This window comes from Lycium barbarum, chromosome 8 (genome assembly GCF_019175385.1).
Source record: "Lycium barbarum isolate Lr01 chromosome 8, ASM1917538v2, whole genome shotgun sequence".
NCBI lineage: Eukaryota > Viridiplantae > Streptophyta > Magnoliopsida > Solanales > Solanaceae > Lycium > Lycium barbarum.
In genome coordinates, this window is record NC_083344.1 from 96438596 (window position 1) to 96510684 (window position 72089).

The 72089-nt window shown below is 37.0% G+C and overlaps 2 protein-coding genes across 4 annotated transcripts; both read right to left on the reverse strand.

The window, feature by feature from the left end:
* Positions 1-14882: 14882 nt before the first annotated feature.
* LOC132606364 (potassium channel AKT2/3-like) lies at positions 14883-22105 on the reverse strand. 3 transcript variants are annotated; one of them, XM_060319822.1, is made up of 11 exons: positions 21633-22105; positions 20480-20698; positions 18212-18370; positions 17931-17988; positions 17196-17513; positions 16875-17114; positions 16477-16794; positions 16202-16390; positions 16054-16129; positions 15406-15960; positions 14883-15235 (listed from the first exon to the last, which is right to left on the reverse strand). In XM_060319822.1, the coding sequence occupies exons 1-11, from the start codon at positions 21923-21925 to the stop codon at positions 15102-15104; spliced, it is 2559 nt and encodes an 852-aa protein (XP_060175805.1). In that variant the 5' UTR covers positions 21926-22105; the 3' UTR covers positions 14883-15101. The 3 variants fall into 3 exon arrangements, with proteins under 3 accessions (XP_060175805.1, XP_060175807.1, XP_060175806.1); XM_060319824.1 differs by lacking the exon at positions 18212-18370; XM_060319823.1 differs by lacking the exon at positions 17931-17988 and having other exon boundaries at positions 18232-18370.
* A 38373-nt stretch (positions 22106-60478) lies between these two features.
* LOC132606365 (ankyrin repeat domain-containing protein 2B-like) lies at positions 60479-67960 on the reverse strand. Its single transcript, XM_060319825.1, has 9 exons — positions 67826-67960; positions 67469-67499; positions 64951-65096; positions 64302-64514; positions 64069-64217; positions 62789-62954; positions 62332-62424; positions 61418-61557; positions 60479-60810 (listed from the first exon to the last, which is right to left on the reverse strand). Exons 1-9 carry the CDS (start codon positions 67832-67834, stop codon positions 60711-60713), a joined length of 1047 nt encoding a protein of 348 aa, XP_060175808.1. The 5' UTR covers positions 67835-67960; the 3' UTR covers positions 60479-60710.
* Between the last annotated feature and the right edge of the window lie 4129 nt (positions 67961-72089).

A 72089-nucleotide genomic window follows, 5' to 3' on the forward strand; every position in this document is an offset into this window, starting at 1 on the left:
TTCCGGCATAACTTCATGAATTAAGTTAATTTATGTGTGCTTGATTTTTTGGTGTTGTCTTGTTAATAATTTTGGTTTTTATGCAATCTTATGTGTTTTTGGTGTTGTTTTGTTAATAATGTTTTTGTTTTGCTTATGAAAATGAAAGTTGCCTCTAACAACATACTTTATTCTTTTGTAAAGTGAACTTCTGCTTCCTCCGGCATACTCTCCTAGTTCTTAACACTTGCGTAAATTTTTGTTTTGCTTATGAAAATAAAAGTTTGTCACTAACAGCATACTTTGTTCTTTTGTAATGTGAACTTCTGCCCCCTCCGGCAGACTTGTCTAATTCTTAACACTTGTGTACTTTTTTATTTTGCTTATGAAAATGAAAGTTGCCTCTAACAGCATACTTTGTTCTTTTGTAAAGTAAACTTCTGCCTCATCCGGCATACTTTTCTAGTTCTTAACACTTGTATACTTGATGTTTTGCTTATGAAAATGAAAGTTTGCCTCTAACAGCATAATTTGTTCTTTTGTAAAGTGAACTTCTGCCTTCTCCGGCAGACTTGTCTAATTCTTAACACTTGTGTACTTTTTTATTTTGCTTATGAAAATGAAAGTTATCTCTAACAGCATACTTTGTTCTTTTGTAAAGTAAACTTCTGCCTCCTCCGACATACTTTTCTAGTTCTTAACACTTACGTAAATTTTTGTTTTGCTCATGAAAATAAAAGTTGCCTCTAACAGCATACTTTGTTCTTTTGTAAAGTAAACTTCTGCCTCCTCCGGTATACTTGTTCAGAACTTTGCCTGATTATTTTTTGTCAACTGAAGTTACTATAATTTTAAGTCTAAGTCATTGAGCATTGTATACTAATCAAATGGAACGTATAAACTAATCAAAATCAGAACAAAGCAATAAATTTGATCAATTCTATGTTGTTAAGTAAAATTATGATTCGCAATGTTGAATCTCAACTGAATATCAGTTGTTTAGTTCATAGAAGATGATTTGTTGTTATTTTCAAATATTAACAAATCTAAACTTAATAAAGCATCAAATTGAGTTGAATTACGTTCAATTGAAACGCTATATATTATGTATTTATCTTTTCCGATGTTGTAGCAGCAAAATCAATGGAGATTTCTCCGGTGAAATGTTGGAACGATGGAACGATTGAAAGGTTTGTTGTTGGAATGATGGATAGGTTTAATTGGATGTTTGGGGTTCGTTACAGACTTTCAGGTTTTTATATGTGATGGGTAGGGGTAGTAACGTCTTTTCTTATTATTTTTTAGCTTAGAAGGGCAAATATTAAAGACCACGCATTACGGGGGCAAAAATTAAAGACCAACGCATTTGAAGGGCATTCGCGCGAATTGCCCTATTTTTCTTTTTGGCTTATAAGTTGTTTTCAGCTTATAAGCTGCTTTAGATAAGCTAAGTCAAATGGGCCCAATTATTTTTTTGAGCTTATTTTAAGCACAAAATGACTTTAAATTGGCCAGCCAAACACTCAAAAAAGCTGAAAACAGCAACTTATAAGCCAATCCAAACGAGCTCTTAATCTTTTTACCTTTAGAAGAATGTCACCTCTACCATCTGGAGCTTATTAAGATTTGAGGGTTGTTTTTAGCATTAGCTATAAATATTCAAAGAATTACTTATTGAAGAAGATAAAAGCACAATGTAGTATGTAAAGTGGTGCTCTTTGTATTTAAGCTTCTTATACAGTGGCTTCTCATTATATAACTGCATCTGTTGTCATCTATGTATTATTAACTAGTTGCAGGAGGCCCGTGCTAAGCTCGGGTCTAAATTCAAGATATAAAAATAGTACGTAAAGTTTATCAAATCAGTATAATTTAGGTCACATTTGTCTATTATATAATTAATTTAATGTAATTATAAGTTAAATATATCTTATTGATAAGTTTTCATAATTATTAAAGATTCTTAGTCATAAAATTGAAAAAATTTTAAAGAAAAAATTATTTATGAGGAAGTAAATTTGGTAGAAAACTTAGCAAATATCAAAGGGACGCAAGTGATTCGATATTCTATAAACATGATAATTACAACCAGGCAAAGATCATTTCGTATTTTTATGATTTTGTGAGAATGCGATTTTTATTTATAGATAGAAATATATATCTTTTAATATTAATTAAATTTTCACTCATTTATTTTATGTTTCAAGGCTTTATGCTAGTTAAATGTGAGTTTTAACCTTACTTTTAGACAAAATTAAAAAAAAATGACCTAAATTCATTAAAATGAGACTCAAGAATCAATTTAGCTCTTCATATATATTTTATACTTGAAAGTATTAGTTTTTAATTAATCAAACAAGAGATTATGAATTTGAATGGTAATGCTACCTTCATCTTCAACACTATACAACACCATCCAATAAATTTTACTATTTGTAGTTATAAGCACATGCAATCTCGCTTAAGAAGCAAAATTTTAGAGGAACATATGATATGGTGCTTTACCCGTCTAAGGACAAATAATTTAAAAGGTATTTCCCCCGGTTCATATTGTATGGTATTTTTAGCTTGAGCACATCCTTTAAGAAATCACTCACCTCTAAAAAGTAAGAAGTATTTTTACTAAATTAATCCTTAATTAACTATCAATTTAATATTATTTTTTTCTTTTGTAATAATTCACTTATCGAAATAAAGGTAAATTGGAAAAAAATAATGATACATGCTTGATTATATAAATAATTATTTATTTTAAACTAAATATAAAATTTAAAACACCACATATAGTATGAATCAAAGGGATAAACTAATAAGCAGCAAGAAGAGATTTTGAAAAAGTTACAACACACCAATATAAAAGCCCATGTGGAAATGGTATTCATTTGTAAACATTTTTTTTGTGCAGAGTGCCCTTGAAATGCACTGGTCTCTAATTTTTGTCCCTCAAATTGGTGGTCTTTAATTTTTGGCCCTTTTGCCTAATACCATGAGGTCTGGGGTTTGAATCTCAGCTCAGTAATATATATATATATATATATATATATATATATATATATATATATATATATATATATATATATATATATATAATTTTGCAAGGTAGAGTTTTGCAGCAAAGTAAGGCCTGTTCGGGCCAAAATTAGGCCTTAATGCAGAGTTTTGGCATGCCTGAAGGCCTCAAAACTCTGCCTGATCAGACAGAGTTTGACTCAAACTCTGCAGTCAAACTCTGCCTGATTAGGTAGAGTTTCAAACTCTGCCTGAAGGTAGCAAAACTCTACCTTGCGAATTCAAACTCTACCTTTCAAATTTTTTTAAAATTTTGACTGAGCGGGAGTTCGAACTCGAAATCAAGGGGTTCTAACGAAGGGCAAAAATTAAAAACCACCAATTTAATGGGCAAAAATTAAATATCACCCCAAAATAAGGGCATTCATGCGAATTGCCCATTGATAAATGAGACAAAAATAAGCAAATGAAAATATGTATGGACCATTGAAAGTAACGACATGTAAGAATTCTATAAGATGAAGTGAGGATGCGAGGACAACAAAACCCTCACTATCCTCACTTATAGTAGTAATAAATATGAGTTGGATTCCCCAATACCTATTCCTAAACAATGTCAGCATACGAGTCCTAGTGGCTAGGGATTGTATCTTCCAACTTCAACTTCTGCTCAACTCCTTGTTGCTCTCTATCCTCCCACCTCAAGTTGGATGTTGGTGGTAAAATTCCAAGCTTGCTCCGGGGTCATTTGGACTTTTGTCCCTATTTTGTGCTGGTCTTTAGTTTTTGCCACTCAAGACAAACAACTTTTTTGGCGGTGCATAAGTTAATGTTTTCGCATCATAATATCCAACAAGTTATGTCGGTGCCATTAAAGAACTTATGCCCTGCTCCCGCTAGTCATAAGTTTGATTTTGAAGGGCAAAAATCAAAGATCAGCCCATTTGAAGGATAAACCGTGCAATTTCTTTCTTGCTCTATAGAAACTGGAACTATTGCTTCGACAAGGCCTTCACAAAAAATTCAGCCACTTGTGTCAAGGACGGGACATATTTTGTAATCACTGCTGCAGTAGAAACCTTCTCGCGAACAAAGTGATAGTCCAATTCAACATGTTCTTTACAAGCATGAAGAATCCCTTGTGAGGTGCAGCGCACTAATGTTGTCAGAATAAAGCAAATGAGGGGAATTGAGAGAGATGCCAAGATGCTACAGTAGATGGAGAATTTTACGTTATTTCAGTTGCGAGAGAAGCTAGAGCACGATACCCAGCTTCAGCACTGGATTTGACGATAGTGTGTTGTTTCTTAAGCGACCTAGAAATACCACAAAAGATGACACAAAGTCTGGTTGTAGATCGCACAACCTGCCCAGTCGGCGTTGGAGAATCGAACTACGCGCGATGATGACTGGGACGTGATGCAAAGACTAAGGGTGACATAGGGAACGGGTCAGCCCGGTCTCGTCCCGATTCTGGCCCAGGCTTGCGTAGAGGGATAGGGGGACTGGGGAGAAATCTCGGTCTGACCCGGTCCCGTCCGGTCCAGTAGATTTTTTTTTCCTTAAATTCTAGTCGTTGAGGTGGGGGCCCCAACAACTACATAGCCATTTGTAGCCCCTCCCCCACCGACAAAACAACCCTTACCTCCCCCCCCCCCCCCCCCCCCCCCCCCTCGGCTGCCCAACTTTAATTTATCCTTTATCTTTTAATTTATTATACTTTGACCCAAATTCTAAACTATAAATACCCCAATCCTAATTTATTTTCACACAATTCTCTCTCTCTCTCTCTCTCTCTCTAATATTTGCTAATCATCTTTTAGTTAATTATTATTATTATTATTATTATTATTATTATTGTCACGACCCGACTAGGGGCCGTGACGAGTACCCGATACTTGTACCGAGCACCCCTTATCTATCGTATTACCTGTACCTCTTAGCAAGCCGTGTAAACCGAGCCATTTTTTTTCCTTGAACATAAACTAATAAACTCCGTTATTACCTTGTACAACAATATTAACATGCCAAAACACTATACATATATCTGTACCTGACTGACTGTACGTATCTGTCTACGAGCCTCTAGACATAGTACACTTATACATAGAAAGGGCCGGGGTGCTACCAAGCCCGAATGTATATGCATAAAATAGTACCGCTGGAGTGAGGCTCCGGAACAACTAGAGCGCTGTCAAGTGCGGCTGGTAGAGCTTCTAAGGATCACGTCCACCTGTCTGCTGACCTGCGCGGCATGAAACGCAGCGTCCACAAGAAGGGACGTCAGTACGAATAGTGTACCGAGTATGTAAGGCATGGAAGACAATGCAAGCAATAACATAGAGTGCGATTAATAATATCATGGAGTCACAGGACATATAACGAGGCAAGAAAGTAACCTGTACATAGGAAGGCCCCTTTTTGGGCGGCTATCATGCATGGCTTGTCTTTCCCTTTTAAAAACGTTTCCCCTCCATGAACGTAGAAAATAGAACTTATATTATGTCGTATCTTGTCGTATCGTGTCCTATCGTGCCCTATCGTATCCTATCGTGGCATATCGGGTCGTATCCTATCGTGGCATATCAGGTCGTATCCTATCGTGTCTTATCATGGCATATTATATCGTGTAATGTCATGTCTTACTACAGCATGTCGTGTCGTGTTATATCATGTCAATGTCATAGTATAGTGTGTCATAGTGTATCATGCCATAGCGTAACTTGTCATATCATAGCATAGCTTATCATATCATAGCATAGCTTGTCGTAGCGTATCATATCATGGCATAGCGTATCATATCATAGCTTAGCTTTCCGTTGAAAATCTTTTCTTGTTCATATATATATAAAAATAGAACATGTCATATTGCCGAGGCGTCGGCAGCCGATCCATTTAGCCATAAATACACATCCCGCGTCCGGGCATCCCGCGTCCGGGACGATATCATGTCATGTAATGCCAACTGATCAGGTGGATATGCATGTATAACGCTCTGCCCTTATTCCCATCTTCCCCGTATACATATGCATACATCATGTACATATATCAGCGTCTATAGCGCTCTGAATCTTTTATCATATACATATACTGGTATCATGTACGTATATCATCGACTATAGCGCAGTGGATCTGTTATCATATACATATACGTGTATCATATACATATATCAGCGTCTATAGCGCTCTGGATCTTTCATCGTATACATATACGTATATCATGTACATATTTTATAAACATATATATATCTTATATACATATACATGTCTTATATACTTTTACATATCTTATATACATATACATATTTTATATACATATACATATTTCCATTAGAATGGTACAGTACTTATCGTTTGATAATCGGAACGAGGATCAAAAGTTTCCTTTGGATTCTACTCCCAAAATAAGTCAAACGGAGCAATAGGGAAAATCCGGGAACAATGGGCCCACCTCGGGTCAAATGAGGCGGCGTACCAAATTTACGTACATTATATTTCATGACGTCACTTGTGAGGGTTTTAAGGTAGTCGGGTCATATTTATGCCAGTTCTAGATGTTTAGGAAGTTTCTCCAATATTTTACACAATTTCTAATTCAATCCTACTGAATGAAAAAGGGGAAACTTTAAGTGCGGATTCCGGGAAATAGAGTTGTCCCCGAGGCTCGTACCCAACTTATTACGTTTAAGACATGCCATAGAAGGAAGGGTGAAGCCTTACATACCTTTTCCGCTTCATACACGTCTCCAAAATCAAGTTTCAAGTTCGCCAAAATCTACAATTTGGTCACAATTACCAAATGTTAATTGTAAGGCTTTAAGATTTCAATCTTAACCAATACTTGTCTACAAAAATTTGGGCAGCATCTCCCCTATAAATACACCATCCCCAAAATTCAACTTAGCCAATTTTTTATCAACAACAATCCGGGAATTCAACCCGGCCAAACTATCAACACAATGACAACAACCATGACTACAAAACACAATATAACACAACTAGTCTTCTTTCCAACATAATGCAATAGCTTTCATTCCAACATCACATTTCCAAACCAATCTCAATGTTTTTACATTCATTACTAATCAAGATCATTACAATATAATTCGGAAGTATTTCATATCGTTTCTACCAAATATTCACAAGATATACAAAATATACAAACTTTCCACCAAAACCATAATCCATCCAAAACTTCTAATCTTCAATCTACATATTCATAACATATTTCCATCTTCCAATTTCATCAACCATAATCATAATTTGCACCTTAATAATTTCATTTTCATAATTACATAAATCTACCATAAAATCACAAAACTTCTCATAACCACTTAACAACCAATCTTTCATGCCAATATGGACTATTATCCTTCCAAATTCACCAACTAACATAATAATTCACATTTAAAATTCCACTTCTATAATTACATAAAAACTTCATTAAAATCATATAATTTCCTATAACTATTTCCAATAATTTTCCATGCCAACTTGAACCATTTTCTTCCATTTCCAATATAAATTTCACCATAACCACAACTAGAATACAACATAAAATTCAACTCATACTATTTATACAACAATATACATATATGTCCACTTACATATATGCACACCCACTTTGTAAACTTCCATATTTCCATAAATTCTACTCATTTCTACATATTACAACATAAACCAACCTTCATAACATAATAAAAAGGGATTAATTCTTACCTTTTTCTACAATTTTTTTCACTTGACCAAGTTGTCAACTTGAAGAAACAAGTGCTCTTTCTTCCAAAATAATTACACCAAGTTGTAAAGGACCCTTGAATTAGTAGGAATACCACAAGAAAATAATTTTTGGGAGAAGATTTCAAAGGGACAAAAATTGGAGAGCATGGCTGTATGCCATGTCTCCTTTGCTCTTCATTTGTTTTGTTTTTCTCCTCTTCTAATGTTCTTGAAACTTCTATATGTTTCAAGACAACTAAATGACCCCTTTTATTTAATTATCACATGGAAATTAATTAGAATCCATGGGCTTGGGCCATTGTATGGCCGGCCACCCCTCTTTTGGGCCTAATTGTTTTTCTTCATTTTTTTGGGCCAACTCGGTTGATCCCGAGTTGGGCCTAGCCCACTGACCTTTCGACCTTAAAACGTCCATATCTCCTTGTAACGATGTCACCTGGGAACCCACGACCTATGGTTGGAAAGCTAATTCAATTATCTACAACTTCTAGTTCTTGGTATTTTTCCAAATTCCAAACTTATAATACCGTTTTTGCCCCTAAAAGTCAGATCACCCGAAAACGTTTTCTTAAAAATATTCGTTTGGAGGACTTCCACTTTGATTTGGCCCAAGGGTCCTTCTTGAGTTGTGTTTAACTTCACATATGTGATTCATATGACTTGTCAGATGTCCAAAAAAAATCTCGATGTGTGGGCCCCACCTCAGCTTACAAATAATCCGACGAAAAAAAATACGGGATATAACATATGCAGCTCAATTGGTAAGAGGCGATTCCCTCTGGGGAATGTAAAGGAGCCAGAGGTTCCGCGTTCGATACCCCGTAGCGCTGCAGCGTGAAGAGGGATAATGGGGCAAGCCCCTGTGCGGACGGGCAGTACCCTGGCATAGACAATACCTGAGTATGTAGGACCCAGAGGGGATCGTCACAATTATTTTGGTGAATTGGGCAATATTTGGAGCAACCTTCAAACTTCAATTTTAAGTCTCAATTTCAACATTTACGGTTACGTCTGCTTTTACACAGACATTTGTTACACTCATTCCATCCTTTATTTATTTAATTTGCATCTTTTATTTCAATTAATTTTCATACTTTAATTTATTAGTCTTCCAAAAAATTGTCGAGTTTTCTCCCTAACTTTATAAGTAATAAAGGTGGTCGTGGTGGTAGTAGTAGTAGTAGTAGTAAGCCTCAATGTGGTAGTTATGGTAAAATTAAACTTAGAGTTAGAAAAAATACGGAAGACTTTACTCATGTTGATGAAACTGAATTTCATCCCCACCCCCTCCCCCCACAACAATCATCACCACCGATTTTCATGATCCTAATCCCAATGAATCTAGAGGTGATGTCTGAATTAGAAAGACCTTATGGTAATGTTGATTTAGATGAATTTGAAAATGATGAACTAGAAGAAGAAGAGAAATTAGATTTAGAAGAAACACCTACTAATTCTGTTACCGAAGCTCCAACTTAGACAATATCTCAGTCTGGAGCTGGTCTTCCCCGTAAACCTCCTACTCGAGGTAAGATTAAGGTGGAATGTCCTAGAACTAGTGTAGTATGGATATTGATGACTTATAATGAAGATAAAAGCTGCCCTTTGTCACAAATGTAAAAATTGGTATAAGCACGGATCCGACGGACAGGTGATTTAGGGAGACACTTGAAAAAATGTGTTGCATAGCCATGCTTTTTAGCTCGAATAGAAGTGGGTCTTGACCCGGATCTTAGCGGCGCCGTTGCTGGTATCGCTCTTACTGGATTCGCTGGGGGTTCTAATATGGTTCAATAAACTTTAAATCCTTCTAACCTCGTTGTCACAAAAATTACATATAATAAAGATGCGAAGAATTAGCTAAAATGGTCGCGGTCTGTCGTGTCCCTTTTGTTTTCCATCTAACCCCGATTTTGTGCATTATATTCAAGCTATGTATAACCCTGATTTTAAAGGAATTCCTAGATCTACTGTTAGAGCAGATGTTTTTAAATCTCAAAGTGATTATTGTCAGTATATGCGTTGCATGTTTTATCACTTAGATACTAAAGTGTCTATCACTTCTGATATAGGCCATAGTGTTAATGGCAATGATTATTTATGTAATACAGCACACCGAATTGATCATAACTGGAATTTACAAAAATGTATACTTGGTTATAAATATATTGATGAGAATAAAAGCAGTTCTTATATAAGCTCAAATGTTCAAGAAATTTTACAATTATATGGTCTTCTAGATAAAGTTTTTACTGTCACATTTGACAACACTTCTTCTATGACTAAATGTGCTGATATGTTGTCTGTTAGAGATTGTCCAATTTATGATGATATTTTCATACTAGATGTGCATGACATTTTTTTCAATCTAGTTGTAAAAGATAATCTTGATTTATTTACCGAAAGTTTTCAGAAAATACGATATGCTTGTCAATATATTTTTAGTGCTCATAAAGCTAGTAGAATTAATGAATTTAAAAATCTTGTGTTATAGCTAAATTGCCGGTTAGAAAGGTTCCAAAAGAAGTTTGTACTAGGTGGAATTCCACATATGAAATGCTATTAGTTGCTCATGAATATCGAAAACCCCTTCAAATGGTATTTAATGCTCATCATTATGATCCCGTTGATCAAATAAAAGAACAAGACTGGAATGACATTCTTGAACTTACTACTTTTTTTTTAGAAATTTTTTATCTTCCAGCAAAACAATTTTTCTGTATATATTATCCTTCTATTGCACAAATGTTATTTTATATTTGTGGACTAACAAAACTATTTGCAAAGTATAGAAAAATAGAACAGAATGAGAAGGTCGTTGATGAAATGGTTTTAAAATTTAAAAAGCATTTTTTTCCTATTCCCGAAGTATATTTAATTGCTTGCGCACTTGATCCGACTTAAAAATTAAGAGGTGCCAAGGAACTTGTTGAAATTTTTTATATAAGTTTAGCTATTGATGAAACAAGAGAGAGAGTCCATCTTTTGAACAATGTAATGTAGCATATATACTAGTATTAGACTATTGTATGATAGGTATAAATCTTTTGAAAGAAATGAAGTTTTACGTCCTTCGCAAAAAAGGAGGCCTACAATAGGCAACCGAAATTTGATAGGGAAATTGATAATGACAATACTGGTATTGGTTCTTCTCAAAATGAAAGTGATCTTGATGCTTACCTTGCGCAGGGAGTGGAATCTATTACGGACGAGGATGACAATGATGAGCTTTTAGAATGGTAGAGGGAGTGTGACAAGTCATTTCCATTACTAGCAAAAATGTCTCAAGATATACTAGCTATTCAAGCATTATCAGTAGCTTCGGAGGCAGTTTTAGCGCGGCAAGATTTCAACTCGCAGACCACATACATTCATTGGCAGAAGACAACTAATGATTTCTGTCTTATTCAAAGATTGGATCAACGCAGAAAGAAGAAATTATGGGCTACCAAAATTAAGTCGTCAAGAAGAAGAATAATTTGATAAGATAATCAACACTAATAGCAATGACGGCATGGAGCTTATGGAACATCAAGCATCAATGTCAATTCTAGAAATGAGTCCAATGGAAGCTATACAAAGATTGGAAAATAAATTCATTTAAAGACTTTAAAGTTATAACTTCTAAGTTATAAAAAATAAATTCTAATATTAAGCTATAACTAAATAAGTTATTAAAATATTATAAACGCTAAAAAATTACATCGGTTTGTAGTTTATTTAAAAATAAAAAATAAATAAAAAAAAGAGTCCCCCGAACCAGGTTGACCCGTCCCGACCCATCCCATCCCTGTCCCCCCATATAGTGGGATGGGACGGAATCCCTAAAAATCCCCCCAAGTCCCCGTCCCCGCTCGGTTCCCCTTATTTTGGTCCCCTGTCCGTCCCGTCCCCCCAAACAGGCCCTTCTGGTCCTGTCCCCTTTGACAGGCTTAAGTCGAAGACCAAAGGTGATAGGAGGCTTGGCACCTTGCCAGTGTAGTAGTAGGAGCTTGCATGAACTGACAGACCTGATTAACTGCATGAGTGATGTCAGGATGTGTCAAAGTAAGGTACTGAAGAGCTCCAACCTACTTCTGTAGTCCGAGGCATGGACAGGTGATCCAACATCGGTATGAAAAGCATTCTTTTGGTAAACTGTAATTTACTTTCCAAATGATGGTATGTTGTTCTACAAAAATTATGCTCATTAACCTACTGAACATGCTACGAAGTGTCAATCTGCACTGATTTATGGCAGTTTAGAATGTGTTTCTGCATTTTATTGACTTTAGCTTCAATTTCCTTGGTGAGATAGTGAATAGCTTCAATTTCCTTGGTGAGACAGTGAACTCTCGATGAAGAAATATTTGTTATGGCTGAACTTGTGAACTCCCTTAGTTTACTAAAAGGAAAAGTCTCATTCTGTCTCTTATTGTTTTTGTCCCTGTCTCTTGGGATGATCGTGAATGATTGATTGGTTGACAAATGTTTTGAGATGCAAACCACATCAAGGTCTCGAGGATCAAGTGAAATGATAAGAGTTGAGAAACTAAGAAGTAGCCCGAAAACACCCCAGCACGCCGTGTGCAACGAGGTGCCAGGGCATGTTTAAGGCTGGGATGTGCAAAATTAAGCCTCTGAAAATCTGGCTTGGCACCTCATACGGTGCACCGTGATAGTTCAAAGTCAGGATTGGACAGAAGAAACAAGGTTCTCTGAAAATGCCTCTTGACACGGCGTGCCAGGCTATCGGGCCTGTCCTGTCCTGTCCTGCTTTGGTTCATTAAGGTTATTTTGGTCCAAGATAGTTCAACACAGTATAAACACATATAAATTATGATTTTGAAGGGACTTTTAACCTATAGAGATCAAAAGGCCGACTAGAACACTTCTCAAAAGGAAAGCTTTTGTTATTATTTGAATAAATGGTGATTTTGTCTACTCAACCAGGAAAACAATCAAGGAACTTTAAGTCATGGAATCTAGAAATAATCAGTCACTGAAAAATGTATTTAATTCCAATGACAAGACTCATATGACCAAAAGGTACAAGATAGAATCAGAATTCCAATGACTCAATGATCGGCAGAAGAACTTCAAATCAATCAATTTACAACTATGGAAAAGAAGAATTAGAAGATCCAAAATTCGTTTAAGAATTTCGAACCCACTCAACAAAGGAAATATAGTAAGTAGCCACAATCAATATCTACTCAATCAAAGGAGCAAAATCTCACTGATTGAAGATTCTTGAAATCAAGAAGCTTAACAGAAGGGAAGAAAGATAAGCTCAACGGGCAGATGGAACAGCTATAAAAAGAAGAGATAACTCAAGAATAAGGCACACACCTTTGTCCCAAACTTTCTTCTCTGTTAATTTTACAAAATCTATATGACTCTCAATCTTGAATTTACAGTTTACAGAAAAAGAGAGGAAAAAGAGAGGAGAATTGTGTCATTGTTAAGAGTCGTTGTTGGTGAACGAATGAAATCTATCCTTATACATTGTTGGTGAGCGTATCAAAATCAACCCTTGTTCTTGTCCGTTGTTTGTGAACGTGTGAAGACCAACCTTATAAACGTTGGACCAAAAATCACAAAGGCTTTACTCAACCCAAAATCACGAAGAGCTCTAATAGGTAACACCTTTGCAACCCGGGCACAACATTAGTCATCCAAACCAATGTTATTTACTTACTGCACTTTATTTTTCTTGTCTCTCATTTACATTAAATATTGATCTAACGAATTAAGTTTGCAAAAATGTCTTTACAGACATCGATTTAGTCCTTATGTAGTTCTCTAAATTCTAGAAGGCCATTCACCCTCCTTTTGTGTTTTCAATTGGTAGAGCATGTCAGGACACACAGTTATCGGAGTTTTGATTCAAGAGGGAACTTCAACAACAACGCCACTATACTTCAATGGACAACACTTCAGCTACTGAAAAGTTCGAATGGAAACATTTCTTAAATCATATTATTACAAAGTATGGCTAGTCATAAAAAAGGGTCCATGTCCTCTTCCACAAACAAAGTCATAAAAAAGGGTCCATGTCCTCCTCCACAAACAAACACCGAAAAGAAACCTGAAGGATATGTTTCTACTATTCCCCTTGATATTGATAATTATACTGATGAGCAAAGGGAAATTTTACAGTTGAATGAGAAAGCGAAAGATCTTTTATACAATGCCATATGCAGCGAGGCATATGCAAAGATATCAATTTGTAAAACAGCTAAAGAAATATGGGATACGCTTGAAGTTACTCACGATGGTACCAACATGGAAAAAGAAGCAAGGATCAACAGTCTGGTACACAAATATGAAGTATTCCAAATGAAGGAAGGTGAATCCATTGAAAATACGTTCGCTCGATTCAACAAAATTTTTGGGGATCTGAAATATTTTGGAAGACCATACACGAGTGGTGAAAAAATCAGAAAAATTCTGAGGAGTTTACCTATTGAGTGGCATGTAAAAGCTGTTGCCATTGAATGCAGAGATCTTGACAAACTATCATATGATGAGTTCTGTGGAGATCTTATAGCCTTTGAGATAACCCATCTCCAAAGGCATCGACTCGAAGATAAAAAGAAAGGTATTGCTTTTAAGTCAACACTTACTGAAACTAAAAGTGAAGACGGAGATGAAAATCAAGACGATCTTGCAGTGATCTCCAGAACTATTGCAAAAATGATACGAAGAAATTAGGAGGATCTAGGTAAAGGGTATGAAAAATGCATGGGGACCCTAGGTTATCAGCCAAAGTGGTGATTTCATGGGCTACACCACATTCTTGCTTCTATCAGTTTATTGTACGGCTGCAATAATACATTAATAATACTGTTTCTGTTTGGTTAATATACTCGGGATCGTCAAGGTTATCATTTTTCCTCAATAATTGAGTAATCTGGTCACTCTTTGTTTTTTAGAACAATTGACAATTAATTGCATTAAAAGGAACTTGTAAATTTCTTGGTCATTGCTCTTTGCAGAACCTAGAATCTACATATTTAAAACTACAATCCGGTTAATTTCCTATGATAATTTCCTACTTTCAAATCTTTGAATGGAAGGAAAGACTAACTCGCTTAATAGTCTGAAACAATATTTCGAATGCTATATGTCATGCATATGATGAGAAGTTGTCAATATTTTGTAATGCTGCAACGGTAGAAATTTGTAGTCAATCATCAGATAAATTTGAAGACCTCAGTTGGGGCTTTATCAGGACTTTTGAACTTACTGATTCACTACAAATGAAGGAGCGAAAATGTCCACTATTTTTGGAGGTGGGGTAGTGGAAGATGTAAAATTCTTTTCTTCAATTTTACAGATGGCTAGTTTTGTATATAGTAGAACAGAGACTTAAATACTACTAGAACAGTTTATGCTACATTAGGGAGTTTGTCTTCAACTATATAAAGCTTATCATTATCCCTTATGACTTCAACAGAGTCAATCTCTGCTCCTTGTTCGTCTGTCACCAATGCATCTTTTGCATCAAATCCAAACTTCTGGCCTGCAAAACAGATAAATCACTCAGAATATATGATTATCATCTCTGAAACATTGTGAATCCTCTTAAGTTTCTATGTTTGCAATCTAGTAGGAACAAATAACCTTTAATTTCTTCGCAAATATAATGGTCTAAAAATTGGAGAAGAATATATAATTCGTTTGAAGAGGTACCTGCAATGCTCTTGAGTTCTGCAAGTGAATTAGGAAGCCTTATTAACCTTCCAGGTTCACTGCAATGAGTTCTAATCCTGACCTTAGGATGACCTCTATATATGCCAACTCTAAACGAACATTGATCCATAAAACTCTCGGAGCTATATTTCTGCTCCTGTTCATGCCATTTATGATCAACTTCATCCATTACTATAATCCTGTGCCCAACTTCTCGTTTTTGCAGCATTTCGCTCAGGTTCATTGGTGAAATCTTGTACTTCAATGTATCATCAATCTCAGCTCCGTTCAATAATAGAAGCTTTACCATCTCTACATGATTTTCTTCTATTGCAACATGGATAGCAGTTAATCCATGTCGATCTTTTGAGTCAACAAGTAATCCATGTTTAAGGAGTTCCTTCATAATTGTTAAGTCATTCCTCCGAGCTGCTGTACATAAGAGGTCACCAGCAACGTAGGGATCGGAAATGGAAGCCCAATGGTACAGAATTTCAAATATGGGATGGTGTTTTGCTGCTATAGCTTCCCATAATGCGGTACTACCATTTACATCTGCCATTTATGGAATAATCAAGATATTAGATACACTTAGGCCAGTCAAAAATTCACTAAATGTTATAGTGACATTAATCGAGGTTGTATTACCTTGTAAATGTATGTTACATCCATGTCTGAGAAGCATCATTACACATTCTTCGTGTCCTTTTGATGCTGCCATATGCTGATCCGTTGCAAAGATGTTAACAAACTTATGACAGCAACTATTATATAAGAGTATTATCTTGGGACATACCAGTGGGGTTCTTCCTTTGGAGTCACCAATATCAGGGTCTAATCTTGCCTTGAGAAGCTCATCAAGAAAAGCAGCATTGCCCGTACTGGCAACAGTCAGCAAATTGATGGACATGTTTGGATCACTATCTTCTTCCCCAACTTCAAGGAACAGGTCTGTAAGTCTTAAATCCTTGAGCTTCTTGTGGTGCTGCAATTAACACCGTATAGAAAAATATTAAGATTGAGCTCTGAATTGACACGTTTGGAAGCTCTCTTAAGTAGCTACGGATGTACCTGGAGGAAGTTCTTCATCATGGTGACATTATCGTCCTGCCTGCTCTTTATTGCGTCAATCAAAGAAGTTGTTCTTATCTTCAAGAGTTGTGAAAGTGTCCTGGTCCGATACGTGTAGCTCTGAGGCCTACAACAAAAGGCCCCAACCTCTCCAAACATGTCCCCACATCTCAGTGTCCAAACGATCTGCTCATTCTCCATCTCACTATCAATCATTTCCACCTCCCCTGACACTATGACGTAAACCTCATCTGGCGATTCATTCTGCATTATGACATCCTCTCTTGGGGGTATATACTCAGCCTTCATATCTGCAACCTGAGAAATCATTAAGATTAGACATAAAGCTTTCTGAATTAGTCTTTTTAGTTCATATCATTAAAAAAATGTCGTCTTACCAGGTGCAGGAGAATTTCCCTGGAGACACCCTTGAAAAGATAGACCTTTTCAACAGTTGGCAAAAACAAATGATGCCGGATACTCTTGCAGATTGTCTTGGGAAGTTGTTCAATCAGTTGTTGCTGGTTTAAGCTCTCTGCCCTGAATCTTAAACACATGTAAGCCAGTATTTGCTCCTTCAATCTTGGAGGCAAGTGATTTCGACACACAAAGTTTGAAGCTGATTCAATGCTATTTCTCTGCAAAATTGAATACCCTTTTATCTCAAATACACTATGCACTTATATGTGCTCATGCCTATACAAGTCAAAAGAGCTTACGAATTCCATGGTGCGACGAGTTCCTTCAACAACTAAATTGGTCATGTTACCAATAATGTAAGCAGTGAGGCCAAGATTGAAGAGCATGTAGAAAATGATGAAGATCATTTCCATAGTGTTAACAGCATGAAGGTCACCATAGCCAACTGTGGTCATGGTGGTGATGGACCAATAGATTGCTGAAATGTACCTAATCCAAAGGCTTGTCTCCCTGAATTTGGGATTCACAGATCCTAACCAAGTGTTTCCTTGTTGGGGATATCTGTCAGCTAACAAGTAGTAGAGGCATCCAGCACAGTGCACCGAAAATAGTGTTACCTGTTTCATGCCAGGGACTCATTCATAAATCTTTCTCAATAATAAGTGCTTTTAGTCAGAAGTGTTTTTCGAAAAAAATACTTTTTGGAGAGTTGCAGTTTATGTTTGGCTAATCTATTTGAAAAATACTTTTGCCAATATTAGAACTTTGTGCTTAGCTAATGTTCCAAAAGTGCTTTCCGGGAAAGCTACTTTTTTAACTTTTTAAAATCAGCTTTTTTACTACTCAAAAGTCAAAACACTTATTTTCCCCCTAAAAGCTTGTCCAAACACTTCAACTTTCTAAAATAAACATTTTTTAACGAAAATTAGCACTTTTGGCTTGGCAGAAACTTGACTAAACAGGCTATAAGCTTTTGTCTTGAAGTAGGAAAAGTAACCAGCTTCGATCAAAATTTTTTTGTTTCTGCAACTTACAAACAAAAGCCTTGCACATCTGATCCAAAAATAGCTGAATCTCATATCCTTTTCAAGTCTGTCAATGAACATATAGAGCAAGTGTAATTAATATAAAAATCAGGCGACATCAAATATTTAAGTTTTGTACACTGACAAAGCCTAATATTTTTACACCATGAGATCAGTAACATGTTAGATTACATTGATGGTGTAAATGTTTTTTATTTATTTATGCGAATGTCAGTGTACATACAACTTACAAGACTTAAAAAAAAAGAGAAAGTAAATAAAAGAGAAACCTGGTGAAAAATTGCTTAACCTTGCGAAGACGCCAAAATCTGAGCATTCCTAAAACGGAGTAAGAAATACCAACTTGATGTTTGCCAGTAAACAACATGGCAAGTACGTCAAAAGGGATGGTGGAAGCCACATCCATTAGAAACCATGTTGATAGATATCTGTATACATATATAGATATATGTGTGTATCATATTAACTGTTCTGTGCACGTAGCTCATGAGTAAATAAAACTAACCATACAAATACATTACCATATCATTTTAATAGTAATAACTAATAGCGTGAACCGACTTGGTTCAAAAGTTTTTTCAGAACTCAATGTAATCTCCGCATACTAATTTCGAGGAACGGGTAAGATATCTTAGTTCATAATTAAATTTAAATAGAGGGAAAATTAAATTGCTTTCGCATTTCTTAACCATAAACTACATAGTATTTTTTGGTGTTGTTAAATGACAAGTTCAGATAAGGATTTAAAAGTCGATAACATCTCCCTAGTTTAGGGGTTGGCCCAAATAGTCAATAAGTTGACCCATTGACCATATGAGTAAAATATTTTACTACCGCTATTCAATTTTACTTTTCACCGTTTCGGAGAATCAATTTGACTAATCTTCGTAATTAAATTGAATTAGATTAATTTCATATTTTAAAATTAGAATTTAAATATTAAAAAACTATACGACAAATACTATAAGTTAGAATTGTTCTCATATTAATATGATGGAAAAAAAATACATCTTAAGATTTTGATTAAAATCTATATAGTTTGACTTTCGAGAAGTAAAACATGACAAGTAAAAGTGAACGGGGAAAATCTAAGTTAATTATAATGGTTTAAAATACTTTGACTCGTCAGCGGACAAAAGCTGGTTTGGTCTATCTTCTCTTTCATTTTCATGCTGCATAAAAAAGCAAAAGATAATTACCAAAATCTCTCTTCTTATTTTTCGGTTTGGTGCATCTCAACTACATGTGACCACGATAAGTGTAACTAATAATCTCAAAACTAAAGAACGTAACTTGTACGACAAGTTAAATTACACTGATATTATGAACATTTTATTATTGTCAGTGTTTATAAGAGTTAATTCTTTCTTTCTAATGACGGGAGACCTGGTGTGGCGGGGGGCGAGGGGGAGGATGTTTGGGGGTCTGTATTATTCCACTCAATTATTAAGGGAATAAATCATATGTACTGTTCGAATATCCAAATCTTGGATAATGAAAATAAAAAAGATTTATTTTCTTTAGCAGGCTATTCTTCTAATGTAAAAAAGCGTTGGCTCTTAGCATCCGGTCCCTTGGTGGGTGGGAAGGACTATTCTTTGGAAAGGATCAAATATATTCGACATGATCACATGCATATTCATTAACGATAAAAAAGAATCACTACTTCTTCGAATATTAGAATTGTCACGTTACTTCACACTTTTATGACATTTCTGTTTGTATATCATGAAATATGTTGAATATGGTTTATTTTATTATACTTATAGCTTTTAATCTAGATATTGGTGTTTCAATAGGAAGGTGGTCCGGAGTCCGGACTGTTAATTCGACAAAATGTGTTGAAATAAAACTCGACATTCATAATCGTTGAAATTTGGTAAGCCAAGACTTCCTGCGCCAACCCAAATTACACTAATAAATTAAAATGGTCATGGTCTTGTTTTTCTCTAATCTCTATAATAACTTCTTCTACTACTCTCTCCGTTTTAATTTGTTTGTCTTAGTTACTATTTGGACAGTCAAATGATATTTTCTTTGTCCATAATTTTTGCAGATACTTTCTAAATATTTTAAATTGTTTACTATTACTATGACTTATAGTACTTTTTATATGATTTTTAAATATGTAAATTTTATTTCTAAAAACTTGAAGATTCTATATCGGAATTCACATTGAACAATAAAACCTTTGTCTTCCGAATCAAGCCAAACAAATTAAAACAAGGGAGTACTAATTAACGAATTTCGGCTCAATGGAAGGATTGCAGTTTTTTTAAAAAGATTGAAAATACAAATATTTCTTCTACCTTTTAACATGTTTTTTTTTCTTCTACCTTTTAAGAGCAAACCAAAAACATTTCTCATTTAATCAACGCCAGTTCAAGAATTTTAAAATTTTGTCTCAGATGGAAACTTAATTAGAAGAATAAAACAAAAGTTATGAAAACAAATAAAGTATGCAACGGCTAAAGCAAATATGATTATAAACTTAATTAATCCACTTTAGGAAAACTAAAATACAAAGAAAAGAATACCTTATAGCAATTTTTCTTCGATCACGAACAAGGAGCTGAGAGGTAGGATCAATATAAGCGACAGAGAATGTCAAGATGATATCAGCCGCAAAGAAGAGATTGACAATATTATCTGCTATGTAAAGCTTCATGTTTGGATTTGTGTTCATGAATGCTATCTCAAATGGACATACCCATGCACAATACGCCACCAATACCACCATTAGTGTCTCCCAACACCTGCATAAATCCCTCCAGAATTTAAGTTATATACACTGACGATATATTATATTATTTACCTAACTAATGTATAATTATTTGTAGCAAGTAATATCAATTAATTAAACTTATTATAAAAATTTACAGGAAATATCCTGACTTGAATTGTCGTAAAAAGAATTTGTCTTAATACATCGATAGCCTCTTAAAATTGTCATTAAATTTCATTTAGACAGTCGAACTATGACTTGTTCCAATTTAGCATCTGAACACATGATAGACTATTCCTATTAGATACTTTCGGTTCAAATTTTGGAAAAGCTTTTGTGCATGTTCTCAAACGTCTATTAGGTAATTAAGTTAAACAAACAAAATATGTCATCACCTTTTATTATACACATCAGACTCAATTGGAACATGCCTGAAGTTTACGGCTTATTGAGGCAATGCATATAATTTAAAGAGGTGACATATTTTAAGCGGCAAACTTATCTACATAATGGACACTTTAAACACGCCCAAAAGTTTTTTCAAATTTTGAACTGAGAGTGCCTAATATGAGCACTTTGTCACGTGTTCAGGAGCTCAAATGGAACAAACCATATATAGTTCGAGTATATAAATGAAATTTGCTGGCAAGTTAAAGGGGCTATCAATAAATTAAGCGAATATTTGACAGATTTTACTGATATTTCACAGACATTAGGTGTTCCTGAATCTTAAGAGAATCTTATGATGAATATCACCTAAAAGTTTCGTTAATCTGAGAGTAAATAAAGACCTCTACTTTGGTAAGTACTTTTAATCTAATAATAGTAACAATTAAGTACGAAAAGACAAAGTACTTTTCCCGTTTTGCTTTGCAATATTTCTCTATTTGCAATATCTGTTCACCAAAAAAAGACAAAAAGAAAACCATAGTGATATGTAAAAATGAGTTGGTTTCTTCACTCACCTGTATCTTGAAGTCATAGGAGAGATAGTGTTGCCTTTGTAGAGATCAATCTGATTGTGGTTATAACCAGAGGAACCTAAAGGAGGAAGAATAAGCTTTGACAAGTTGTGAAAACTCAGATTTCCTAAACCTGAATTACCACGTCTGTGATTATTATTATATCGATCTTCTTCAGTACGTGGAACTACTTTTGTTTGGTCATAGTGGATTTTCTTCCCATTTGCAGGACTCATATTTGTGGAACTTTTATTGTAGAAACCATATGATGAATACTTCACCTCCATATTCATCATATTAAGTAGCAAAACTAATATATATGAAAGTACTTGTAGTGATGATGAGGCTTAAATGAATTACTGTGAGGCAATTGACATGGTTAGAAATTGAACTCTTTTAGAGAGAAGTGGTACTAGTTTTTAGGCAAACAGCATGAGGGAAGGGAAAAAGAATGTTGGAGAAAATGGATGGGGGAACTGTTATTGGTGGTCCTTATATATATGAGTGGCCCGTGGCCTTGTGTGTGTGAAATTAATTACTTCTCCGTCTCAATTTATATGAGAGTTGATCTATTTGAAGAGTAAAAGACAATTCTTTTTTTGATTCAATTTCAATCGTAGATTCTTCACAATATATGAAAGGAGTTGAGAAAGTCATAATCAACGATAGAGCCGACTCTCCAAATAAGTCAACCCTCATATAAATTGGGACTGGTGGAGTATATATATCTTATTGAAAAATATCACCTGTACAGTCTTAATTTATTTTTATTCTGATGAGATCTCCAATATAATGCAGATATATATAGAAGGGACGTGATATATCATTTCATATATATTGGTTCGGCCCCTTGTGTACAGCTTTACCCCATCTAAAAGGCTTCTCTATCTATATGTATATCTTTCAAATTGTAAGATGCTAAGAGATCTTATTTCCTCCTTTCTATCATGGAAAGACACAAATACACAAGGAGGATTAATGTTTCAACACTTTCATGAAGACTCAGGCATATTTCATGTTGACATGTAAGAGACTTTTTTTCCCCGAGTTTAAATTAGGGAAAACATCACCAAATACCTCTAAAATATAAAATATTTATCCGCTCCATGCCCCTCTTAAAGTAATTTTGCTTCTACCCCAGCCGGCTGGAAATATTTACTTGACATACGCCCTCATCCAAACCCCTTCGTCCGTGATACCATCGCCGTATATTTATATATCATGATAGTATTATGGAGGACTAAGAGAAGGACTGAAACAGTCCTCCATGATAACATCTTAGTATATTTATATACAACGATGGTACCATGATCCTAAGAAGTGTCTCATTGAAGGATTGAAGCAGTCCTCCATGATACCATCACAGTATATGTATATAAGACGATGGTATCATAGAAGTTTTTTTCGAGAAAATTGTCACGCCCCGAACCATGGCCTGGACGTAACACGGCACTCGGTGCCTGACTGCATGTGACCGAGCGAACCACATGGCTTGTTGAACTATCATGAGCGGAAATATAACGTGAATGCATGATGAGCCTTTATAAAACGTAGTAAGTCATAATACTTAATAAAAACACTTGTTCAAACATGAGTGCGGAAATAACATGAATGAGCCAAAAATGGCTATACGACTCCGAATGTCTGACATAACATAACTGACTTGTCTAGTCTATGAAACCTCTATCATGAGTCTGACTGGAAAACATACTTACTGGGACAAGGCCCCCAGCATACCTTTAGATGCATAATTAATCATAAAACAAAAGTTGACTAAACCCCGAATGAGATGGGGCTCACCAATAAGCTGATACGAATGCTGTCCTACTGAGCAGATGTGTCGTCCTGTATATCAGTACCTGCATCGTGAAATGCAGGCCCCCGGACAATAAAAAGGGGAAGTCAGCACATTGAATGTACTGGTATGTAAAGCAACCGGAATAAACAACATGGGACATGGAATAACATGATACGAACTGAAACTGAAAACTTGGACATGAACATGAGCATGAGCATGAGTACATATATATATATATATATATATATATATATATATATATATATATATATATATATATATATATATATATATATATATATATAACATGAGTAAAACATGATAAGTAGGGAGAGCATTTCATAAACCGACACATGATATCACCACGTGGATACGTGGAGTCTGGTACCTCGCCGGACCAGCAGAGCCCCTATACCTTGCCAGGGTATAAGGTAATAACGTATCTGATGGAACCATTCAGTGTGAAATTAAGGTATCGTCCTAACTGGGCGGAGCGATCCTTGTCCTATGGTGGCTACATAGTTTCAGGCTATCTGAGCCTTCTCGGTAATTCGTGCAACTCCCAAAAACATGAACATAATATAATTGGCTAAGAAGCCCTTGATTTTCGTGAATTAACTTGTAATCATGATTCCACGAAATAACTTGTAACATGGTTTCGTGAATTAACTTGTAATTGTCTTGTAATCATGATTTCACGAAATAACTTGTAAACATGGTTTCATGCAATAATTTTGTAAACATGGTTTCATGAAATAATCTTGTAAACATGGTTTCATGCAATAATTTTGTAAACATGGTTTGATGAAATAATCTTGTAAACATGGTTTCATGAAATAACTTGTAAAATAGTTTCATAAGATAACTTGTTATAATCTTGCAAACATGTTCTTGATTCATGAGTAATAAGAATATTTCGAAATCATATATATAATTGACTTGAAAACATGCTTGTAACTTGCTAGATAAAATCATAAAGTTTCATATGAACATAATGAGAACACATGAGGAGAAATTCATGATTCATGGATTAAGCTAGGATTCCTAATATCAATAATGGAAGATTAGGAATACAATAACGAACATAGATACGAAATTCGTGTACATACATATATAATTACGGGCTACCAATATGTTGGATTTAATGCCCTAGGATTTGAACTTCATAGATTTTTACGAAACGGATCATGGGGAAGAACGTAGAGGTTCCCACATGTGGATGGAAGTTCTACATACCTTACTTCCCGCCTTTGAGCGTATCACAATGTCCTTCAATCCCTTCAACTTCAATCTATAGCAATACAAGCCATAGGGATTCTATATTAGCAACAATATCCATGTTTTGTTCATCTAAGCATTTTATCAAACACTTAGTAGGCATGAAGCTCTATAACCCTCATTAATGGTGTTTTCTTCACCCAATCCCCATTCTATTACTTCTAGCTAATTCTACAATCTCAATTATATGTAATTAACATCATTCTTCATCAACCATATGAATACAACAATCCCAAGTCAACAATCCAACAACTCTAGCATAGTTCATATAATTCTCTTCATCAACCCAATTATTATTCTCCCAAAAATTCATCAATTCACAACCATAAATGATTAGGGAGTAGAAACATTACCTTTCAAGATTAGTAATCACGAAATCAACACCCCCAAGTTCGATCCTTAGCTTAGAATGACGGCAACAACTTGTACTACACTTTATCCTTCACGAGCTTCGGGATTCGGGGCCTTAAACTTGGTTGATTTTCTACTTTCTCTCTCTAATTTCCCCTCTCTCTCACTTCCTCTCTCTAAAATCTGAAATTGGAGAAAACAAATGGGCTGCTAGGGTTATATTTCCCTTATATACCAAGGGGAAATGGGTTTGACCCAACTTGAAAACGGGTTGGGACCTTTCTGTCTTAAAACGTCCATATCTCCCTATCCCGACGTCTCCTGTGAACCCACAACCTATGGTTAGAAAGGTATTTCAATTATCTATAACTTTCGTTCTTTGAGTTTTCCCAAATTCCCAAGTTATGATAGGGTTATGGCCTCCCGAAGTCAGGTGACACGAAACGTACATACGGACCAAGATACGGTCACTGTTACGGTCCCGTAACACGAGGTACGGACCGTAACTTGGTACCGTACCTTGGTGAAAATTTCCAGTGAGGTTCTGGAAATTTTCGGGACGTTACGGCCCGTAACATGTGTTACGGTCCGTAACGTCACCGTTACGCTGACAGAATTTCCAGCGAACAGGCTTCAGTAAAATGGGCATAACTCTTTACACAGATGTCCATTTGACCCCCGTAAGATACCGTTGGAAAGATATTTCAAAGGGCTACAACTTTCATCAAGGAAGTTTTCTCAAATTCCCAACGGATTTTCATGAAATTTGACTGGAAGGCAGACGTATCGAAAACTTAGCCGATTCTATAGTATTTCAAGTGCCTTACTATTAGCCATATTGAGACGATCATATCTCCTTGCTCCGATCTCTGATTGACTTGATCCTTATATCGTTAGAAAGGTATTTATACATACTACAACCTCATTGGGGTTACTTTCCCAAATTCCAAACCGATCAAGGAGTTATCGCTACCCGAAATAGGCCTATCAACCATTTTCGCAAAACGTTCAAACCTTCCATGTTTCCACTAGAACTCTAATGATATGAGCTTAAACTCAGTCCCAAAATGCGGGGTGTTACAAAAATTGTGTCTTTTTGAATAAATGAACATGATCATCCATAATATCATCTCAGTATATTTATATAGCATGATGGTATCATGGAGGACTAAAAGAAGGACTGGAGCAGTCTTCCATGATACCATCTCGGTAAATTTATATACCATATTGGTATCATAATTTTGGGGACATCTCAAATAAATAGTTTTGATTTTTTCTGAAAGTACAAAAATAATAAAAGTATGAGGGGATAATTATTTTGGTTTGAGAGGGCACATGCGATCTTTCACCTTTAAATTAAAAGCTGTAAGGATTAGTATTAATTTGTCGGATGTGGGGACAAACCCCAATGAAATAAAAGAAAAAACGAAAAATAAAGAACATGATTGGATAAAATCTAAATAACATGTTGTGCGCATGACAAGTTTTGGCAGAATTGCAATTTGCAATCTGGAAAAAACCAACCATTGTGATTGAACTGATTTGCGGCAGAAGTTTATCAAAATAGTTTGTAAGAAAAATAAATAGTTTGAGCGGTACTGAGATGTGTAAAATAAAGCGAGTTTTTTTTTTTTTCTTTCTTTTTTAAAGTGTGGTGTAGTTTTTTGAGACTATGAAATCGTAAAACTTTTCATTATAGTGGTATTATATTTCTCTTCTCAAGTATTATAGTTTTCATGTTTAGTTTTGATGTCCTTGCTTGTTATTTAAGTTGGATATTATTTCTGTGTGGAATATAATTATCCAACATGGAATAGGTATACTCAAAGAATAAAGCGTTCTCTGCCAAATTAAAATTAAGATTCTCTATTGACAGAGCTGATTCAGTCATTCTTTATAAGACATTTAATTAGAGGCAAAAAGATCATAACCATGAATCACACTGTACTCTCCGATAGTGCAAGAACCTCATCTTGACGGAGGATAATTCTTGTAGATTAGTGCAGTTTTTGGTAGATAATTAAGGTGATGGGCTCATTGGCGGATCTAGCCATTAGGCTGCAGGTTAAACTGATCCCAGTATAATATGTTTGTGAATGGTCACTAAATTTCAGAAAATATTAGATTGATCATCTGTACCCATGATTTTAAAGATTGCACTGTGATCAATGTTACAAACCTTAAATGTCGAAACCCACCAAGTTAAAATTCTAGATTTGCCTTTAATTACTATGATAAATATAGTAGTAACATTAGTATAGTACTTACTAGCCTGGGGTGTGTATATATGTTGTGTGTATATTAAATAGGTTATCAAATTAATGAACTGCAATTACACATGAAACAATCGAAAAAGAAATGTGAGTTAATATGTGCTCTAAGGTTGAAAATATCATAAAAGATCTTTAAAAACAAAGAATTCCTTTATTACATAATTTTAAAATAAAAATCAAAAATTAAATTCATTATAAGATCTATTTCTCCTTTTAGAAGACGATATGCCGCCACTCGAACTCCAACTGAGATGCATAACATATATATACTCGATTTATGCAACTGAGAAATAGTCCTTATATCAATAAAGCAATAAAGATATCTGGTGGTTTATGTGTTCAAAAAATTGTCCATCATCTTCATGTTAACCCATTTGTAAATCTCCATTAAAATCACTCAAAAACTTCTCCAAATTATCCCAAATTTCAGGTATGAACTCCTCAAGACATTTTGAAATAACATCCATTCAAAAAGAAACTCGCTTGCGGAAATCCGAAATTTTTAACTTGAACTTCAAGCTCCTTCAATGGCTGACAATGAAGCTTGAATGGTTGAAAAATGTGAATCGTGTACGTCAGATTATTAAGAACATTTGTTTTGATTGTTGCCTGTTTCAAGAAATGCAAATTAGTTTAAGTTTATCCAATATTGCGCTTAATCTATTTGGTAGTTTTAATTTTTTCCGCATATTTTAGCTTCTAAGTTCTACATACTTCGACCAACTAGCAGAATGCAAACCAATTTATTTACCTTACATATATGATTCACCTTTGCGCTGTGACACTATACGGCGAAAACAAATCATAGTTTTTCATGTTGGATTCTGAAAACTATTGTCCTTTTTTACCAAATGAAAATGATACCCAGGACCATCGCAATCATGATACATCCTTCGGGAAGACCAATCAAAACCCACAAAACCATTAAACGGACTAAAACATAGCATTAAAGAGGAAACAAAATGAAAAAATTTAGGGAGGTAGAGGCTCGACTAACAAAAGTTGCATGAGGCTCTATCCATTGCTTCACAAGTGAAATTTTGGGTCCCATAAATAATTTTGTTTGCCCACCCTTTCTCTCTCTCTCATATACTCTTCACACTTTATCATTTTCGTTTTTCTTTTTCTTTTTTTACCTCAAGTAAAATAGCAAGAGAAAAAGGTACCATGTGGTAGGATTTTTTTTTTTTTCGTTGAGCCATAAAATTTCATTGTTCAACCAAACATTTAGTAGGCTTTTGTCATGAAAATCAAATATTTTTAACTTTATTTGAAATGAGTTGAAGATGGAAATGTGTTTGGTTATATTTTTTGCAAAGAATATTTGGTTGGCCAAAAACTCTTTCACTTTTTTCCGGAATCAGTGTTTGGCCAAAAATTTGTTTTTAAAAAAAAATCACTTTTTTCATTTTTTTACAACTATATTTCACAAAAAGCTACAATTTCAAAACTATGGTCAAACACAACTCCAACTCCAGCTCCAACTCCAAAATTCCAAAAAAAATGATTTTTTTTTATATCTATGGACAAACAGGGCCTAGTATTTTGGAGTTGGAGTTGGAGTTGAAGATGGAGTTGTGTTTGGTTATAGTTGTTGACACCCAATTTTGTCCCGCCTCTCCTCCGAAATACCTATTTGCGCTTCTAATATTTTTTTTTAGAAAATTAAAAATACATATATTTATTTTTGTACTAAATTATTAGCCTCTTATCAATACCGGCACTTCATTATTCTATTACAGTTACTATTATTATTATTATTATTATTACTATTATTATTATTACTATTATTATTATTATTATTATTATTACTATTATTATTATTATAGTTCACAACTTTTATCATTTCAGTATTTTACCAGCTTACGCACACGCATTTCATTTATCTTTGCATAATTGAATAAGAGTATTTATTTTACTGTGGATTTTCGAAATATTATTGCACGGCTATTACAACGCCATTTTTTATCTGAGCATTAATGTTTGCATATTTCATGTCGAGCAATATTTTAACACAAGTTATTTAAATAGGTCTCTTATTCAAATTTAGAAGAAAAACTATTTCTTGCACTCGGTCCGTTTTTTGACTTATCAGATCCCAAATCAAAGTCCAATCAATTCATAAATATTTTTTTTTGTACCAGTCCATATTTTTGACTCAATTTTTAGACCAATCCATATTTTAATTTACTAGCCATCCTTTTAATACCCGGTCTAAAAATATCAACCCAGTCCATAAATGGACTGGGTCTGACCCGTAGCAAACAAAATAAGGGAAACCCTTGGGTTTCCCCTCATTTTTTCCTCCACCGCCGCACCTTCTCTCCCTTCCCTCTCTCCTTCTCCGCCTCTCCACCTTCCCGTCGTCTTCTCCACCTCTTCCATCTCCGCCCCACTTCCGCCACACCTCCCCTCCCCTTTTCCCCATCACACCTCCACTACATCACGTTACCCTCCACTGCCACCCCACGCCGCTGTCCTCGCCACTTCACCTTGTCTCCACCCACGCCTCTGACTACACCACGTGACCTCACCTGCCATCTCCACCACGCCTTGTCCCCCCACGCGTCTGTCACCCCACCTCGTTTTGTCCCTCACGCTCCTCTCTCTTCTTCACGCGAAAATACTGACCATCTCCTATAAATAATCGTTTTCCAGTCTATCTAGAGGATGGGATTTTGGATCTGAAAAACCCCCCGTAAAGAAATCGAGACAGTCCTGGAAAAAGGGGATTTTTGGATTCACAAAGTTTCCTAAGAACAAATTTTGTTTAGCTGCAGAAATCCCCTAAAGTTTTGAGCTTCTTTTAATCGCTTCAAATTCCCGTCTAAAATTATCAAATCTTCATCAGTTTTTTTTATATCGTTGGGATATTCATTCGAAAACAAAAGATTATTCTGATTCCTTTTTGTTTCCCGCAACTGATTCGAGTCCGAGTAAATTTGAAACCAGAGTCTCAAGTGTTTCGAGGTGAATCGAAGACCCCCGTACCCACTTCGCTGCACCCGGAGAAGGTATTTTCTTTCTTTTAAATTGATCTAGTATTTGATTGGATGTTTGAAACTGTTTGTGTGACCTGTCTGTTAGTCATACTTCAGTCCCGTTTGCAGTTATTTTGGTCGTGTTATACAAGTTTAGTCTGGTTCAATTTAGTTTTATGACTATTTTAGCTCTATATGCTTGTTTAAATTAATCCTTATGCTGCAAGTTTTGCCTTGTTTGCTGGTATGTTATTAGACTGATCACATGTTAGTATGAACTAGCTAGTCTGTCCATCTAGTTCGTATGCATTAGCCTTATGATTCAGTTGAGTTAAACAAGTCTATCTGGGTTATGCTTTGATCTGACATGTTATCAGGATAGCCCATTATTTCTTGTTTGATATTAGGTTGGTTTAAGAGTGCCGTGTTGGTTCGGGTGGATCAGTTGTCAATGTGTTGCCTAGTTTGATCTAGTTCAACTGCTCTCGGATTAAGTATGGGTTATATTAGCCTAGTCATTAACTTGCTGGTAGTTTTATCGTAGTCGTTAGCGTGTCTGTAGCACTTCATACTGCTCGAATTGCATAATTGGTCCAGTATCAACGTGCTTTGTGGCCTGAAGAAACTATGCTAGTAGCTAATTATGTGCTTGCTAAGATTATTATAAACATGTTTCAAATTATGTTCATGTCCTGTTCAAATATGTTTGTCCAGATAGCTTTAGGTTATTAATATTTTTCATATATGTTTCTTTGCCGTATTGGGTTTTGATTCCTGTTTGTTAGGGCATCAGCATTTGTGTAGTTCGACTGCTGCTTAATGAAGTAGCTTGACTTAATAATCATTTTCTGGGATTTCTAACAGACTATAGAGTTTAGTTTGGCTATGTTCCATGTGTAGGAGATGTTCTTCCAGCTCAGTACTTAGGATGAGGCAAAATATGTTTTAAAACTAGTTTCTTTCCTTTTCCTTAAACTAGAACCCTCCTCTTCTCCCTCATATCTTGGGTGATTTCTTTCGAGACTTTATCTGAACATTATGAACTTGTATAAATGCTTTGTGATAACATCATGTTAAATAAATCATGGACATAGATAAGTCCTGAGGACTGCTCTATTGATGTATGACCCATTATAGTGATCCTACTTTCTTTTAAGTGGATCTGTTATGCATATTTCAGTTTCATCGGTTAATCCTGTCGGAGTGCTTGAATAATGATTCGATAACAATGTTGAACTTGATATATATTTGGTTTGATTTATGGTATATGGTAAGGTGTTTGTTAAAATGACTCATGATTAGGATTTGTTTGTGTTTGATGGAATCTGCTCTATCTTAATGAATTGGAAGTCTAGGAATTTGTATACAGGGGACTGTTTGGGTATGAATAAGTGTTTGAGTCAGAGAATCCCTATCTCTAAAGACTCCTAATTTTCTTAAAGTGATCTGTTTGTCTAGTATATATCGCTCGTTATGTGGGAAACGTGATTGAATACCATGAATATGAGCTGGAAACGTGATTGAATACCATGAATATCCTTCCTGAATTCAGTGGATATTTGTATGCCATGTCTAGGCCTGATATGTGTTGTGCATTGCCAGTATATTTAATCTATATTCCGAGCACCTTCACGTGAATGAATTAGCAGATCTACTGTTGTTTGAATTTTGTGCATTGTTGCAAGTATATTTCAGTTGGTTTATGTATATTACGTATATTGCTGGTATATCCCTATTTGGTTTATGTCAGCTGTCCAGATTACAGCAGTTTTAAAAATGGGTTGAGCCCATTTAACTTATTTACTCCTCTATTTTATCTTTTTGCATTTTTATTTGTATTATGCAATTAACTCTTTGTTTGTTATATTAATTTAGATAAACCTTAGCAGAATTAGCAAGTTAGTTGAATGGGACGGGTGGGTTAAACCAAGCATCTAAATATTTCATCTTGAGAAATGTCACTAATATGCAAACATGACCAGATTTTTTTTTTTTTTTTTTTTTAGCTCTTCAAGTTTGAATCAACCATGCATTTTTAAAATTAAGCATAGTTAATAAAGAGTAATGGAAAAGAGAAAGAAAACTCCCATCTTTTCTAAACTGCAAAATCAATTCGTTTCAAGTGTTAAAACGTCGCAACCCGCATTTCTTCTGTTTATACGCAAATTATTATATTTTGCAAATTTCATTTTTTATAACACTTTTTTAAAGCCATAGCAATATTTATAAGATTATCTTTTTAAAAAAAATAGCATTATCATATTTTTGAAAACATTAATAATATTCGTAAGTTTATTTCAAATAACCTTATTATTTAAAATTTTAGAGATATTTACAAATCTTATTTTAGTAGCTTATATTTTAAACGTTAGCCCTATAGCAAACCAATTTCTTAAAAATCCAAATGCCACATTTACATCTTTAATTTCAATTAATTAACCTAAGTTTGGTCGGATAACCGTGAGTTAACGGATTCTAAAGGATGCCTAACCCCTTCCCTTTAGGATAATATAGAGCCCTTACCTAGAATCATACTGGTTAAGCAGACTATTAATTGAGGTTTAGTTTTGACTTTGCCTTAATTAACCTCCAGGTGTCCTAATTCACCGTTAAATTAATTAGGTGGCGACTCCTTAAAAAATAAATAAATAGGAATCACCAATATGTCATACTCTCTAAATTAACCCGGTTAAAATGGGGTGTGACAGCTTTGGTAAGGTGTTTGTTAAAATGACTCATGATTAGGATTTGTTTGTGTTTGATGGAATCTGCTCTATCTTAATGAATTGGAAGTCTAGGAATTTGTATACAGGGGACTGTTTGGGTATGAATAAGTGTTTGAGTCAGAGAATCCCTATCTCTAAAGACTCCTAATTTTCTTAAAGTGATCTGTTTGTCTAGTATATATCGCTCGTTATGTGGGAAACGTGATTGAATACCATGAATATGAGCTGGAAACGTGATTGAATACCATGAATATCCTTCCTGAATTCAGTGGATATTTGTATGCCATGTCTAGGCCTGATATGTGTTGTGCATTGCCAGTATATTTAATCTATATTCCGAGCACCTTCACGTGAATGAATTAGCAGATCTACTGTTGTTTGAATTTTGTGCATTGCTGCAAGTATATTTCAGTTGGTTTATGTATATTACGTATATTGCTGGTATATCCCTATTTGAAATAGTTATGAATGTGTATACATAGTATATACACAATTCGCTGATTTGTTTGCAAGTCTATATTTCATATGTCTAACATCATTTATTGATCGTGTACTAATTCCTTTTTCTTCCGTTTTATGCATGAACATCGCATACGAGTCCGAGAGACTCGTTCTTCCTCCGCATTCGGTTTGGGATAAAAGCCCAATGTGATCTCTCTCTATCCTGCCCCTATCTGCAGCAAAGAAAAATATGAATTCTGGGCCAAGCCCAATAGATGCGGACAGCCCACAGCATGTTTTAAAAAATGGGCTGAGCCCACTCCCGTCAGCAGTCCAGATTACAGCAGTTTTAAAAATGGGTTGAGCCCATTTAACTTATTTACTCCTCTATTTTATCTTTTTGCATTTTTATTTGTATTATGCAATTAACTCTTTGTTTGTTATATTAATTTAGATAAACCTTAGCAGAATTAGCAAGTTAGTTGAATGGGACGGGTGGGTTAAACCAAGCATCTAAATATTTCATCTTGAGAAATGTCACTAATATGCAAACATGACCAGTATTTTTTTTTTTTTTTTTTAGCTCTTCAAGTTTGAATCAACCATGCATTTTTAAAATTAAGCATAGTTAATAAAGAGTAATGGAAAAGAGAAAGAAAACTCCCATCTTTTCTAAACTGCAAAATCAATTCGTTTCAAGTGTTAAAACGTCGCAACCCGCATTTCTTCTGTTTATACGCAAATTATTATATTTTGCAAATTTCATTTTTTATAACACTTTTTTAAAGCCATAGCAATATTTATAAGATTATATTTTTAAAAAAAATAGCATTATCATATTTTTGAAAACATTAATAATATTCGTAAGTTTATTTCAAATAACCTTATTATTTAAAATTTTAGAGATATTTACAAATCTTATTTTAGTAGCTTATATTTTAAACGTTAGCCCTATAGCAAACCAATTTCTTAAAAATCCAAATGCCACATTTACATCTTTAATTTCAATTAATTAACCTAAGTTTGGTTGGATAACCGTGAGTTAACGGATTCTAAAGGATGCCTAACCCCTTCCCTTTAGGATAATATAGAGCCCTTACCTAGAATCATACTGGTTAAGCAGACTATTAATTGAGGTTTAGTTTTGACTTTGCCTTAATTAACCTCCAGGTGTCCTAATTCACCGTTAAATTAATTAGGTGGCGACTCCTTAAAAAATAAATAAATAGGAATCACCAATATGTCATACTCTCTAAATTAACCCGGTTAAAATGGGGTGTGACAGCTTGGCCACTCCGCTGGGGAATTTTGGCTCTAACCATAACAACTTAGGTTAATAATTAATTTGTGAGATATTTTGTTTGTTTTATTTTATTTTGCCTATATTGTAGTTTTATATGATTTCAAGTATTATTGTTCCATTCCTTATATGCATTTTTTTGTTCTATGTAATATGTATATTACTGCTTTCCTTAAATTGGCATTCCGTTCATATTTTCTCCACTCCTGGAAAATTCACACATATTCACACACTTAAAGCGGCTTCGCAGTTTGCGCCCGTGCACTACTAAATTACCCCTTTAGTTGGATTGGTCTTGTGGATTTAGTCGATCGGCGGTGCAGTCGACGGCCACGGACTTTCCACTTCCAAGTTGTCCGCTTGGGGGAGCCTTGTGTCATAGGAAAACCATTCTTAGTCTACCTAGGTAGAGCGAAAACCAAAACCTTGTAAGGACATGCATCATTTTAAACCTAGGAGGCTTAATACCCTTGGAGTATTAAGTTCATTAGTCAACCTTACCAAATGTCCAAATGAGTCTATGACTCTAAGTGACACTATTCACTATTTATGTGCATTATTTGAAGGACAAATATGTGGATTATGTGGACCTAATACTCCATAGATAAATATTTCAAGGAAACTAACCTTTTGTTGCAGGTTGTTGTGGAGCATCCAAAATTAATGTCGGAGGTTTGAAGACAGCCAAAGGAAATTAGTGGAGTTGAAGTATTAGATATCTTAGATTAACTTTGAATTGTATTATTGACTGGCATGTAATAAATTTTTATTATTCTTGTAAATTAGTTTAGAAAGAGTTATGGAATGACACATAAAAAACATGTTTGTCCTTCAAATGTTCGTTAGGCCTACCTCTGGCATAAAGAGGTCCCTTACATTATAGAACGCGATGTATTATGTGCAATAATGTGTTTATATGCAATAATATGCCCTTACCGTATACTGACTCATTTTCTTCTTCTTTCATTGTTTTATCTTTTTTCTTTTAAACTTATTTTCAAAATAAAAAAGGTTGACTTGTGCTAAAGGGGAACTAGCGGAGCATCCATATTTCACACGGTCTAGAGCCAAGAAATCAGACTCTGACTCATCACTAATCGCCTGGTTAACTAAAAAGGCTCGTTCTAAAATGGAGCAAAGTTCGATCAATGCAACCACTTCATCTGAGCCATCTCTTCGTTTACCGATCACGAGTGATCCCACATCCTCCAAAGAATCAGAAACACATTTGGAGACCATTGCTCGTTTGGAGCGACGAGTTGCTGAATTAAGTCACATGGTACTTCACAACCGGTCATTTTCTCAAACGCCACCACATATGACTCCATCTCATGGGGTTCGTCAGACTTTGCCTATGCCACCTCCATTCCCAAATTTGGACGAATTTAACCAAGCAAATTATTTTACCACTTCTCAGCCAGTTCGCTCCGAACACCTCACTCAAAATGCTCCCTTTTTATTTACAACCACCTCTTCAAAAGCTCAATTCATACCGCCGGCACATGATACACATCAAGGTCCGCCAGTGTATACTTATACCACAGCTCCACCCATGACACAAATCCAGGGACAATGTCGCACAGATGTTGATCATTATGTCGAAGTTGAAAATGAGGCACGGTCAATTAATGATGAAATGATAAATAGAAAGCTCAAAAGTTTGGAGGATGCCATGAGAAGTTTGCGTGGACTTGGTAGTAACCAAAGCGTAAGATATGAAGAATTATGTGCATTCCCTGAGGTAGAATTGCCACCAGGTTACAAGATTCCAAAATTTGAGAAGTTTGATGGGTCGGGGAACCCTTTCTTCCATTTGAAGGTCTATTGTGAAAAATTGATTGGTGTGGGGAAGAATGAAGGGATAAGAGTCAAACTATTCAATCAGAGTTTGAGTGGAAAAGCCTTGGAGTGGTATTCTAAGCAAGATACAACCAAATGGCGTACTTGGGATGACTTGGCAAATGATTTTGTGGATCACTACAAGTTTCATGTTGAGATCGCTCCTAACAGAATCTCAATTACAAAGTTGCAGAAAAAGGCGATCGAATCATTTCGAGAATATGCTATACGGTGGAGAGAAGAAGCATCTAGGGTACACCCACCCATGGAGGAGACAGAAATGGTTACTTACTTCATTCAAGCACTAGAACCGGAATACTATGAACGTTTGGTGACAATGAGTGGAAAAACTTTTGCAGAAGTGATCAAAGCCGGGGACATGATCGAAGATGGCATTAAGACAGGGAGAATAACAAGTCTAGCAGCTTTGCAGTCTACCAGTAGGGCTATACAAACTGGTACTCTCGGAAATGGAAAGAAAAAAGAGAAAGAAGCAGCATCGGTGATGGCCTTGGGAAACACATCATACCGCCATCAACGACCACCACAATACCAGCCTAACGCTCACCACTCACAATATTTCCAATATTCTCCATATACATACAACCAAACTTTGTCATCTTACCAACCTCAATCACCACAAATATCCTACCCTGTTTACAACACACAACCAGCATATCGAGCTCCACGACCACCAACATATCCAGCTCCACCATCACAAACTCATCATCCAAACAATGCATCCGCACCTCGCCCAAATAAACCGTTTCGCAATTTCACACCATTAGGAGAGCCACTGAGCGTTGTTTTTGAAAGGCTGCAAGCGCTGAATATCCTGTGGAAGGTAGAATTCCAGATCCATTACCCAGAAGCTTTGATCCCACTAAAACATGTGCATATCATTCGGGGGTAAAAGGCCATTCCACTGATCGTTGTTACGCATTGAAGCATAAGGTTGAGGATCTTATTGAAGCAAAACAGATCACGGTCAAACCACCAACACCAAATGTGGTTAACAATCCACTCCCGACCCATGATGGGGCCACGATAAATATGATTGGAATAGATGAAAATGTTGACGACCCAGCCGAATTTATAGTGCCTGTGGATCGTGTGGAGGATCATGATTTTGTAGCCGTTGCTTCTCCGGCTGTAGTGATAAGGGGTTGTGTGCCTGTCGAGATATTAGGAGCTTCATCAATACCTGTGGAAGTAGTTCGAGCACCAAATCAGTTGCCAGTGCTCGATACAAAAGCCGTACCATGGAATTATCAACAAACTGTGATGGAATGTCGAGGAAAGGACACGATCACTGACAAGGTTAAGACGTCAGGAATGACAAGGTCTGGGAGGTGCTATTCTCCAGAAGAACTAGTTAGATTGGGGCAACTTAAGGAAACCAACGTACCTCCCAAAAGGGTCGTGACTGAATTCGAAGCAGAAGAATTTCTGAGGAAAATTAAAGCTAGTGAGTACTCAGTTGTGGATCAGTTGAAAAAGACCAATGCTCAAATTCCTATTCTCTCTTTGCTTTTGAGTTCAGATATGCACAGAAATGCACTGTTGAGGATTTTGAATGAAGCATATGTTCCAAGCGAAACAACTAGTGAGGCGTTAGCTGGGATGATTGAGCGCGCGCTTGACAGTCATCGAATCAGCTTCGATAATGAAGAACTGCCGCCAGAAGGATGCATGCATAACAAAGCACTCCATATAACTGTCAAATGTCGTAACATGTTTGTGGCTAAAGTATTGATTGATGGGGGTTCTGGACTCAACATCTGTCCATTAACAAGTTTAAAGAAGATCGGATACAATGTTAGTGAGCTTAAGACAAGTGATTTGAATATTCGAGCATTTGATGGGGCTCAGAGGCGCCCCATTGGAGAAATAGAGTTGAAAGTGTTGATTGGTCCTGTTGAATTCATTATGGATTTTCAAGTACTTGATATTTCCACGACATACAACATGTTGTTAGGTAGACCGTGGATCCATTTGGCTGGGGCCGTACCATCTACGTTGCACCAAACTGTCAAATTCGAGTGGGATCAGCAACAAATATGTATACACGGAGAAGGATACACGTCTTTCTATCTAGAGCAATCCACCCCATTCGTCGAGGCAGAAGGAGGGTTCGACGGAGCAGCTTACCACGCTTGGGAGGTTGTGAATGTCACTAAAGAGAGTGAAGTGTGTCAAACTCAAGAATTCAAAAGATCATGCGCCGCAATTATGGTTGCAAAAGAAATGGTGAGAAATGGGTACCTACCTGGCTTTGGGCTAGGGAAAACACTAAATGGGCGGGTTGAGCAAGTTGTTCTCCCTACGCAACAGTTTACATTCGGTTTGGGATATGAGCCAACTGAGGAAGAAGTGAAGAAAGCACGAAAGAATAAAAGGAAGGAGATTGCATTGCCAAAACCTATTCCTACCATTGATCAAACTTTCTCAAAACCTTCAGATCTGATTGTTGAAGTTGCCTATGATGATATCGTGGAGGGAGTCAAGAACCTGTTCGTGGAAGACGAAGATGATCATGCTGCAATAATCAAAGACTTTGCTGAAATATTGACTTTATAGGCTGCTGAGCCAGGACTTGAGTTGCAAAATTGAACTTCTATCTTAGCCCCGGTTCGTCGGGAGTTTCAGTATTTTCAGTTTAAATTTCCTTTTGTAGTAGGCCGGAGGCATCAACTAGAACATTTAGTTCCTTTTGTCATGTTGCCTCTATGTTTTGTTACGGCCTTTTTAAATTAAGATTCTGTCATTTTGTTTGTAACGAACTACGTTTGGCCTGACTTCCTGTTGGATATGTAGGCAGCCCACATCGGGTTCGGCCACTCTTTTCAAATCATTTCAGTATCTTTGTTTGTGGTTGGAACTACGTTTGGCCTGACTTCCCGTGGGATACGTAGGCAGCCCACATCGGGTTCGGCCACTTTTTCAAAATATTTCAGTGTTTTTGTTGTATGAACGAACTACGTTTGGCCTGACTTCCTGTTGGATACGTAGGCAGCCCATATCGGGTTCGGCCACTCTTTTCAAATTATTTCAACGTCTTTGTTTTGTGGTTGGAACTACGTTTAGCCTGACTTCCTGTTGGATACGTAGGCAGCCCACATCGGGTTCGGCCACTTTTTCAAAATATTTCAGTGTTTTGTTGTATGGGTGGAACTACGTGTGGCCTGATTTCCTTTTGGATACGTAGGCAACCCATATCGGGTTCGCCCCCCCCCCCCCCCCCCTTTATTAAAAAACAAAACAAACTCAAAAATCTTTATGTTCATCACGAACTACGTCTGGCCTGATTCCTTTGGGGATACGTAGGCAACCCGAGGCGGGTTCGGCCCTTCTATTTTGAAATTTTTCAGTTTGTCCAAACATTTTGGTTCCTATAAAATACATAAGGATTTTTTATACAAAACTTGGTCTTCCCCACCGCTTAAATTCATGTGTCTTAGTATCTTGAAACTGAGACAAATTTTTGAAATCGGTCAAATCACTTTCAAAAAATTTTCATTACAATTTTCTCACTTTTCGATCGTTTAGAACCAAGCGTTTCCAGGACTTGAAACTGGGACAAATTTCGAAGTCGGTCAAATCACTTTCGAAAACTTTCATTATAAGTTCTTATTTTTCAATTGTCCAGAATCAAGCATCTCTAAGACTGAAACTGGGACAAATTTTTAGAAGTAGCATAAAAGTGGTCTTAAACAAAAGTCCATCCATATTTCTAAAATGTGAGTAAATTCAAAAATCGAGTCTTCTTAATCATGTTACATATTAGAGCCACTAAGTATTTCCTTTCAAAGTCATCCAAATCTCATTACTTTTATTTTCAAAATACATTTTTTTTTTATAACTGAAACTCCCCGGCAAAGCAAGATATGTGGTGAGACATCGAAGAACGTGGACGCGACCGAGACAAGATCAATTCAAGGGCCAAGTTCCCCGACACGCACAAGTCAACTAATTTTTCTTTTAAACTCACGATTTTTCTTTGATGAGGCAGGTCCAATTAACATGAACATGGTGCATATATTAAATTATGAGCGTGATCAAAGAGTTAACTTTCTTCAAAATGTAAATATTCTTCAACGTGGATGCAAAGGTGCTTATGCCGAACGGCGGACGTCGTTCCACTCATCACGAAATTTCGATTGCAACAGTGGACACAAATTCATCTTCTCAACCAAGGGCTGTAAGTATAATTCTTTCAGACCCAGCTATTTATTCTTATCACTAACAGTTGTTTTAGCTCGTGACATTCCTCGATGGATCGAATACATATAATCATGGACACTGACCTTGATCACCTGTTATTGGTTACAATTTCTCAATTTCATCATCACTTCATACATGTTCAAATCATTATCAAATTCTTTTAGAATGAGGTATTTTAATAAGATAACCAGATCGAAATATGGCATCGTATATCAAATTGTGGGGTTAATTATAGATTTAACCCCCGTCACAATGGGACATGGAGTAAGATGTGGATATCTTTTTACAATATTATCTCTAAAGTGGACGTGGATTTACATTTATATTGTGGATACGAGCATGGGAGTGGGAGTAGAATTATATTACAAAAATATACATATAATTGTAGAAAGTGGATGCAGATTTATGTTTTCGAAAGTAAAAGTGAATTTATTTTTGCGCCGTATAATGCAGACGTGAAAGTAGATGTAAATTTACTGTTGTACCGTATAATACGGACGTCAAAGTCGACGTGGATTTATATTTTGTACCGTGAAATGAGGACGTAGATTTATATTTTGAACTGTGAAAGTGGACTTGGATTTATTTTTCTGCACCCTGAAAGTGGATGTGGATTTACATTTTTGCACCATGGGAAGTGGACATGATATAGGCACCCACCTTAAAATGCGGGTATTTCAAAATTCAAATTAGGCACCCACCTTAGAATGCGGGTATGTCAATTTTCAATTTAGGCACCCACCTTAGAATGCGGGTATTTCAAAATTTAATTTAGGCACCCACCTTAGAATGCGGGTATGTCAATTTTCAATTTAGGCACCCACCTTAGAATGCGGGTATTTCAAAATTTAATTTGGGCACCCACCTTAGAATGCGGGTATGACAATTTTCAATTTTAGGCACCCACCTTAGAATGCGGGTATTTCAATGTTCAATTTAGGCACCCACCTTAGAATGCGGGTATGTCAATTTCAATCCAGGCACCCACCTTAGAATGCGGGTATTTCAATGTTCAATTCAGGCACCCACCTTAGAATGCGGGTATTTCAATGTTCAAATTAGGCACCCACCTTAGAATGCGGGTATGTCAATTTCAATCCAGGCACCCACCTTAGAATGCGGGTATTTCAATGTTCAATTCAGGCACCCACCTTAGAATGCGGGTATTTCAATGTTCAATTCAGGCACCCACCTTAGAATGCGGGTATTTCAATGTTCAAATTAGGCACCCACCTTAGAATGCGGGTATGCCAATTTTCAATTTAGGCGCCCACCTTAGAATGCGGGTATTTCAATGTTCAGTTCAGGCACCCACCTCCGAATGCGGGTATCTTATATTTCATGTTCAGGCACCCACCTCCGAATGCGGGTATCTTATATTTCAAGTTCAGGCACCCACCTCCGAATGCGGGTATCTTATATTTCAGTTCAAGCATCCACCTCCGAATGCGGGTATCTTATATTTCAGTTCAAGCATCCACCTCCGAATGCGGATATCTTACATTTCATTCAGGCACCCACCTCCGAATGTGGATTCAACTTTCGAAACAGGGGCTACAAGTGTAACTTCTCCAACCCTGTCTTATTTACATATATTTCTTTATTGCTAACAATTGTTTTTAGCTGGTGGCTTTTGACAACATCAAAGTTGCCATCACACATCAAATCGTGGAACTATTTCTTCGGCAGCGAACTGGGGCAATTTGTCGGGAAGGATAATCAGACTTCCCGACACGGGTCAAAGATCTACCTCGAACACTCGTCTCTAATCACAAGTATTCTACCTGCATTCCAGCAATTCAATTTTCAGAATTCTCAAATTCTATCATAATACCCAGTGTCATCATAATTCAACACTGGGACAATATTTTGCAAGATTCGCGCCAATCGTTAGTCATAAGGTGTCGTAATTGTCCCAGAACTACACTCGACCTGATTCTCGTACAGCCCGAGATATGTAGGCAACTCAGAGACCGGAATTCGGTCATAATCGTCTCAAATTTCCTTTAGCCGGGACAAAATAGGCTACTGAGTCAACGTCTTTGCCCGACAACTCTTTCATCATTACCGGGCAAAGAGGGACAAGTTGTTGACACCCAATTTTGTCCCGCCTCTCCTCCGAAATACCTATTTGCGCTTCTAATATTTTTTTTTAGAAAATTAAAAATACATATATTTATTTTTGTACTAAATTATTAGCCTCTTATCAATACCGGCACATCATTATTCTATTACAGTTACTATTATTATTATTATTATTATTATTACTATTATTATTATTACTATTATTATTATTATTATTATTATTACTATTATTATTATTATAGTTCACAACTTTTATCATTTCAGTATTTTACCAGCTTACGCACACGCATTTCATTTATCTTTGCATAATTGAATAAGAGTATTTATTTTACTGTGGATTTTCGAAATATTATTGCACGGCTATTACAACGCCATTTTTTATCTGAGCATTAATGTTTGCATATTTCATGTCGAGCAATATTTTAACACAAGTTATTTAAATAGGTCTCTTATTCAAATTTAGAAGAAAAACTATTTCTTGCACTCGGTCCGTTTTTTGACTTATCAGATCCCAAATCAAAGTCCAATCAATTCATAAATATTTTTTTTTGTACCAGTCCATATTTTTGACTCAATTTTTAGACCAATCCATATTTTAATTTACTAGCCATCCTTTTAATACCCGGTCTAAAAAAATCAACCCAGTCCATAAATGGACTGGGTCTGACCCGTAGCAAACAAAATAAGGGAAACCCTTGGGTTTCCCCTCATTTTTTCCTCCACCGCCGCACCTTCTCTCCCTTCCCTCTCTCCTTCTCCGCCTCTCCACCTTCCCGTCGTCTTCTCCACCTCTTCCATCTCCGCCCCACTTCCGCCACACCTCCCCTCCCCTTTTCCCCATCACACCTCCACTACATCACGTTACCCTCCACTGCCACCCCACGCCGCTGTCCTCGCCACTTCACCTTGTCTCCACCCACGCCTCTGACTACACCACGTGACCTCACCTGCCATCTCCACCACGCCTTGTCCCCCCACGCGTCTGTCACCCCACCTCGTTTTGTCCCTCACGCTCCTCTCTCTTCTTCACGCGAAAATACTGACCATCTCCTATAAATAATCGTTTTCCAGTCTATCTAGAGGATGGGATTTTGGATCTGAAAAACCCCCCGTAAAGAAATCGAGACAGTCCTGGAAAAAGGGGATTTTTGGATTCACAAAGTTTCCTAAGAACAAATTTTGTTTAGCTGCAGAAATCCCCTAAAGTTTTGAGCTTCTTTTAATCGCTTCAAATTCCCGTCTAAAATTATCAAATCTTCATCAGTTTTTTTTATATCGTTGGGATATTCATTCGAAAACAAAAGATTATTCTGATTCCTTTTTGTTTCCCGCAACTGATTCGAGTCCGAGTAAATTTGAAACCAGAGTCTCAAGTGTTTCGAGGTGAATCGAAGACCCCCGTACCCACTTCGCTGCACCCGGAGAAGGTATTTTCTTTCTTTTAAATTGATCTAGTATTTGATTGGATGTTTGAAACTGTTTGTGTGACCTGTCTGTTAGTCATACTTCAGTCCCGTTTGCAGTTATTTTGGTCGTGTTATACAAGTTTAGTCTGGTTCAATTTAGTTTTATGACTATTTTAGCTCTATATGCTTGTTTAAATTAATCCTTATGCTGCAAGTTTTGCCTTGTTTGCTGGTATGTTATTAGACTGATCACATGTTAGTATGAACTAGCTAGTCTGTCCATCTAGTTCGTATGCATTAGCCTTATGATTCAGTTGAGTTAAACAAGTCTATCTGGGTTATGCTTTGATCTGACATGTTATCAGGATAGCCCATTATTTCTTGTTTGATATTAGGTTGGTTTAAGAGTGCCGTGTTGGTTCGGGTGGATCAGTTGTCAATGTGTTGCCTAGTTTGATCTAGTTCAACTGCTCTCGGATTAAGTATGGGTTATATTAGCCTAGTCATTAACTTGCTGGTAGTTTTATCGTAGTCGTTAGCGTGTCTGTAGCACTTCATACTGCTCGAATTGCATAATTGGTCCAGTATCAACGTGCTTTGTGGCCTGAAGAAACTATGCTAGTAGCTAATTATGTGCTTGCTAAGATTATTATAAACATGTTTCAAATTATGTTCATGTCCTGTTCAAATATGTTTGTCCAGATAGCTTTAGGTTATTAATATTTTTCATATATGTTTCTTTGCCGTATTGGGTTTTGATTCCTGTTTGTTAGGGCATCAGCATTTGTGTAGTTCGACTGCTGCTTAATGAAGTAGCTTGACTTAATAATCATTTTCTGGGATTTCTAACAGACTATAGAGTTTAGTTTGGCTATGTTCCATGTGTAGGAGATGTTCTTCCAGCTCAGTACTTAGGATGAGGCAAAATATGTTTTAAAACTAGTTTCTTTCCTTTTCCTTAAACTAGAACCCTCTTCTTCTCCCTCATATCTTGGGTGATTTCTTTCGAGACTTTATCTGAACATTATGAACTTGTATAAATGCTTTGTGATAACATCATGTTAAATAAATCATGGACATAGATAAGTCCTGAGGACTGCTCTATTGATGTATGACCCATTATAGTGATCCTACTTTCTTTTAAGTGGATCTGTTATGCATATTTCAGTTTCATCGGTTAATCCTGTCGGAGTGCTTGAATAATGATTCGATAACAATGCTGAACTTGATATATATTTGGTTTGATTTATGGTATATGGTAAGGTGTTTGTTAAAATGACTCATGATTAGGATTTGTTTGTGTTTGATGGAATCTGCTCTATCTTAATGAATTGGAAGTCTAGGAATTTGTATACAGGGGACTGTTTGGGTATGAATAAGTGTTTGAGTCAGAGAATCCCTATCTCTAAAGACTCCTAATTTTCTTAAAGTGATCTGTTTGTCTAGTATATATCGCTCGTTATGTGGGAAACGTGATTGAATACCATGAATATGAGCTGGAAACGTGATTGAATACCATGAATATCCTTCCTGAATTCAGTGGATATTTGTATGCCATGTCTAGGCCTGATATGTGTTGTGCATTGCCAGTATATTTAATCTATATTCCGAGCACCTTCACGTGAATGAATTAGCAGATCTACTGTTGTTTGAATTTTGTGCATTGTTGCAAGTATATTTCAGTTGGTTTATGTATATTACGTATATTGCTGGTATATCCCTATTTGAAATAGTTATGAATGTGTATACATAGTATATACACAATTCGCTGATTTGTTTGCAAGTCTATATTTCATATGTCTAACATCATTTATTGATCGTGTACTAATTCCTTTTTCTTCCGTTTTATGCATGAACATCGCATACGAGTCCGAGAGACTCGTTCTTCCTCCGCATTCGGTTTGGGATAAAAGCCCAATGTGATCTCTCTCTATCCTGCCCCTATCTGCAGCAAAGAAAAATATGAATTCTGGGCCAAGCCCAATAGATGCGGACAGCCCACAGCATGTTTTAAAAAATGGGCTGAGCCCACTCCCGTCAGCAGTCCAGATTACAGCAGTTTTAAAAATGGGTTGAGCCCATTTAACTTATTTACTCCTCTATTTTATCTTTTTGCATTTTTATTTGTATTATGCAATTAACTCTTTGTTTGTTATATTAATTTAGATAAACCTTAGCAGAATTAGCAAGTTAGTTGAATGGGACGGGTGGGTTAAACCAAGCATCTAAATATTTCATCTTGAGAAATGTCACTAATATGCAAACATGACCAGTATTTTTTTTATTTATTTTTTAGCTCTTCAAGTTTGAATCAACCATGCATTTTTAAAATTAAGCATAGTTAATAAAGAGTAATGGAAAAGAGAAAGAAAACTCCCATCTTTTCTAAACTGCAAAATCAATTCGTTTCAAGTGTTAAAACGTCGCAACCCGCATTTCTTCTGTTTATACGCAAATTATTATATTTTGCAAATTTCATTTTTTATAACACTTTTTTAAAGCCATAGCAATATTTATAAGATTATCTTTTAAAAAAAAATAGCATTATCATATTTTTGAAAACATTAATAATATTCGTAAGTTTATTTCAAATAACCTTATTATTTAAAATTTTAGAGATATTTACAAATCTTATTTTAGTAGCTTATATTTTAAACGTTAGCCCTATAGCAAACCAATTTCTTAAAAATCCAAATGCCACATTTACATCTTTAATTTCAATTAATTAACCTAAGTTTGGTCGGATAACCGTGAGTTAACGGATTCTAAAGGATGCCTAACCCCTTCCCTTTAGGATAATATAGAGCCCTTACCTAGAATCATACTGGTTAAGCAGACTATTAATTGAGGTTTAGTTTTGACTTTGCCTTAATTAACCTCCAGGTGTCCTAATTCACCGTTAAATTAATTAGGTGGCGACTCCTTAAAAAATAAATAAATAGGAATCACCAATATGTCATACTCTCTAAATTAACCCGGTTAAAATGGGGTGTGACAATAGTTTTTGCAAAAAATATTTGGTTGTTCGAATGTATTGAAAGTGAAAAAAGTGAGGGAAAAAGTGAAAAAGGTGAAAAACAAGTTTTGGTTGTTGGAATTTTTATGGCCAAACACAATAAAGTGAAAAAATTGAAAAAATATTCCAAAAAAAAGTGAATAATTCTCATGGACAAACGGGGCCTAAATGTACTGAAAGTGAAAAAAGTGAAGTGAAAACATATTTTTTGGTCCAAATACAACTTCAAGTTGTATTTGAAATTTCCATGGCCAAACATTGATTTCCATATAAAATGAAAACGTTTTCCGGAAAAAAGTGAAAATTCCCTTGCTATTTTACTTGAGGTAAAAAAAAAAGTAAAAAGAAGGAAAATGATAAAGTGTGAAGAGTATATAAGAGAGAGAAAGGGTGGGCAAACAAAATTACTTATGGGACCCGAAATTCCACTTGTCAAGCAAAGAATGGAGCCTCACACAACTTTTGTTGGTTGGGCCTCTACCATCATAAATTTTTTCAAACAAAATACTAAAATTGTTTTCCGCTGAAAACGGATAATCAATTAGAGATTTGTATTTCAAGAGTTTGAAGACAAGTGGGTCGTATCCAATCCCGGAAACTCTCCTTTCGGATAGGTTTTCGTGATTACAAGAGTTAGATTGAAAGAATCAAGCATGAGAAATAAGAAAATCTAGTAACGTAAATAATCACTGTGCTTGACTATATGTATTGTTCTTGAGGGAAAAGGTAAGAGATACAATACAAGAGACAAGATGGCAGTGCCTTGGCTTACATGATAAGCTATCTATATATAAACGAAAATGAGACTTTTCTAACCCTAAAGTACGGGTGATGTGACGTGAAGTTGCCCCCAATGTTAGCATAGTTAGTGGCTCTCTGATCTAGAATCATGGATGTAACTGGAGTAGGTGGGAGTGGGGAACAACTGTGAGGGTTCTCCCGATACCCCCCCCCCCACCCCCCACCCGCACCCGCGAGCGTTCGGTCTCGTATGAGATCCTGGGCCAATTTTTTGCCCAATATATATAGTCCCCCACTTTCCATGGTTACCCTAATCGTGAACCCGAGAAGTGGAAGAGCCTATCACTTTTAACCTTCACATAGGAAATCTTCAAATTGTCACGGCTTACCTCATGAGCAAACACCTTGTCAGGATTTGAATTTAATGGGCCTCTTCTCTCATTCGGTGGCGTCGTTTCCATTCTCACTCGTTCTTTTCTTATCAGACACTATCTACTACGTGTTTCATTCTTAGCCTAGCCTTTTTACGGGAGATCGAGCCTTCAAAATGATGACGGAACCCTTCCTTCGACGTATGAATTAGTGCGCCCCAAGAAATATCCCCCCCCCCCCCCACACACACACACACTTAGGGCCGCTCCACTTACTCTTTCAACTTTGTAAATACCCCAAACTCTTCTTCAAGGAATTACTTCCTTCTCGAGTTTATCTTCTTCAAAGAAATCTCTAGCGATTTTTCTTCCAGGCTATCATCTTTTCTAGAAATATTAATCACGTTCTTCCCTAAATTTTTCCATGTCTTCCGATTCATCCATCGCTGGTGGCGCCACCACCCGAGCCCGAGCCGCTGGAAACAACAATTTCGAGGTCTCCATTCAACGAGTTCTGATCGATCGTCCCCCATCATATAAGGCGTCGAAAAGAAAGACCTCATCCTCGAGCACATCCCCTCAACAGGCAAAAATGCTTATTCCCGAAAAATGGTCGACCGATAAAGTTCTGGCTGTGCGCGATACTTCTACTGCTTCAGATCGTGAGATAGACTGGTCGGCGTATGTATACCGCTCCTCTATTCACAAGGATAACCTTATCCAGGTCAAGTAGTTGGAAGGTTATCGAGGTGTTCCTCCCGACCAAAGAGGAAAACATTTCTTCCCACTGACCCGGCTACTCTTTCGTCTATACTTATCCTTTCTCCTTAAGGGTCAATTGGCACATTGATCCCTTGATTTTGGAGTTTTGCCGGAAATACCAAGTATACTTAGCCCGGTCGGGTCGGCGATCTGGAGGACTGTGGCATGACTCAGGTACCTCTCTACACAGGTCCAGCAGGATTTTACTCTCTCTCATTTGATCTATCTCTACTCTCCGAAGATCTTTAGGGCCGGGGTTTTCCTATTATCCCAGCGTAGCCAGAACGCAATAATTACGAGCATTGTTAATGATTTTGACCGGGGATGGATAAAGAGATATGTCATCATCGCCACCGAGGACTTAGTTAAACCCCCAGAGGCTTCCATACCTGAACAATGGAACCATAAACATAAGCGCTTTGTCATGACCCAACCAGAGGGCCATGACAGGCACCCGGAGCTAACCTACCGAGTACCTCTAAGCATACATCTCATAATCATTTATGGGTGGTCCCCAAAGGTAGCTCATGGTTGTCATAACCTGTAGGGACATATATCACAACATAACGGTGCATCTCTATATAATCATTACCAACTATGGCCATTATCACCAGCAGACAAGGCTACCAATAATATGAACCGGTAGAGCTATAAAACATGTAATTGTACACACACGTCTACGAGCCTCTACATAGAATACAAATGATCGTAAGGACCAATACCAAATAGATTGTAGCTCCGAAGTAAGTGGAGTGCTCCTGAGAATCCGCTGATAGAACACCTACAGGTCTGATCCGTCTCCCTGCCTACCTGCGGGCATGAGCACAGCGTCCACAAGAAGGGACGTACGAATAATGTACTGAGTGTGTAAGGCATGAATAATAACATAATATAGATATGAAAGGTAACATGGAATAAGAGAGATAGCCTATACATCTGGATGCCTCGTAAGGTGGATGTCATGCATGCTTAGCCTTTAAAAAAAACATTTTCATACATATATAATATAAATGTTAGTGTTGCGGTACGTGCAGCCCGATCCATAAATGTTAGTGTTGCGGAACGTGCAGCCCGATCCATATATCATATCATCCCGCGTCCGAGGCATCCCGCGTCCGGGGTGTCATCATAACATGCCCACTGCAGTGGTGTGCACAATAGGTGCCATACCTGGCCGACTATAGCGTGGGTCGATGTGATAAAATACATACATACATACATACATACATATATATATATATATATATATATATATATATATATATATATAAAGCATGCATGAAAGCCAAATAAAAGCTGCGACTCTATCGGAGTGATGTAAGGTCGGTAATCTCCGATTTATATTATGGAGCAATCATCATCGCTATATCTCACCTTGAAGGAACAATTATTATAAGGTGAGATCAACAACAATGAATAAAATTGAGATAATCATGAAATAAGCTCAATAATCCCATAATAGCATTAAAATCATAAGCTTTGGAATTTCTAGAATTAAGATCATCATCATCATGTTCATCATAGAAAACATCTCATCTTTAGTATCATAAGAAGCTTTTAAGAATCATGAACTTCTAACTTTTGGAAGTAAGAAGGTTATGGAAACATATATGGAATCATAAAATAGGAATCACGCCTTTTGAGCAAAATCATAAGATGAGATCAACATCAACAAATATAATCAAAAATCTTGAAACCAGCTCAGTAATTTCATAATGACATTAAAACCATAGCTTTGGAATCTCCAGAAATGGGATCATCATAATCCTCATCATGGTCCTTATAGAAAACATTAGTCTTTAGCATCATAAGGATTTTGAGAATCATGAACTACTAGTATTTTTGGAAATAAGGTATTATGGAAGTCGTGTATGCGTTCATAGGAAAATAATCATGCCTTTAAAAGAAAGAGGAATAGCCTTAACATACCTTTTGGTCTCCTTAACTACTCAATGTTTAGCCTTCCAAGCTCGTAAATCTACATGTAAACCATTCATACTATTGTTAGGCTCATTGTCACATGCTTATCGCCTTCAATTTAAATCCATTTAGAATCTGCCAAAATTCGGGCAACATCTCTCCTATTTATATGCCTAGCCGAAATCACAATCCAATAACCAACAACAACAATAACAAAATGACAACAATATTATCAACACCAATAGTCTCCATAAAACATCCCACACGATGTTTTCCAAGTTTCTCAACTAACCAACTTGTTATACAACTATTTAATAACTTTATCTCCGTAAATAAACTGAAATTAATATTAATAAGGAGATATTCATACCTTATTCTTGCTAGAGAAGAAATATCTTCAATATTTACTTCGAATCCAAGCCAATTCTAGCGCAGGACAAAACTATAATCGCGACTACACGTTACCCGGACCTCGATTAATACTCTGTCACTTGAAATTACTCAAAATCCTCACTTTTATGTTGTATGTATGCTCCCTTATGTTGCTGAATGTTTTGGGAAATTATTATGGAGAAAAATAGGGGTTTTAACCCTTATATAGTGGGTTGAAGTCGGTGACACTGTAGCACTGTAGCACAGCGCGACACTGTGCGTCCGCGCAGTGCAGTTCCCTGCTCTGCCCGCCTAACTTGTAACGTCCATAATTCTCTACTCCGACGTCGTATCGACAATCGGTTTGTTGCGTTGAAAACTAGACTTCATGAACTTCAATTTAGGCTTGTGCTTTGATTATAAATTCCTCATATACTAAAATATATTCTTCCTCCAAGTTGGGCCAAAATCGCCCCTTATATTTTGTTTTTCAAAGTTCTAACGAGTTTAATTTTCTTGAGTCACTTGCCCTTCAATCCTTCCATAGCTTATTATATGAACTTAAACTCTCATAACCATAATATTGGCGCATATAATCTCATATATTCTTGAAGGTAACTCCAGTGTCCATATTTAAAACAATCAACACTTATGAATCTCAACGTACAAAACTACGGGGTGTAACACCCTTTTATCCCCTTTCCTTCTCTAAGCTGTATTTTTACGTTTGATCATTGATTTTATTTTCCTCAATTCTTGCAGCCGCCCCATGGACGCCGAATCTGATATCGGATCTATCGAGGTGGTTCCAAAAAATCCTTGACTTCTCCTCCCCTAACATCAGGGTGTGGAAAGAAATTTCGAACAAGAACAATTGGAGGGGAAAGAAGGCTGCCCAAGGGATCTGCCGTACGTCCTTTGGTTGATGTGTCCTAGGATCCAGTCGTGGCAGTCCAACAAGTGCTACAAGTTGCTTCCTCCTCCCTACAAGGGCGAGAAAATACCCCAATGACTTGAGCAAAGAGGGCGTCTTTAGGTCCTGCTCCTTTGACAAAAAGGAGCAAGCAAGATGATGCCGGTCGGGATGGTCCTAGTCTAACTTTGGGGACCCCAGCCACCCCCAAAGAGGCAATATACTTGGAAACCGATACCAGTGAGGAGGAGGAGGACCCGACTCCGAAACAATTCCGTAGACGAAAGGTTTCTCAAGAAGCTACTACTAAGGCTCTTTTCTGAGAGATGGAACTAGCCCCGTTGATAGGCTCTGTCTTCCGCCCCCCGCCCCCCCCCCCCCCCCCCCCCCTTTGTTCCCTCCAATGCCCGAAGCAGGGCTTTGGGGTCGACCCCTGCCTCGTCTTTTCCTTCATCTTCCTGATGGCCTCCCCCACCGATTCCCCGAAGGCAGAATATTCAATCTCGGGACTCCCCTCGTAAGAAGAGCTTCGGTGACATCCTAAGAGCCCCGGAAGGAGGTTTGGTGAACACCTTCCCAGCCTCGGTGCGCAACCCCTCAGCTTTTCACCAGGTATCTGTGTCAGTTCTCCAGGAATGTAACTTGCTTTCCCTACTAGTGGGAGTTGCCAATTATATGAGACCGTTGGCCACAGAGAAGGATAGGAGGAGGATGGATGCCATGTCAGCGGACTGCCTACTTAATGCTGGTGCCCATGCGGCCGCACAGGTATGTGGTGATTTCTTTTTTTTTTTTTAATTAGACCTCATTCAGCTTCCAACGTCACCCTATAACTTCGGGTGTGCCATTTTTTCTTTTTAGGCCAGCCTTTTGACAATAAAGGGCCTCCAGCACAAATTTGTCGAGGAGAAGAGAAGGTTGGAGGAGATCCAGAGGCTACAGGAGCGTATTCCCGACCTGGAGGTTAGGTTAGTGTCAGTTGAGGAGTTAGAAACAAAGTTGGCTCAGTCGGAGTAGGAGAGAAAAATCCATAGCAAGGAGGCTACCAAGTTTCACTCCGATATGACCAACCTGCAAAAGAAATGGGTTGATCACCAGGATCATTTCACATGCCTTCAGAGGGAATTCGGACTAACGGAAAAACTCCGGACCCTGGAGGTGGAGTTGGAGAAAAGGGCCCAAGAGAAGGCCGTAGCTGAAAGGACTATTGTCGATTTGAAGGAAAGGATAGATGTTAAGAAGGCCTGAAACAAGACACAGTTGGAGGACAACAAAGACCTCTCTCAAACCAATTACATTCTGTATAGTACCATTGACAAACAATGGTTGAGCATTGCTGAGAAAGATGCCAGATGTAAGATCTGAAGAGGTAATTTGTCCTGGAAAAGGCTTATGCTACATACCGTGCTCGCAGACTTGCGCTTGAAAAGGTTCGGGCTGGATCAGACGACATTGATGCCAAAATTAATGCTGCCTTGTCCGTCGAAGATGTTGCAGCCGGGGCATTGCCTGTTCAGCCTTCGACCAATAATGCAGATCAAGCATCCGGTGATAAGGGGTGGTCTTTGGAGAGCAGACTCCGGTTCTTGCAGAATGTATCCCGGAGGAGCCCAAGGATGTTCCCATCGCTGAAGGTCCTTCTGCCCCTAAAATTATTTCTCCCGATCCCGCAACCCCTGTTCCTAAGGATTCTGTCGAGGCCGGAGCTTCATCCGACGCCACCAAGCCCTGATCCGGTGTTTTGCCTCGCCAGGACATGTTTGATATGTTTTTTGTCTTTGCTTTGTAAAAATTTGCCCGACGTTGGGTGATAAATGTATTTGTTTCGTTCCTTTTTTGTCTTATGTTATCTATCCTTGCTTGTGCTCCAATTGTTGAGTTATTCCTATTGGATTCAGTCGTTATTACATATAGATTTGCTTGAGTTCACTTTTGTTGGTAATATGGTCCGGATGTCATGTTTATCCGTCCCTTTGAAAGAGAGCATCTCCATTGTAAGGATCCATCCACCCTAAGATCCTTCTATTGGAACTGTGCTCTATTTTTATTTCGGACGCATGTGGTTAGGAATTTGGATTGCTTCATTTTATGCGTTTGGTATTGCGTGCATTTACTTCTCCTAATCCGGGAATGCTACTTCCGGCTGCGTATTTTATGATCAGGTATCATTCATTTGATTCATTATAAAATGAGGGGCCCTATTATTTTTTGACGCTGATGAGGAGGACGTATCGACCTTATCTCTTTGGCATAAGATTTATGATTCCTTCACGCTCGGAGGCCCGTAGGCCGTGTCGTGTGTTCGTGAGAGATATATTCGAATCGGGAGGGATTTATTCATACCAACAAATTCAAAGTGCAACCGCGTCGGTTCAAATTTCTTTCATTCATAAAAATGGGGCACGTAGCCTGTTTACGTTTACATTACTGATCAAAGAAAAGAACTGACGTCTTCAAGCTATGCGGACTGAGCTCCTGTCTTGTCAAAAGCTGAATCTCAATCATATTAGAATCCAGGGCGTGCTACCCGCTGACGATAATTCACGACTTTGAGTAGGGCGGAAGGAGCTTCCGACTTATGATCGCTGAAGCTCGACCATGTCTGCAAAGGTAATACATTTTTCAGTTGTTGCCTCATAAAAAACCTTGCCAGTAAAAAACCCTTCTGGGAAAAACTCGGCCAAGGAAAAGAGTGCAACACATATTTTCTGATTCCTATCTGCTTTGGCTGGGGCCGATCTTTCTTTCGACCAGTCCCAGTCCCGGTCCCGGTCTTGCAAGAATAAGATTAAAAGTAAAAGAAACAAGGAAAGGGTAAACTAGGGGTTCGTACCTAGGGTCATCTGGGCAGTACGTCCGTAAGAAAATCATTTTCCAATTCGGATAAGCTCTACATGCTCCTGGTTGAGCGGGATTGATATGCCAAGTCGCATTCATTCACTTCTGCCGACCACTTAGATAGCCGGCTCGTAAAGTTCTCACCTTGCAAGGTCACCTGCAGCGGGGCAGTGGTAATTACTGTCACCGGGTGACATTAGAAGTACGGGCGCAACTTCGAGGTGTCTGTAACCAATGCCAAGATCAAATTTTTCGAGGCCTAATACCGGGACTCTGCCCTCGTCAAAGTTTTACTGGCGTAATAGATTGGGAGTTGGCTTTCCCCATCTTTTAGTACTAACGCCATGCTGATTGAGACCGACGAAACCGTCAAATACGCGAATAAGTGCTCCCCCTTTTTCGGCTTAGCCATTATGTGAGAATCGGACAGCTATTCCTTGAGATCTTTCAAGCTTTGGATGCACTTCAGAGTCCACTTAAATCCATTGCCCTTCTTCATTAGGTTGAAAAACTCATAGCATCGATCCGAGGACCGAGAGATGAATCTCCCAAGTGTTGTGACCTTCTCGGTCAGTCCCTGTACCGCTTTGACATTACTTAATTCCTCCGGTATTTCCTGAATGTCCTCGACCTTGTCCGAATTTATCTCGATATCCCGGTCGGAGACCAAATAGCCCAGGAATTTCCCCTATCGTACCCCGAAGGCACACTTCTCTGGGTTTAGCTTCATACCATACTTGCGGAGTATATCAAAGGTCTCCTGTAGGGCTGACAAATGAGCATCCGCCGTTTCGGACTTGACCAGCATGTCATCAATGTAAACTTCCATGGTCTTGCTGATCTGCTCTTCGAACATTTTGTTTACCAGCCTTTGATACGTTGCCCCTGCGTTCTTGAGACCAAAAGGCATGACATTATAACAAAAATTACCGTGATTGGTCATAAAAGATGTTTTCTCTTGATTTTCTGGGTGCAAGTTGATCTGGTTGTAACCGGAATACACGTCCAAAAAATTGAGCAATTCATGCCCCACCGTGGCGTCGATCGTCTGATTGAAATGCGGTAGTGGGAAGGAATCTTTTGGGCAGGACTCGTTCAGTTCCTTGCAATCCACACACATCCTGAATTTGTTGAGCTTCTTAGGGACCACCACCACATTCGCCAACTACTCCGGGGTTTCCACCCTTCGGACCCCTCATATGTTAAGCAATCACGTCATTGGGACCACCACCACATTGGCCGCTTCCTTTGTCTTATCGGGGGTGGCGCAGATCGGAACTCAACCGATTCGTGACCACCTCCGAGGGGGATCCCTATTATGTCCAGGTATGACCAAGCAAAGCAGTAGAAATTAGTCTTTAAATTTTTAAATAATTTAAAATATAATTCATGCGCTCGGGAGGAAGCTCCGAGCCCAGGTGTACCTGCTTTTCGGGATTGCCTTCAAAAAGTGTCGTGCATTCTAATTCCTTCACCGTTGAGTCTGCATGGTTTCTATCGACCAGGATGACGAACTCTTTAGGGATAGGCTGTTCCCGACACCGATATTGCTTCTCCCGCATATTGCTCTTTCTTTTTCCTGGCTTCATCGTCTAATCTCGATACCTGTAATTGCTATTTGGAGATTTTATCCTTCTGAGCCGCCATTACCCTATGGTTTCCATTTCATGGGTTGTGCCTTTGTCTCTCTTGATCTCTCCTATCCCCAAGCAGTAGGGAACTTGACCTTTTGATGAAAAGTGGAGGGAATCTCCCGCATCGAGTGGATCCACGGCCTCTCTAGTATGACATTATAAGACATGTCACCACTTACGATGTCGAAGGTCGTGTCCTGTTCCATTCCATCGGCGTGAACCGGTAGCTCAATCTCCCCCCAGATCAATTCACTCGCCATATTAAACCCGGCTAACATTTTGGTTGTAGGGATAATTAATTCGTCTACCCCCATCTCCCTCACAACGCGTTGCTGGATAATGTTTGTTGAACTTCCTGGATCAAATCAACACACGCTTAATAAAAGAGTTTTTAATCTGAATAGATATTACCAGGGCATCATTGTGAAAAAGAATGAGTCCCATGAGGTCATTGTTGGTAAAGGACTTGTTCACCATTTCCCCCACCCCTTCCCCCGAAGATCATGTTGATTGTGTGAGTAGGCTGGGGCGCCCTGTCCGGTTTCTACCTATGATTCTTGTTTAAGTTGAGTTTGGCCCGGTCACTGATATACTCCTTGAAATGCCTGGCTCGCAGAAGTTGGGCCACATCGACCCTCAAGTTTGTGCAATCCTCTGTGGTATGCCCGTGGGTGATATGGAAGTGACACCACAAATCGGTGTTCCTTTTGTCCGAGTTGGCCCGGATCTCCTATAGGAACCTAGCCTCCTTCATCATTCTCATTACTGCGCCAAGCTCCGTAGCGTTTATTTTGAAATTATGATCTGAGAACTTCGGGGGTCCATCCCCTTTTGATGTCGATCCCGAAGGGTGTAGGGCACCTCTGCTGAAGAGGCCCCGGCCATTCCCGTAACTTTCTCTGTTCAAATTTTGGCCTGAAGGCCTGCGGGCATCATACGGCTCAAACCGTCCCCGATAACTCACGTCGTTTTCTTCAAAACTTGGGTATGATCTCTTTCCAAGGCGGCCGCCTACTTCTATCGGAATTGTCGCCCTCTGATCCTCCTCAATGCGCATTTTGGCTGTATATCTGAGGTTTATTTCGCTTCATGTTTTGGCCGGGAATTCCTTCAGACTTTCTTTTAATTTCCTGGATGCGTCTGAGCTTCCCGAGTTCAAACTATCTGCGAAGGCAGCCGCAGCCCAGTCCTCCGGGATAACTGGCAACAACATTCTCTCCCTTTGAAACATGTCTACGAACCCTCGGAGCAGCTCGTCCCCCCACTGCTTTATAGTGAACACATCCTGCTTGTGCGTTTCTACCCTCCGTGCTCCCGCGTGGGCTTTGATGAAATCATCTGCAAGAGTAGCAAAAGAGTCAATAGAATTTTCGGGTAAATGAATATACCAGGAGAGTGCTCCCTTTATGAGTGTCTGATTAAATTTCTTCGGCATGACTGATTCGATCTTATGCTGCTTGAGGTTGTGTCCAGTGACGGCTGCTTCAAATGTCGTTATATGCTCTTCAGGATCAGTGATACCATAGTACTGTTAGTAAGAATGGCGAGCTTAAAGCTCAAGTTTAAAAAATTTGGATTTCTGCAAGCAGGCTCCTTTTCAAATGAGTGTTATTTCAAAAGATTGAGAATGTCTTGAGGAGTTCATACTTGAAATTTGAAATAATTTAGTGATGTTTTTGAGTGATTTTGGTGAATATCTACAAATGGGTTAGCACGCAGATGATGAACAACTTTGTTTTTTTTAGAGCCACACGGCAATTTTTAAATGAAAAAACAAGGAAAATAATTTTATAATTCGTTAAATATTAGGTCTGTTAAAAAAAGGGCAAATATGCACCATTTGTGTAACGGCGAGGTTATATATGCCCCATTTTTTTAACGAGGGGTATATCCGCTCAAATATGAGGGTTATATTTTCCCCTTTTCCCAAATAATAATTACTCCCTCCGTTTTAATTTAATTGACCTTTTTGGCTTCTGCAAACATTTGCACCCACCTTTTCAATTTGATTGGCAAAGTTTGACTCTAGAGGTTAACAAAAAAGAAAGATTTTTCAAAATTTATGGTCTTAAATATTTCACATTTATGTGGTTATAAGACTTCTAAAATTTCTCTATGTTAAGCATGTCATAACAATTGTGTGTCTGTAAAAGTTTTTCACTAAGCAAATATAGAAATATGTCATACTAATAAAGAAAGAGTTTAAGTTAAATACACCATTAGTGTAAATAATTGTTTACACTATCTAGTTATCAAAGGGTATCTACAAGTAAATCTTATTAAAATGTGAAATTTATAACCTTGAAAATAAGATAGATTACTTGCAACAAGAAGTAAAAAAACCTAATGATGTAAAATTTAAATTCATTATACTAAAGATGTAGTTAACTTAAACTCAAAATGAAATAATGCCAAACAAAATAAGATGGAGCAAGTACTATTATTTGGCCAAAATTAAGGATTAGGATTATAGTTTGGCTTATCCTTTGACTTGTAAAACAAATATTGTTCATACTATTGGCCCTCAAGCTTCCATACGTTCCTTTCAATGATATTTCTTTGTTAGGAAAATGGATCATTGACTTGCATGTTCTACTTCTACACACAAGTAATTGCTGATTTAAATGAGCTTTTGTCTTTCGTAATGATTGAATCAAGTTAAAAACCTGAAAGCAACGGTCAGCATAATTTAAAGTTTTGCCTATTGATTCCGACAAAATATGTGGTTCTCCAATTTTAAACATGCGTGATGAAATACGCAAAGCATATAATACGGCAGAACAAACTTGTAAATTGGCAATAACATTCTCATGGTATCCCAGGGTAATCACAGAAAACTGAAATATTGAACCAAACCAAAAATCGAATTATACCGAACAAAACATCGATACTTTTTTAGTTTGATTTGGTTTAGATTTTTAATTTTAGAAACCAATAAAATTTGGTTTGATTTTGGTTTTCAGCAAGCTATAACTGAAAAAATCAAACTAAACCGACTATAGAGATACATATTTAAAGAATAATTGCACATAAATATGTATATTTTTATATAAAATTTTACGGTACATATTAATTTTTTGCTCTCGTTGATTCATAATTTAGGTATCTGCTTTTATAGTAATCCAATTTTTTGCTTTCTCTTTCTAGTTTGACCTTTGTCCCTATTATAATCACACTTTAAGCTTATAAGAGAATTGAATGGTTATCCCTAACATTAGGTGGCTAAAACAACTAACAACTTCCTCAGTCGATTTGATAATTATGGCCAGTTTGATCTTATTAAGATTAACATCTTTATATCTAAAGATATATTTGATTATCTTAAGATTCTCCAAGTCGCACCACTGAACAATTGAGACTTTTTACTTTCTCATCATCTAAAGGTGTATTAATCATCTTAATTTGTATGGTATTGTGAAAATTTTTTGTTCAATAAAGCACGCTTTAAAAGCTATAAGTGACGGCAACAGAAGTCTGAAGGTGGTTGTGTTTGGTATACTGCACCAATTCAATCCAAATATCGACAAAACATGAACCCTAGGGTGCAACATGCTTAACACAAATACGTCTTTCTAACAAATTTCACTCAAAATGCAAAGCAACTTCCATAGCAAGACAGTAAACGTTATAAATACAAAACAATCCAGGAATAATATAATATAGGTGCTCATGAAAACACCTGAAAATGTATAAATAATACACTGGCAAACAAAACACGTGAAATGCATTAGGTATGGATGATACGGTCCCTTGAGTTCTCAGAATACATGGGTTTAAAAAAATCACCCCCAAGAAGAACGCGTAGCTCCAGTTCACAAAAATGCATCCTTCTCAAGTAGCGTTAGAACTTCTTTCTGGTCATTGAGTTTGGCGACATCTATTGGTGTCTTCCCGTCCAAGTTTTGAAGAGTACTGCACAGAGAATAAATAGGAGAAGAGATGTTGAATAACAAGAAACAAGGGGCAGCAAGGAACAATTTAGAGATAGCATTGCTTAGACATTAGATCTATCTCAGTTCCGCATTTTGTAGATAGAAATCGGTTAGATCTATCTCATGTTTGAATTACGCAGGTACCTTTTTTAAATTTCAGCTATAAATCTTCGTTTCAGCCCAAAAAGAAAAAAAAAAAAAAAAAAAGAGCATGACATCAACAATAACATACCCAGTGTAATCCCACAAGCAGGGTCTGGAGAGGGCGGTGCGTACGCAGCCTTACCCCTACCTCGTGAAGGTAAAGAGGTTGTTTCCAATAGACCCTCGGCTCAAGTAAAGCGTAATAAGATCAAGTATGGAAAGGAAAATACAGTAGTGAAGCAGCCATGCTGAACATAATGGAGAAGAGAACAGTAGCAATAACACATAATACAATAACCAAAGCAAAGGAGACAACAGGTAATAACAAAATCGAAGAACATGACATCATGATGAGGGAGCAGTACTTTATGTGAGTAGTAATAGCAATTCTGAGAAGGGAGCAAGGAACATGACATCACGATGCAAACAAAATTCAGACTTACACAGCAGCTCCATTCTCTAACAGCAGCGCGACACACTCCTTTCTTCCGTATCCAGCAGCATAGTGCAGGGCAGTATTCTTATTCTTGTCCAAAGCATCAACCTTTGCCCCAGCTTCAACAAGTACCTGAGCACACTTCACCTGTATAGCAATACAGAGCAGCAGCTTAACACCTTGATAATAGTCTTAACTTTTGCTAACTTCAATGATACTACTTTCTTAAATGGCACCTACTCCATCTTTAAACCACCCACATCAACAATGTGCGAGACCTCCTCACATTTGGTGATTTGATGTTTTGATATTCATGGATGAGTGAAAAATGGAAGGTTATGGTTACACACGAAAATGGGAAGAAGAAATTTACAGAAAACTCCCACCCTGGTGGATTGTACAGTATAAAGAGGCTTATAAGAACTGATTTCTAAGAAAACAGAACAAATAAATCATAATAACCCAGATCACGCCAGAAACTTGGCTACAAAGAACTGACCCCTAATTAAATTTACAGGAATATCTTATCTATAGATAACTCCAACTAAGTCGCTAATTCTTACCATACTAGTAAGTAGTAAGCTGCAAGGAAATTATAACATTAAAGACATGGAGTAATGGGACTAAATTTCGACACGCATAAGGCATCTCCTACTACTAGTGAAGATAAACACTTTAAAATGTACAAATTCCAAGGAAATCCAATTTTTGCTTTAAGGAAGAATTGTTCCCACTAGCGGCTAGTTTTGTAGCTTAGCTTAACCCATTAGAAAGCCAAATACCCTAGAATGCTGAAATACACAAAACCCTGGATACATCTATAAGTATATATTTTGTGATTGGTAAAAGTATTTAAATGCAAAACATCTATAGGTATATTGAGTACGGCAATGGTCGTAAGGAACATTTTAACTTTCTTACCTCCCCATATCCACATGCAAAATGCAAAGCTGTCCTTCCTTCTGAATCCTCTTCATCTTTATCAGCACCAGAAGCTATTGCATTCTTCAAGCCCTAAAAGAGTTATTGAAAAGCCGAATAAGTTAAAAAAAGGGATCACAACTAGATATCCAATGAACTCACAGTTAAACCGATTAAAGAAGCCATATTGATAGAGACAGGTGGATCATTCATTAAAGATGTTAAATAAGAGAAAGTTCAAGCAAAGTATCTTCTATTCAGCAATATTTAGTATGTTCACATATTCAATTCATCCAAAAAACTGGCCAGCAGGATGGCTTTAGATTGAGATAAAGGAGGGTTGGGGGCCCGGGCAGGATTTTCCTCCAACAAGTAAAAGGTTTCTGAACAGAAGATAGCAAAATGAAACGTCAAATACTTCATGTTTAAGACCCCAAAATAGAAAACTCTAAAGCACCTCTACATCGCCCGCACTGGCACATTGGTGAACAACGGACTCATCTTCATTTGCTTCTTCTGTTTCATCTGGCCCAGAAACTTCAGCAGAGGTGGCACCCTCCCCTGCGACAGCAAAGCCCATTGCTTCACCTAGCTTCTTTAGAACATCTTGATCATTCCAATACCTGAAAAAGAAAAAAATGAAAAAAAAAAAGAAAATCATACCTACAGTTATAAACAAATAAAGCATAACAGAAGTTATGAATACAACAAAGGTAAAATACCACTCCCTCCGGTCCATTTTACATGCCATGTTATTTTTTGCACGCCCCTTAAGAAAACATTAACTAAAAGGGTAATTTGACTAAATTATCCTCATTTATTCTTTGATCTCAACTTAATACTACTCTTTTTTTCACCACATTAATCTCTCTCCACATTTATTGAGTAAGGGTAAAGGTGGAATCTAATAATTAATTATATCTTGGTTTCCTAAAATGACAACTATTTTGGAGCATCTATTTTTAGTAAGGACGACAACTAAAATGGACCGGAGGGAGTACATAGTTAAGATCAAGGACCAAAAGTGCAGGGTACATAAAATCTGGTAAGCTAGAGTCCTAGGTACATCTATGCATCTAAGGATAAGAACTGAAGTAAATAATATGCAAGAGCATGGAGCTGCAGGAGTGCACATACTATTCTTTCTGGACACCATACGTCCAACATGTTATAAAGCTCAGAAGGGCAGTAAATGAACAATATCAGAAAGAAAGAAATATTGAAGCCAAAAGGCAATGTTGCATGCTCACATCCATTTCTTCCAATCTCTAACTCATTTCGTTTTCCACCACAAATGTATCATAAGTAGCCACCAAAACTTACCTGTTCTAGAGAGAACTTAAGATGAGATTCTTTAACTGGTACTGGCATTGTCTAGTTGATACCAGTCGGCAGTCACAAAATATTCATAACAAATTGAGAGCTACTAACTTTAATTTCAATAATCGTTTATGCTCAATATCAGGACACACCACCCTTTTTATAACATTGTCACCTTAATCTAATCAATTTGAACTTGTAGGAGGAAAAACTTATCCTGTAACATATCATTTGATCATGGTCCGCATTCATTTCAAAATACACACTAAACAAGGAAAAATTGTGGATCCTAATCTGAAACATCCCAAGTAGGTTAAGTCTCGTAACTTAGCCGCTAACACATGTATGTTCTGAGCTAGCTATTAGGTTAAGCAAAAGTGAATGCCACTAATAATATCAAATGGGAGCACATATGACCTCATCATTGCAGCTGGACCGCCACTTTCAATCTCTTCAAGAATTGGTTTCAGTGACGGGTCTTCTTTGATGCGTGTCATTCGTTCTTCAAGTTGGTCTTTCTGTGATGGGTTTGTCAAATTCTCAAGCATGCTGGACATGGATGGATCCTGATATATACAAAAATGACACATCAGCTGATACTTTCTGTTCTAAGAAATCCAGTGACTCATACAACATGAAACAAAGGATACCTGCATCAATGCACTACCAAGTTGCTCAGCCATGGTCATAAATTGAGGATTTTGCATAACCTGCTGCATTGTAGAGTAATATTGTTGGTTATCAAAGTTGGGGATACCATCTTCCACAACACCACCCTGAAATGTCTTCTGAAGCTGCTCAGCCATCTGATTAAATGACGGATCTTTTGCGATCTGCTCAGCTAGTTCTTTAATACTTGGATCCTACATTAGCCACGTTATTTGAAAATAAAATAAGATACAAGAATTACAAATGAACATGTCAAGCAACCAAGCAGCAGAACATTTATTAATTGAATTCTGATAATTACATTGTAGGTTCTACTATATCATAATTACATCAAAGCACTACCAAATATTGGCGTCAGGGGCTTCTAATCTTTTTAAGAGCAGCAATAGTGGTGCGCAATTTTTCCATAATTTCATGTCTCAATAAATTCAACAAATTAACAATTGGTTATATTCTAAATTTTACTTTTCCTCCAGCATCTCTTTTGATAGAATATCCTAATACTTAAAAGAAAGCAACTGAAAAGATACCATGGACATTTTCCCCTCACAATGGTCACTAAGATAAAATTTATTGTTATTATCAAACACGACTAAAAAGCTCTTAATTTGGGTAGTGACAGATATGTACATTAAGTAGTCCAGACATGGCTGAGAAATCAAAGGGATTTTGAAGTCCAGCTCCAGCTGCAGAGGTTGTCCTCGCCTCTCCTGTTTGTGCTTCTGTGGAGGCAGACTCAGAAGGCTTTTTGCTCTCAGAAGACCCAGACTTCTCATCTGGAAAAGAGAAAGATACAAACCCAAAAAAAAACATTACAACTTTATGCTTTGGTATTGACCATTCTTTTTAAGCAAATTGATGATTCAACATACGGTACATCATTTCGTACTTTGTAGAAGGTAAAACAAAATGCGAGGCTTAAAAACAGCAAAAAGATAATTCCAGGCGGTGAGAAAATAACGCACAAATCCGGATGACAACTGGGCAACAATGATAGGAACCCGAAGAATAATGGTCAAATTGTAGCAATCAAGCTAAAGGAACAAATAATAAAAGCTTTACCGGCTCTTATTGATTATCTTTCTTATCTTGATTAAGTTTGTGTATGCATAAATTTACTCCTGGACACAAGTATCTGATGAACCTAGGCCTTCCTCATTCACTAACATGTTATGATGCACGAATAACATAAGGCTGTAATCAGATTTCTTCAAAAGTCAATCTGGAATTCAGTTCAAAAAATCAAAATCCACCGTAGAAGAATGACCTAGTATTATATATCTTCGGCTTGAGACATGCTCCCCACTAGGTTGGTCCTTGATTTTATAGGTACCATCAGCCCAGTTCGTCTATGTGCCTTTCGTCAGTTAACATCACTAACACAAAACTTTTCTTGAAATCTACAGAGCAAAATACAAATAATGGTTTAACATGGTTGCTTCTTCGCTAACCGTCTTTAGTCTTACTGCTTTCACCATTACTACAGGGCACCTTGACCAAAGTAATTCTCGAAATTCCAAACCATGCAAGTCCGGTAGGATTTAAAGAAACCTAATGACATTATCATCATCCTACTTCAGATCACATTACTTCATCCCATTAGACCTCTCATGCCCCCAAACACAATCATAGATAGACACCTTAACTTGGCCTCAACTGGCAAGTAAGAGCCTGTTTGGATGGGTTTAAAAAAAGTTGCTTTAGATAAGCTAAGCCAAAAGGGCCCAATTATTTTTTTAGGCTTATTTTAAGCACAAAATGGCCAACCAAACACTCACAAAAGCTGAAAAAAGCTTATAAGCTGTTTTCAGCAACTTATAAGCCAATCCAAATGGGCTCTAACACCCAACTTTGAGAATGCACATCTAGACATCTCACCTTTGAGATCTTACATGGCATTTCGCGCGTGTTTAGATGTCTAGATGTGCATTCTAGCCAAGTTGAGGTGTCTAGATGTGCACTCTCAAAGTTGGGTGTTTACTTGCCTAAAGCCAAGTTAAGGTGTCTATCCATGTATTATGCCTATACTTTATCCAACATGTCACGGCTAGTTATTGGGGAAAGACTGGAAATATGATCTTTCATACCTGGCAATTGCTCGTATTAAACATCACAAGTTGTAGTCTAACCCCCTGTTTGGATGGTGGTTTCCCGTGATTCATTAATGTATGGTTTTCTATAAAACCATGTTTGTTTTCATTGTTCTTAAAATTATGTGGTATGGTGTTATAAACCCGTGGTTCATTCCATGGTTATATAACCATGAAAAGTCTCAGTTTTTGAAACCACGGATTTGGTGGTTTTTCCGTGGTTATATATTTCATTTCTCCATTATACCCTACCCTCCACCATCCACTCCACCCCATCCCCACGCCATCACTCACCCCCACCCCACCCCTGCCCCACCCTACCACTCACCCCCACCATACTCCTCGCCACTCACCCCCCCCCCGCACCCCCACCTTACCACCCACCCCCACCCCTAACCACCCCACTCCTCTGCCACCCACCACCACCTCCCCAATCACCGACCAACCCCACCCCACAACAACTCATCCCCACCCTCATCCTACACCACCCACCTCACACCACCCACCCCTCCACCACCCCCACCCACTACCCCTCACCACCACCCAACCCCAACCCCACAACCACTCACCCCTACCCTACCACCCACTACCCCCACTCTCAGCCCACAACCACCCACTACCCACCCCTCCACCACCCCCACCCACTACCTACTTATTTTTTAAAGTTCTTATTTTATTCTTTACCTGAGTTTTATTAATATATATAAATAATTTCTAATTAAGAGTAAAGGTTATTTTAGTAAACTTACAAGTTATTATACAGTACCATACAGTCAAATCAAACAACACAAATGTTCAACAAACGATACAGTCTATCCAAACATTGTGTTCATTAATACAGTACAATACAATACAACACCATACTATACCATACCATACTTTACATTAATGAACCATGGGAAACAACCATCTAAACAGAGGGTAAGACTCTACAGTAACCCTATACAAACATATTGATATATAAAAACAAAATCCCGCTTTCAAAATTTTCAAATTCCTCAATGAGCAACATCATAGATGCATATATAATACTATAGTATAGCAGTGAAAAGGCATACCTTTTTTTGCAGCCGGTACAACTTTCTCTGCCTGAAGACAGTGAACAAATATATATATTAGCCTTACTGTTAGCCAAAAAAACAAGAACCCAGAAAATAAAAAATGAAAAAGAATGAAAAAGGAGAGTTTTTTTAAGATCAAGAAGTAGAATTATCCACAATTAAATCAACCCCACAAGGAAAACAATCCTCAAACTAGGATAAAGAAAAGCAAAAACAAGAAAATGGGTGTGAAAAATACACTGTATACACCAAATCAAGAATCCAATATTATTAACAATAGCAAGATTGATGATACAAAGTGATAAGATTTGAATCAAACGTATGAATTAAAGTGTCAATTATGAAAATAAGTACCTCAGACATGGCTACAGAGGAAGAGAGCAAATTGAGGATGTGGGGTTTCCTTGGCTTCCTTGCTTGAGAGCTGAGGCTTATTAGTAGAAAAAAAAAAAAGAGAGAGAAAAAAGAAAAGGGTTTTGTGTGAGATAGATAGGGTCACTCAAAAGTGGAATAGTGATAAAGTTAAAGACAGAAGGACCAAAAAAAAAATTACTGCTCATGGTACTCCCTTTTTTTTTTATATAATTTTTTTTTTCTTTTCTAGCACACAGGGGCAGGGGTGTACATGGATCGGGTTGGTTCGAATTTTTTAAATACTAAACCAAATAAATTGTGTCGGGTTTTTAAATTTATACACCAAACCAAACCAATAAAATTCGGCCTTTTCCAACCTCGGGTTTTCTCAGCTTATTCGGTTTTCTCGGGTTTTTCAGGTTTTTTGCCAGAATAGTCTTGATATAAAACATAACTTTTACTTCAAATATTTCTTTAGCCTTAGTAACATACAACTATATAATTAAGGTGTTTCTTAAGAAAAAACACACAAAATGTGAGAAGAGTGATGACATTGTATTAAAATATTCAACAAAAGCTAATAAAATCGGTTAAAATAAATATTGCTAATTAACAAGCCATAAAGAAAATGACCGTAATTTAAAAATATTAAGTCATGCTAAAATAAGTACGGCTAATAAGTATAAATTACATGACAGAGAAAAAAATTTAAGATATGTATTTTCACTCTCTAAATCAATTATGCAAAACTAAAGAATAGATATTCAACATTATTGTCATTCCTAGTGGTGAATTGAATTTCTTTTGTTAGCACTAGTGTTGAGTTTGTTTTAGTTTGGATTTTATTTGAGTTACCAACATCCATAGGATATAAAACTTATTGATATCCAAATTCTAAGTTCAAGTATGAATAATATAATAATAAATAAAAAACTATGAAAAAATTTTAAGAAATATTTATATATTACATTACAAATAAATATTTTTATGTATAAAATATTATAAAAATTGAATACATGTAATGTCGGGTTGGTTTGATTCGGTTTGATTTTTTTTAGTTAAAACCAAACCAAACCAATTATGGTCGGATTTTTTTTTCAACACCAAACCAAGTCAAACCAAACCATTAGTCGGGTTTTTTTCTCGATTTATCGGTTTGGTGCGGTTTGTCGGTTTACTTTGTACACCCCTACACAGGGGTAAAGGAAAGGGGAAATGGATACAAATGTGGGGATTTGAACTCTTGCCAATAAAGTGAAAATTTAGTAAGTCAACCAACTAAGCTATTAAATTCCTTTCTCAAGGTACTCTCTCTGTTTCATAATAAGTAAGTTTTTTAGCTTATGCACACCACTTATGAAAATGCTCATTCTTAGAAAATTAGGATTTTACTTACTAACTTACCCTTAATTACATGTCTAGAAAAGAAAAGCTACTTAATGATTCTTGATTATGTAAATAAGGGTAATTCTAGAAGAGTAAGATTAATTTCTTCTTGAAATCCTAAAGCACCACTTATTTTGAAACAAAATGAAAAGGATAAAACACCATTTATTTAGAAATTGAGGGAATATATGACTTGCATGAAGTATAGGCGTAATACCTAACTAGGAGAATACATACTTTACCCCTCACTTTGAATTTAGATGGCTTATCGGTTTATTCGATTCGATTTTGTACGTTATTGGTTCAATTATCGATTATTTATATGTAAACATACTAAATCGATATGACAGGCAATGGAAGGAGAAAGGAAAAAGACCTTCCTCGCGCACAGACCATCTTTAGCAAAGTCCCTCCTTCCCAACCTCTCCTACAGCATCCATTTTGTCAAAGAAGGACGGAGCAGGCACACTGACTACTCTGATTGGGCGTGGACTGGGAAAAAGTAGCAGCTAAGGGGCAAAGAGATATTCGCCTTTGACTTCTTCTCCGCCTACTGACTGCTACTCGATTCTCAATTAATCAGTCAACATTTCTTAACGGCTCGATGATCAACCTATAAGAAAATGTCTTCTAGGGGGCAATGGCCAACGTGCTCCTCTGTATTTTGCTTTCCCTTTCTTATTTTCATTTGGTGCTACACACTTTTTTCAAATATAAATTTATTAGGTCAAATATTATTAAAAAGGTAATATTATAACATTAGGATTCCAGATTTTGGATTTCCAATCACCTTATCACTTGCCATAATCTTAATAGGATACTTATAGTTATTCCTATTATTGTAATTATCCCTTTTGATTGCAGGTTTAGGATCTGGTACTGCTTTTTTCATGTTTTTCTCCCCTTTTGTTTCCACTTGTGTTTCTTTCACTTTTGTCATTTTCACTACTCTTTGTGTTTTCCTCCTTTGCAGGCCTTAATTCCGGATTCAAGACTCTGCATTTCATTTTATTTTGGCCTTGTAATTATTCATTCAAAGCAATATTTAGGAAGATGATCATACCTAATGCTAACCATCTCAGTCCTCTCCACCCCAGTTTCCTCATTGATTATATCCATTTGGACAGTTTTCGGCAGATTTGAATTGAGATCTACCGAAACTTTTACCCTAGCACAGATAGGGCGCGTAATTTATTATTGCAAGATCTATATGTAAAGGTTTTTCTACCACAACAGCTAGTGAAAAAAAGTGATTCCTTTTCATAATATGTAGGCGATAAATTAGGGAATGAAATACAAGCTATGGCCTTAGAAGTCTCTTCCTCCAACTTGAATATAAGATCATAAATTAGAGGATGCATTTGATAGTAATAACCATCCTTCGAATTTAGGTAATATGATCTTCCATTAATGAGAGCCGTATTAGCACATATCGATGTCTAAACACACCATCTGGTACTCTCTCTTCATACCACATTGAGATGGTATTATTCTCCTTAGTTCTTCAATTTCTAGTTATCCATTAAAAGAAATTACCTATGACAACATATTGAAGCATTCATTCAAACAACTTCATTTTCAGTCCATTGTACTCTCGGCACTCCATTAATAAATGTGATTGGTTTAATTTCAATATGATTCACTTTGGTAGTCTTTTGCATAAGATTTCTCGTTAGAGCCGGTTTTGGGTTCATGTCAACATTCAATGTCGCAGGAATAGGATTTTGGTTATTCAAAAGGGGGAAATCAGAAGTACCAACAATATCTAAAGGCCCGTCGGCCACCATGGCCATGACCGGTGTTTACTTTGATTAAGCACGCTTATGCCACCTGGCCAAAGTAGTGTTATTAGACACACTTTAAAGGGTTGGGTGTGTAAAGAATTTTCTATATGGGAGAGATGTATCATAGGAATTTGACTTCACGGTCAGGGGTCAGGGTAGGGTTACACATGACTTTGAAACCGCCCATTTGGTACATATTTGAACTTTTTCTTTTTATCCTAACCACCCTTTAAAATTTGCTATTTCATAGTCTTGACTCTCTTGATATTACACCCCATACTTTCAGAGCAAGAGAAATATACATACATCACTGTAGTGATGGAGTATCAGAGACGTCCCATGATGCTTTGGAAGGTACAAGCCATGAGAAGTATGTAACAATAAAGTAAAGGATGAATTACGATCTCGTAAGTCGTAATCGGAAAAGACTATTTTGAAACACAAGAACATGACCATTATCATGTATAATAAATGATAAATATCATGTATGGAGAGTTTCGAAAGATTTCGAGATCAAGCAAATTGAAGAAAATAAGTTCGACGAAAATTTGAGAAATGTTGGGCAGATTTTTAGTCAACTTTGGAAGGGCATATATCCTAGTATATTAGGAGTTTTAAGGTGAAACAAAAGCCTAAAATGAAGTTCGTCGAGTCTAGTTTATAATGCAACAAACCGCTCATCGATAGGACATCGGAGTAGAGAATTATAGACGTTACAAACTGAACTGTCAACGCAGAAACAAGGCTGCTACAGTACAGCCGACTTAACCACTATAAAAGGGGTTAAAACCCCATTTTTCTTCATCTATAATTCTCCAAATTGTTCCAAAAATTTCAGCAAGAAAAGGGGGCCTTTATATCACATAAAAGTGAGAATTTTGAGCAAAAGTTCAAGCTATGGAATACTAATCGAAGTCCGGACAACGTGTAGACGCGATTATGGTTTCAATTTGTGTGGAGATAGCTTGGAAACAAGTGGATATGGAAGATCTTGCTATGAATCATTGAATCTTTCTCTTTATCAACCTTGATTAAGGAATATTTGCAAGAAATAAAAGTTGTAGTTGTTGTGTTGTTGTTGTTGGCTTATGGAT

Coding starts and splice junctions, on each gene's coding strand:
- LOC132606364 (XM_060319822.1), bottom strand. CDS start 21,925: ATGATGAATATGGAGGTGAAGTATTCATCATATGGTTTCTACAATAAA. Junction 17,514..17,930: donor GATGTGCAAGGCTTTTGTTT/GTAAGTTGCAGA, acceptor GGCATGAAACAG/GTAACACTATTTTCGGTGCA. Junction 16,795..16,874: donor GGGAAATTCTCCTGCACCTG/GTAAGACGACAT, acceptor ATGATTTCTCAG/GTTGCAGATATGAAGGCTGA.
- LOC132606365 (XM_060319825.1), bottom strand. Junction 65,097..67,468: donor TGTACCGGCTGCAAAAAAAG/GTATGCCTTTTC, acceptor TCTCTTTTCCAG/ATGAGAAGTCTGGGTCTTCT. Junction 64,515..64,950: donor CCATGTCTGGACTACTTAAT/GTACATATCTGT, acceptor TGGCTAATGTAG/GATCCAAGTATTAAAGAACT.